Source organism: Octopus bimaculoides, chromosome 21, assembly GCF_046866305.1.
Source record: "Octopus bimaculoides isolate indiv1 chromosome 21, ASM4686630v1, whole genome shotgun sequence".
In the NCBI taxonomy this organism is placed as follows: Eukaryota; Metazoa; Mollusca; class Cephalopoda; order Octopoda; family Octopodidae; genus Octopus; species Octopus bimaculoides.
In genome coordinates, this window is record NC_142948.1 from 6,938,377 (window position 1) to 7,010,465 (window position 72,089).

The following is a 72,089-nucleotide window of genomic DNA, read 5'->3' on the forward strand; positions in this document are numbered from 1 at the left end:
CTACGTACGTAGGCAGGAAATAACGAAAGAACGGATTACGAAAGATCGTACGTACGAACGTACATACGAAAGAACGTACGTACGTATTACGTAGGCAGGAATTAACGAAAGAACGTACGTACGTACGAACGAAGAAACGAACGAACTTACGTACGTACGTAAGAACGAACGAACGTATAAACGAACGAACGAACGTACATATACACGTACGTACGTAAGTAAGAAAGACCGAACGAACGTACGTAAGTAAGTAAGAAAGACCGAACGAACGAACGTACGTACGCAGGTAAGAAATAACGAAAGAACGTAAGTACGTACAGACGAACGTACGTATGCAGGAAATGACGAAAGAACGTACGAATGAACGTACTTACGAACGAACGTACGTACGTAAGTACGAACGAACGTACATATACACGTACGTACGAACAATTCAAAGAACGAACTACGTACACAGTTAAGAAATAACGAAAGAACGTAAGTACGTACGAACGAACGTACGTACGTAGGCAGGAAATAACGAAAGAACAGACGTACGAATAAACGTACGTAAGAACGAACGTACGTACGAACAAACGTACGAACGTATTACGTAGGCACGTACGCAAGTACGTGCGAACGAACGAACGAACGAACGAACGTACATATACACGTACGTACGTACGATCGATTAAACGAAAGAAACGTACGTACGTACGTAAGAACGAACGAACAAACGAATAAACGAACGTACGTAATAACGACCGAACGAACGAACGTACGTACGTACGTATTACGTAGGCAGAAAAGAACGAAAGAACGTACGTATGTACGAACGAACGAACGTACGAAAGAACGAAAGTAGGTATGAACGAACGTACGTACGTACGAACAAACGAACTAACAAGCAAACGAATAAACGTACGTACGTACTTACGACCGAACGAACGAAAGAACGAACGTACGAATAAGGTACGAACGTACTTACGTACGTACGTACGAACGAACGAAGTTAAGTACGTACGTATGTATGAACGAACGAACGAACGTACGTACATATGTACGAACTAATGAAAGAACGAACGTACGTAAGTACGAACGAACGTACATATATACGTACGTACGAACGATTCAACGAACGAACGTACTTAAGTACGAACGAACGAACGAACGTACGTACGTACGCAAGTACGAACGAACGTACGTACGTACGCAAGTACGAACGAACGTACGTACGTACGCAAGTACGAACGAACGTACGTACGTATTACGAAGGAAGGAAATAACGAAAGAACGTACGTACTTACGAACGAACGTACGAACGTATGAACCAACGTGCGTGCGAACGAACGTACGAACGAACGAACTTACGTATGATCGAACAAACAAACGAACGAACGAACGTACATATATACGTACATACGTACGAACGATTGAAGGAACAAACGTACGTTCGAACGACCGAACTTACGTACGTACGTCCATATGAACGATCGAACGAACGTACGTACGCAGGTAAGAGATAACGAAAGGACGTAAGTACGTACGAACGAACGTACGTACGTACGTAGGCAGGAAATAACGAAAGAACGTACGAACGAACGTACGTACGTATTACGTAGGCAGGAATTAACGAAAGAACGTACGTACGTAAGAACGAAGAATTGAACGAACGTACGTACGTAAGTACGAACGAACGAACGAACGTACGTACGTATAACGTAGGCAGGAAATAACGAAAGAACGTACGTACTTACGATCGAACGAACGTACGAACGAATGAGCGTACGTATGAACGACCGAACGTACGTACGTATATACGAACGAATGAAACAGCGAACGCACGTACGTATTACGTAGGCAGGAAATAAAGAAAGAAAGTACGTACGTACGAACGAACCAACGTACGAACGAACTAACGTACGTATGAACGAATTAACGAACGTATGTACATATACACGTACGTAGGATCGATTGAAGGAACGAAACGTACGTACGCAGGAAGGAAATAACGAGAGAGCGTACGTACGTGTGAACCAACGAACGAACGAATTAAAGAACGATCGTACTTTCGTAAGTATGAACGAATATATACGTATGTACGAACGATTCAACGAACGAACGTACGTACGCAGGTAAGAAGTAACGAAAGAACGTAAGTGTGAACGAACGAACGTACGAACGAACGAGCGTGCGTATGAACGAACGAACGTAGGTACTACGAACGAACGAACGTACCTACGTTAGTACGGACAAACGTACATATATACGAACGTACATATATACGAACATACATATATACGTACGTACGTACGAAAGATTGAAGGAACGAACGTACGTACGCAGGAAGGAAATAACGAAAGAACGTACGTGCGAACGATGGAACTTACGTACGTACGTATGAACGATCGAACGAACGTACGTACGTAAGTACAAACGAACGTACATATATACGTACGTAAGTACGATCGTTTGAACAACGAACGTACGTACGCAGGTAAGAAATAACGAAAGAACGTAAGTACGTCCGAACGAACGTACGTATGTACGTAGGCAGGAAATAACAAAAGAACGTACGAACGAACATACGTACGAAAGAACGTACGAACAAGCGTACGTACGAACGAACGTATGTACGAACAAACGTACGTACGTGTTACGTAGGCAGGAATTAACGAAAGATCGTACGTAAATATGAACGAAGAGACGAACGAACTTACGTATGTACGTAAGTAAGAACGAACGTACGTACGTACGTATTACATAGGCACGAAAGAACGTACGTACGAAAGAACCAACGTACGAACGAACGGACTAAAGAACAACAGAACGAACAAACGTACGAACGAAAGAACGATTGAACGAACGAACGTACAATCGAAAGTACGTACGTGCATACGTACGTTCGAGCGAACGAAGGAACAAACGAATGTAAAAACGAACGAATGAACGAACGAAAGTGCGTACGTACATAGGTAGGAAAAAAGGAATGAATGAATGATCGAACGAACGAACAAACGATCATACGTACGTAAGTACGTAAAAACGAACGAACAAACAAACGAATAAACGAAAGTACCTCATTACAACCGAACGAAGGAACTACGTATGGAGGAACGAACGAATGAACGCACGTACGTTTTACGTAGGCAGGACAGAACGAAAAAACGTAAGTACGTACGAACGATCGAACGTACGAACGAACGAAAGTACGTATGAACGAACGAACGTACGTACGTACGAACAAACGATCGAACAAACAAACAAATAAACGTACGTACGTAATTACGACCGAACGAACGAACGTACATACGTATTACGTAGAGAGGAAATAACGAAAGAACGTACGTACTTACGGACGAACGAATATACGAACGTACGAACGAACGAACGTACGAACGAACGAGCGTACGAACGAACGAACGTACTATGAACGAAGGAACGTACGTATGTACGACCGATTGACGGAACGAACGTACGTACGCAGGAAGGAAATTGCGAAAGAACGTACGTACGAACGAACGAACTTACGTACGTACGTATGAATGATCGAACTAACGTACGTACGTGTGTACGAACGAATGAAAGAACGAACGGACGTACGTAAGTACTTATATACGTACGTACGTATGAACGATTGAACAAACGAACGTACGTACGCAGGTAAGAAATAAGGAACGTACGTACGTACGAACGAACGTACGTACGAACGAACGTACGTAGTACGTAGGCAGGAAATATCGAAACAACGTACGAAAGAACGTACGTACGAACGAACCAACGTACGAACTAACGAACGTACGTATGAACGAACGTACGTACGTACGAACGAACGTACGTACGTAAGTACGAACGAACGTACATATACAGGTATGTACGTACGAACGAACTTACGTACGTATCACAAAGGAAGGAAATAACGAAAGAACGTACGTACTTACGAACGAACGTACGAACGAACGAACGTACGAACGAACGAACGTACGAACGAACGTGCGTACGATCGAACGTGCGTACGAACGAACGTACGAACGAAGGAACTTACGTAAGATCGAACAAACGAACGAACGAACGTACTTACGTAAGTACAAACGAACGTACGTACGCAGGGAAGAGATAACGAAAGAACGTAAGTACGTACGGACGAACGTACGTACGTACGTAGGCAGGAAATAACGAAAGAACGTACGAATGTACGTACGTATTACATAGGCAGGAATTAACGAAAGAACGTACGTACGAACGAACAAACGATCGAACGAACGTACGTACGTGCAAACGAACGAACGTACGTACGTAACGACAAACGAACGAACATATATAGGTACGTACGTACGAACGATTGAACGAACGATCGTACGTACGCAGGTAAGAAATAACGAAAGATCGTACGAACGAACGTACGTACGTACGTAGGCAGGAATTAACGAAAGATCGTACGAACGAACGTACGAACGAACGTACGAACGAACGTACGAACAAACGTACGTACGTATTACGTAGGCAGGAATTAACGAAAGAACGTACGTACGTACAAACGAACCAACGATCGAACGAACGTACGTACGTATGTACGAACGAATGAAAGAACGAACGTACGTACGTAAGTACAAACGAATGAACATATATACGTACGTACGTACGAACGATTGAACGAACGATCGTACGTACGCATATAATAAATAACGAAAGAAATTCAGAACATACAATCGAACGTACGTACGTACGTAGGCAGGAAATAGCGAAAGATCGTACGCACAAACGAACGAAGAAACGAACGTACTTACGTACATACATAAGTACGGACGTACGAACATACGTACGTACGTAAGTACGGACGTACGAACATACGTACGTATTACGTAGGCAGGAAATAACGAAATACATATGAACGAACCAACGTACGAACGAACGAACGACCGAACTAAGGAACGAACGTACGAAGGAAGGAATGAACGAACAAACGAACGTACAAACGTACGAATGAAGGAACGAACTTAATTACGTACGTACGTACGGACGAACGAACTTACGTACGTACGTTCGTAAGAACGATCGAACTAACGATCGAACTAACGAACGGACGTATGTACGAATTAATGATAGACCGAACGTACGTAAGTACCAACGAACGTACGTACGTGCGTAGACAGGAAATAACGAAAGAACGGATGTACGAACGATCGTACGTACGAAAGAACGTACGTACGAACGAACGTACGTACATATTATGTAGGAAGGAATTAACGAAAGAGCGTACGTACGTAAGAACGAAGAATTGAACGAACGTACGTACGTAAGAACGAACGAACGAACGTACGTACGTATTACGTAGGCAGGAAATATCGAAAGAACGTACGTACTTACGATCGAACGAACGTACGTATGAACAACCGAACGAACATACGTACGTACGAATGAACGAACGTAATTACGTAAGTACGAACGGGGGAACATATATACGAACATACATATATACGAACATACATGTATACGTACGTACGTAAGAACGATTGAAGGAACGAACGTACGTACGCAGGAAGGAAATAACGAGATAACATACGTGCGAAAGAAGGAACTTACTTACGTATGTATGAACGATCGAACGAACGTACGTACGTATATACGAACGAATGAAAGAACGAACGTACGAACGAAAGTACAAACGATCGTATATATATACGTACGTACGTACGTACGAACGACTGAACGAACGAACGTACGTACGCAGGTAAGAAATAACGAAAGAACGTAAGTACGTACGAACGAACGTAAGTACGTACGAACGAACGTAAGTACGTACGAACGAAAGTAAGTACGTAGGCAAGAAATAACGAAAGAACGAACGAAGGAACATACGTACGAACGAACGTACTTACGAACGAACGTACGTACCTATTACGTAGGCAGGAATTAACAAAAGATCGTACGTACGTACGAACGAAGAAACGTACGAACTTACGTACGTACGTAAGTAAAAACGAACGAACGTACGTACGTATTACGTAGGCAGGAATTAACGAAAGAACGTACGTACAAACGAACCAACTTAAGAACAAACGAACGTACGTACGTAATTACGATCGAACGAAAGTACGAACGAACGAACGTACCAACGAACGTAAGTACGTATGAACGACCGAACGAACGTACGTACGAACGAACGAACGTAATTACGTAAGTACGAACGAGCGTACATATATACGAACGTACATATATACGAACATACATATATACGTAGGTACGTACGAACGATTGAAGGAACGAACGTACGTACGCAGAAAGGAAATAACGAAATAACGTACGTGCGAACGAAGGAACTTACGTACGTATGAACGATAGAACGAACGTATGTACGTATATACGAACGAATGAAAGAACGAACGTACATATATACGTACGTACGTAGGAACGACTGAACGAACGAACGTACGTACGCAGGTAAGAAATAACGAAAGAACGTAAGTACGTACGAACGAAGGAACGTACGTACGTAGGCAAGAAATAACGAAAGAACGAAAGAACAAACATACGTACGAACGTACGTACGAACGAACGTACGTAAGAACGAACGTACTTACGAAGGAACGTACGTACGTATTACGTAGGCAGGATTTAATGAAAGATTGTACGTACGTACGAACGAAGAAACGAACGAACTTACGTACGTACGTAAGTGAGAACGAACGAACGTACGTACGTATTACGTAGGCAGGAAATGACGAAAGAACGTACATACAAACGAACCAACATACGAACGACCGAACGTACGTATGAACGAATTAAAGAACGTACGTACGTACAAACGAACTTACGTACGTACGTACGTATGAACGATCGAACGAACGTACGTACGTACGTACGAAGGAATGAAAGAACGAACGTACGAACGTAAGTACATACGAACGTACATTTACACGTACGTACGTACGAACGATTGAACAAAAGAACGTACGTACGCAGGTAAGAAATAACGATAGAACGTATGTACGTACGAACGAACGTACGTACGTACGTAGGGAAGAAATAACGAAAGAACGTACGAACGAGCATACGTACGAACGTACGTACGTATTACGTAGGTAGGAATTAACGTACGTACGAACAAAGAAATGTACGAACGAACGAACGTACGTATGAATGAATTAACGAACGTACGTAGGTACGAACGAACTTACGTACGTACGTAAGTAAGCAAGAACGAACGTACGTACGTATTACGTAGGCCGGAAATGACGAAAGAACGTACGTACGTACAAACGAACCAATGTACGAACAAACGAACGTACGTATGAACGATTTAACGAACGTACTTACGAACCAATGTACGTACGTATTACGTAGGCAGGAATTAAAGAAAAATCGTACATGCGAACGAAGAAACGTGCGAACTGACGTACGTACGTAAGTAAGAACGAACAAACTACGTACGTATTACGTAGGCAGGAAATAACGAATGTACGTACGTACAAACGAACCAGCGTACGAACGAACGAACGTACGTATGAACGAATTAACGAACGTACGTACGTAGGCAAGAAATAACGAAAGAACGAACGAACGAATATACGTACGAACGAATATACGTACGAACGTACGTACGAACGAACGTACTTACGAACTAACGTACATACGTATTACGTAGGCAGGAATTAACGAAAGATCGTACGTACGTACGAACGAAGAGACGAACGAACGTACCTATGAACGATCGAACGAACGTACATTGGTATGTACGAACGAATGAAAGAACGAACGTACGTACGTATTACGTAGGCAGGAAATAACGAAAGAACGGACGTACGTACGAGCAAAGAATTGAACTAACATACGTACGTAAGTACGAACGAACGAACGTACGTACGTACGTGCGTATTACGTAGGCAAGAAATAAAGAAAGAACGTACGTAATTACGATCTAACGAACGAACGTACGAACGAACGAACGTACGAACGAACGAACGTACGTATGAACGATCGAACGAACGTACGTATGTACGTATATACGAAGGAATGAAAGATCGAACGTACGAATGTAAGTACAAACGAACCTACATATATATTCGTACGTACGTACGAACGACTGAACGAACAAACGTTCGTACGCAGGTAAGAACTAATGAAAGAACGTAAGTACGTACGAACGAACGTACGTACGTACGTCGGCAAGAATGAACGAAAGAACGAACGAACGAACAAACGTACGAACGTACGTACGAACGAACGTACGTACGAACGAACGTACTTACGAACCAACGCACGAAGAAACGAACGAACTTACGTACGTTCGTAAGTCAGAACGAACGAACGTACGTACGTATTACGTAGGCAGGAAATAACGAAAGAACGTACGTACAAACGAACCAACGTACGATCGAATTAACGTACGTATGAACGAATTACCAAACGTACGTACGTATGAACGAACTTACGTACGTACGTACGTATGAACGGCCGAACGAACGTACGTACGTACGAACGAATGAAAGAACGAATGTATGTACGTATTACGTAGGCAGGAATTAACGAAAGATCGTACGTACGTACGAACGACGAGACGATCGAACTTACGTACGTACGTAAGTAAGAACGAACGAACGTACGTACGTATTACGTATGCAGGAAATAATGAAAGAACGTACGTACAAACGAACCAACGTACGAACGAACGAACGTACGTACGTTCGTATGTAGGAAAGAATGAAAGAACGAACGTACGTACGTTTTACGTAGGCAGGAAATAACGAAAGAACGTACGTACGTACGAACGAAGAATTGAAATAATGTACGTACGTAAGTACGAACGAACGAACGTACGTACGTATTACGTAGGCAGGAAATAACGAAAGAACGTACGTAATTACGATCGAACGAACGTACGAACGAACGTACGAACGAACGAACGTACGTATGAACGATCGAACGAACGTACGTACGAACGAACGAACGTAATTACGTAAGTACGAACGGGCGTACATATATACGAACGTACATATATACGAACATACATATTTACCTACGTACGTACGAACGATTGAAGGAACGAACGTACGTACGCATGTACGATCTTTCTTTAATTCCTGCCTACGTAGTACGTACGTACATTGGTTCGTAAGCACGTTCGTTCGTATGTACGTTTGTTCGTTCGTTCGTTCGTTCTTTCGTTCATTCTTGCCGACGTACGTACGTACGTTCGTTCGTACGTACTTACGTTCTTTCGGTAGTTGTTACCTGCGTACGAACGAACGAACGTACGTAATTATGTAAGTACGAACGGGCGTACAAGAATACGAACTTACATATATAGGAACATACATATTTACGTACGTACGTACGAAAGATTGAAGGAACGAACGTACGTACGCAGGAAGGAAATGACGAAATAAGGTACGTGCGAACGAAGGAACTTACTTACGTACGTACGCATTACGTAGGCAGGAAATAACGATAGAACGTACGTACAAACGAACGAACGTACGTATGAACGAATTAACGAACGTACATACGTACGAACGACTGAACGAACGAACGTACGTACGCAGGTAAGAACTAACGAAAGAACGTAAGTACGTACGAACGAACGTACGTACGTACGTCGGCAAGAATGAACGAAAGAACGAACAAACGAACAAACGTACGAACGTACGTAAGAACGAACGTATTTAGGAACCAACGTACGTACGTATTGCATAGGCAGGAATTAAAGATCGTACGTACGAACGAAGAAACGTACGAACTTACGTACGTACGTAAGTAAAAACGAACGAACGTACGTACGTATTACGTAGGCAGGAATTAACGAAAGAACGTACGTACAAACGAACCAACTTAAGAACAAACGAACGTACGTACGTAATTACGATCGAACGAAAGTACGAACGAACGAACGTACCAACGAACGTAAGTACGTATGAACGACCGAACGAACGTACGTACGAACGAACGAACGTAATTACGTAAGTACGAACGAGCGTACATATATACGAACGTACATATATACGAACATACATATATACGTAGGTACGTACGAACGATTGAAGGAACGAACGTACGTACGCAGAAAGGAAATAACGAAATAACGTACGTGCGAACGAAGGAACTTACGTACGTATGAACGATAGAACGAACGTATGTACGTATATACGAACGAATGAAAGAACGAACGTACATATATACGTACGTACGTAGGAACGACTGAACGAACGAACGTACGTACGCAGGTAAGAAATAACGAAAGAACGTAAGTACGTACGAACGAAGGAACGTACGTACGTAGGCAAGAAATAACGAAAGAACGAAAGAACAAACATACGTACGAACGTACGTACGAACGAACGTACGTAAGAACGAACGTACTTACGAAGGAACGTACGTACGTATTACGTAGGCAGGATTTAATGAAAGATTGTACGTACGTACGAACGAAGAAACGAACGAACTTACGTACGTACGTAAGTGAGAACGAACGAACGTACGTACGTATTACGTAGGCAGGAAATGACGAAAGAACGTACATACAAACGAACCAACATACGAACGACCGAACGTACGTATGAACGAATTAAAGAACGTACGTACGTACAAACGAACTTACGTACGTACGTACGTATGAACGATCGAACGAACGTACGTACGTACGTACGAAGGAATGAAAGAACGAACGTACGAACGTAAGTACATACGAACGTACATTTACACGTACGTACGTACGAACGATTGAACAAAAGAACGTACGTACGCAGGTAAGAAATAACGATAGAACGTATGTACGTACGAACGAACGTACGTACGTACGTAGGGAAGAAATAACGAAAGAACGTACGAACGAGCATACGTACGAACGTACGTACGTATTACGTAGGTAGGAATTAACGTACGTACGAACAAAGAAATGTACGAACGAACGAACGTACGTATGAATGAATTAACGAACGTACGTAGGTACGAACGAACTTACGTACGTACGTAAGTAAGCAAGAACGAACGTACGTACGTATTACGTAGGCCGGAAATGACGAAAGAACGTACGTACGTACAAACGAACCAATGTACGAACAAACGAACGTACGTATGAACGATTTAACGAACGTACTTACGAACCAATGTACGTACGTATTACGTAGGCAGGAATTAAAGAAAAATCGTACATGCGAACGAAGAAACGTGCGAACTGACGTACGTACGTAAGTAAGAACGAACAAACTACGTACGTATTACGTAGGCAGGAAATAACGAATGTACGTACGTACAAACGAACCAGCGTACGAACGAACGAACGTACGTATGAACGAATTAACGAACGTACGTACGTAGGCAAGAAATAACGAAAGAACGAACGAACGAATATACGTACGAACGAATATACGTACGAACGTACGTACGAACGAACGTACTTACGAACTAACGTACATACGTATTACGTAGGCAGGAATTAACGAAAGATCGTACGTACGTACGAACGAAGAGACGAACGAACGTACCTATGAACGATCGAACGAACGTACATTGGTATGTACGAACGAATGAAAGAACGAACGTACGTACGTATTACGTAGGCAGGAAATAACGAAAGAACGGACGTACGTACGAGCAAAGAATTGAACTAACATACGTACGTAAGTACGAACGAACGAACGTACGTACGTACGTGCGTATTACGTAGGCAAGAAATAAAGAAAGAACGTACGTAATTACGATCTAACGAACGAACGTACGAACGAACGAACGTACGAACGAACGAACGTACGTATGAACGATCGAACGAACGTACGTATGTACGTATATACGAAGGAATGAAAGATCGAACGTACGAATGTAAGTACAAACGAACCTACATATATATTCGTACGTACGTACGAACGACTGAACGAACAAACGTTCGTACGCAGGTAAGAACTAATGAAAGAACGTAAGTACGTACGAACGAACGTACGTACGTACGTCGGCAAGAATGAACGAAAGAACGAACGAACGAACAAACGTACGAACGTACGTACGAACGAACGTACGTACGAACGAACGTACTTACGAACCAACGCACGAAGAAACGAACGAACTTACGTACGTTCGTAAGTCAGAACGAACGAACGTACGTACGTATTACGTAGGCAGGAAATAACGAAAGAACGTACGTACAAACGAACCAACGTACGATCGAATTAACGTACGTATGAACGAATTACCAAACGTACGTACGTATGAACGAACTTACGTACGTACGTACGTATGAACGGCCGAACGAACGTACGTACGTACGAACGAATGAAAGAACGAATGTATGTACGTATTACGTAGGCAGGAATTAACGAAAGATCGTACGTACGTACGAACGACGAGACGATCGAACTTACGTACGTACGTAAGTAAGAACGAACGAACGTACGTACGTATTACGTATGCAGGAAATAATGAAAGAACGTACGTACAAACGAACCAACGTACGAACGAACGAACGTACGTACGTTCGTATGTAGGAAAGAATGAAAGAACGAACGTACGTACGTTTTACGTAGGCAGGAAATAACGAAAGAACGTACGTACGTACGAACGAAGAATTGAAATAATGTACGTACGTAAGTACGAACGAACGAACGTACGTACGTATTACGTAGGCAGGAAATAACGAAAGAACGTACGTAATTACGATCGAACGAACGTACGAACGAACGTACGAACGAACGAACGTACGTATGAACGATCGAACGAACGTACGTACGAACGAACGAACGTAATTACGTAAGTACGAACGGGCGTACATATATACGAACGTACATATATACGAACATACATATTTACCTACGTACGTACGAACGATTGAAGGAACGAACGTACGTACGCATGTACGATCTTTCTTTAATTCCTGCCTACGTAGTACGTACGTACATTGGTTCGTAAGCACGTTCGTTCGTATGTACGTTTGTTCGTTCGTTCGTTCGTTCTTTCGTTCATTCTTGCCGACGTACGTACGTACGTTCGTTCGTACGTACTTACGTTCTTTCGGTAGTTGTTACCTGCGTACGAACGAACGAACGTACGTAATTATGTAAGTACGAACGGGCGTACAAGAATACGAACTTACATATATAGGAACATACATATTTACGTACGTACGTACGAAAGATTGAAGGAACGAACGTACGTACGCAGGAAGGAAATGACGAAATAAGGTACGTGCGAACGAAGGAACTTACTTACGTACGTACGCATTACGTAGGCAGGAAATAACGATAGAACGTACGTACAAACGAACGAACGTACGTATGAACGAATTAACGAACGTACATACGTACGAACGACTGAACGAACGAACGTACGTACGCAGGTAAGAACTAACGAAAGAACGTAAGTACGTACGAACGAACGTACGTACGTACGTCGGCAAGAATGAACGAAAGAACGAACAAACGAACAAACGTACGAACGTACGTAAGAACGAACGTATTTAGGAACCAACGTACGTACGTATTGCATAGGCAGGAATTAAAGATCGTACGTACGAACGAAGAAACGAAAGAACTTACGTACGTACGTAAGTAAGAACGAACGAACGTACGTACGTATTACGTAGGCAGGAAATAACGAAAGACCGTACGTACAAACGAACCAGCGTACGAACGAACGAACGTACGTATGAACGAATTAACGAACGTACGTACGTACGAACGAACTTATAAACTTACGTACGTATGAACGATCGAACGAACGTACGTACGTATTACGTAGGCAGGAATTAATGAAAGATCGTACGTACGTACGAACGAAGAGACGAACGAACTTACGACGTACGTAAGTAAGAACGAACGGACGTACGGACGTATTACGTAGGCAGGAAATAACGAAAGAACGTACGTACAAACGAACCAACGTACCAACGAACGAACGTACGTATGAACGAATTAACGAACGTACGTACGAACGAACTTACGTACGTACGTATGAACGATCGAACGACCGTACGTTCGTATGTACGAACGAATGAAAGAACGAACGTACGTACGTATTATGTAGGCAGGAAATAACGAAAGAACATACGTACGTACGAACGAAGAAACGTACGTCGGCAAGAATGAACGAAAAACCGAACGAACGAACAAACGTACGAACGTACGTACGAACGAACACACTTACGAACCAACGTACGTACGTATTACGTAGGCAGGAATTAACGAAAGATCGTACGTACAAACGAAGAAACGAACGAACTTACGTACGTACGTATGAACGAATTAACGAACGTACGTACGAACGAACTTATGAACTTACGTACGTACGTACGTAAAAACGAAAGAACGTACGTACGTATTACGTAGGCAGGAAATAACTAAAGAACGTACGTACAAACGAACCAGCGTACGAACGAACGAACGTACGTATGAACGAATTAACGAAAGATCGTACGTACGAACGAAGAAACGAACGAACTTACGTACGTACGTAAGTAAGAACGAACGAACGTACGTACGTATTACGTAGGCAGGAAATAACGAAAGACCGTACGTACAAACGAACCAGCGTACGAACGAACGAACGTACGTATGAACGAATTAACGAACGTACGTACGTAGGCAAGAAATAACGAAAGAACGAACGAACGAATATACGTACGAACGTACGTACGAACGAACGTAATTATGAACTTACGTACGTATGAACGATCGAACGAACGTACGTACGTATGTACGAACGAATGAAAGAACGAACGTACGTACGTATTACGTAGGCAGGAATTAATGAAAGATCGTACGTACGTACGAACGAAGAGACGAACGAACTTACGACGTACGTAAGTAAGAACGAACGGACGTACGTATGAACGAATTAACGAACGTCCTTCCATATGAACGACCGAACGAACGTACGTACGTATGTACGAGCGAAGGAAAGAGCGACCGTACGTACGTTCAATCGACCCAACGTACGAACGAACGAACGAACGTACGTTTGAACGAATTAACGAACGTACGTACGTACGAACGAATTTACGTACGTACGTAAGTATGAACGATCGAACGAACGTACGTAGTTATGTACAAACGAATGAAAGAACGAACGTACGAATGTAAGTACAAACGAACGAACATATATAAGTACGTACGTACGAACGATTCAACGAACAATCGTACGTACGCAGGTAACAACTACCGAAAGAACGTAAGTACGTACGAACGAACGTACGTACGTACGTCGGCAAGAATGAACGAAAGAACGAACGAACGAACGAACAAACGTACATACGAACGAACGTGCTTACGAACCAATGTACGTACGTACTACGTAGGCAGGAATTAAAGAAAGATCGTACATGCGAACGAAGAAACGAACGAACTGACGTACGTACGTAAGTAAGAACGAACGAACGTACGTACGTATTACGTAGGCAGGAAATAACAAAAGAACTTACGTACAAACGAACCAGCGTACGAACGAACGAACGTACGTATGAACGAATTAACGAACGTACGTACGTAGGCAAGAAATAACGAAAGAACGAACGAACGAATATACGTACGAACGTACGTACGAACGTACGTACGAACGAACGTAATTATGAACTTACGTACGTATGAACGATCGAACGAACGTACGTACGTATGTACGAACGAATGAAAGAACGAACGTACGTACGTATTACGTAGGCAGGAATTAATGAAAGATCGTACGTACGTACGAACGAAGAGACGAACGAACTTACGACGTACGTAAGTAAGAACGAACGGACGTACGTATGAACGAATTAACGAACGTACGTACGTACGAACGAACTTACGTACGTACGTCCATATGAACGACCGAACGAACGTACGTACGTATGTACGAGCGAAGGAAAGAGCGACCGTACGTACGTACAATCGACCCAACGTACGAACGAACGAACGTACGTTTGAACGAATTAACGAACGTACGTACGAACGAATTTACGTACGTACGAACGAATTTACGTACGTACGTAAGTAGGAACGAGCGAACGAACGTACGTAGTTATGTACGAACGAATGAAAGAACGAACGTACGAATGTAAGTACAAAAGAACGAACATATATAAGTACGTACGTACGAACGATTGAACGAACAATCGTACGTACGCAGGTAACAACTACCGAAAGAACTCAAGTACGTACGTACGTCGGCAAGAATGAACGAAAGAACGAACGAACGAACAAACGTACATACGAACGAACGTGCTTACGAACCAATGTACGTACGTATTACGTAGGCAGGAATTAAAGAAAGATCGTACATGCGAACGAAGAAACGAACGAACTGACGTACGTACGTCAGTAAGAACGAACGAACGTACGTACGTATTACGTAGGCAGGAAATAACGAAAGAACTTACGTACAAACGAACCAGCGTACGAACGAACGAACGTACGTATGAACGAATTAACGAACGTACGTACGTAGGCAAGAAATAACGAAAGAACGAACGAACGTACTTACGAACTAACGTACGTACGTATTACGTAGGCAGGAATTAGCGAAAGATCGTACGTACGTACTAACGAAGAGACGAACGAAGAGACGAACGAACGTACCCATGAACGAATTAACGAACCAACGGACGAACCAACGAACGTGCGTATGAACGAATTAACGAACGTACGTACGTACGACCGAACTTACGTACGTACGTACGTATGAACGATCGAACGAACGTACATTGGTATGTACGAACGAATGAAAGAACGAACGTACGTACGTATTACGTAGGCAGGAAATAACGAAAGAACGGACGTACGTACGAGCAAAGAATTGAACTAACATACGTACGTATGAACGAATTACGTACGAACGTATTACGTAGGTAGGAAATAAAGAAAGAACGTACGTAATTACGATCGAACGAACGTACGAACGAACGTACGAACGAACGTACGAACGAACGAACGTACGTATGAACGATCGAACGAACGTACGTACGAACGAACGAACGTAATTACGTAAGTACGAACGGGCGTACATATATACGAACGTACATATATACGAACATACATATTTACCTACGTACGTACGAACGATTGAAGGAACGAACGTACGTACGCAGGAAGGAAATGATGAAATAACGTACGTGCGAGCGAAGGAATTTACTTACGTACGTATGAACGATCGAACGAACGTACGTATGTACGTATATACGAAGGAATGAAAGAACGAACGTACGAATGTAAGTACAAACGAACGTACATATATACGTACGTACGTACGAACGACTGAACGAACAAACGTACGTACGCAGGTAAGAACTAATGAAAGAACGTAAGTACGTACGAACGAACGTACGTACGTACGTCGGAGAGAATGAACGAAAGAACGAACGAAGGAACAAACGTACGAACGAACGTACTTACGAACCAACGTACGTACGTATTACGTAGGCAGGATTTAACGAAAGATCGTACGTACGAACGAAGAAACGAACGAAATTACGTACGTTCGTAAGTAAGAACGAACGAACGTACGTACGTATTACGTAGGCAGGAAATAACGAAAGAACGTACGTACAAACGAACCAGCGTACGAACGAACGAACGTACGTATGAACGAATTACCAAACATACGTACGTATGAACGAACAAATGAAAGAACGAGGAAATGACTAAATAACGTGGAAATGACTAAATAACGTACGAACGAAGAGACGAACGAACTTACGTACGTACGTAAGTAAGAACGAACGGACGTACTTACGTTTTACGTAGGCAGGAAATAACGAAAGAACGTACATACAAACAGACCAACGTACCAACGAACCAACGTACGTATGAACGAATTAACGAGCGAACGTACGTACGTACGTCGGCAAGAATGAACGAAATAACGAATGAACGAACAAACGTACGAACGAACATACTTACGAACCAACGTACGTACGTATTACGTAGGCAGGAATTAAAGAAAGATAGTACGTACAAACGAAGAAACGCATGAAATTACGTACGTCCGTAAGTAAGAACGAACGAACGTACGTACGTATTACGTAGGCAGGAAATAAAGAAAGAACGTACGTACAAACGAACCAGCGTACGAACGAACGAACGTACGTATGAACGAATTAACGAGCGTACGTACGTACGAACGAACTTATGCACGTACGTACGTATGAACGATCGAACGAACATACGTACGTATGTACGAACGAATGAAAGAACGAACGTACGTACGTATTACGTAGGCAGGAATTAACGAAAGATCGTACGTACAAATGAACCAACGTACGAACGAACGAACGTACGTATGAACGAATTAACGAACGTACGTACGAAGGAACTTACGTACGTACGTAAGTATGAACTATCGAACGAACGTAAGTTCGTATGTAAGAACGAATGAAAGAACAAACGTACGTACGTAATACGTAGGCAGGAAATAACGAAAGAACGTACGTAAGTACGAACGAAGAATTGAACTAACAAACGTACGTAAGTACGAACGAACGTACGTATGTATTATGTACGCAGAAAATAACGAAAGAACGTACGTAATTACGATCGAACGAACGTACGAACGAACGTACGAACGAACGAACGTATGAACGAACGACCTACGAACGAACGAACGTACGAATGAACGACCGAACGAACGTACGTACGAACGAACGAACGAAATTACGTAAGTACGAACGGGCGTACATATATACGAACGTACATATATACGAACATACATATTTACGTACGTATGTACGAACGATTGAATGAACGAACGTACGTACGCAGGAAGGAAATGACAGAATGACGTACGTGCGAACGAAGGAACTTACTTACGTACGTATGAACCATCGAACGAACGTACGTACGTATAATCGAACGAATTACAGAACGAACGTACGTACGTCGGAAAGAATGAACGGAAGAACGATCGAACGAACAAACGTACGGACGTACGTACGAACGAACATACTTACGAACCAACGTACTTACGTATTACGTCGGCAGGAATTATCGAAAGATCGTAAGTACGAACGAAAAAACGCATGAACTTACGTACGTACGTACGTAAGAACGAACGAACGTACGTACGTATTACGTAGGCAGGAAATAACGAAAGAATGTACGTACAAAGGAACCAGCGTACTAAACAACGAACGGACGTATGAACGAATTAAGGAACGTACGTACGTATGAACGATCGAACGAACGTACGTATGTACGAACTAATGAAAGAACGAACGTACGTACGTATTACGTAGGCAGGAAATAACGAAAGAACGTACGTACAAACGAACCAGCGTACGAACTAACGAACGTACGTATAAACGAATTAACGAACGTACGTACGTATCAAAGAAATTACGTACGTAGGTACGTATGAACGATCTAAAGAACATACGTTCGTATGTACGAACGAATGAAAGAACGAACGTACGAACGTATTACGTATGCAGGAAACAACGAAAGAACGTACGTACGTACGAACGAAGAATTGAACTAACGTACGTACGTATTATGTAGGCAGGAAATAACGAAAGAATATACGTACAAACGAACCAACGTACAAACGAACGAACGTACGTATGAACGAATTAACGAACGTACGTACGTACGTATGAACGATCGAAAGAACGTACGTTCGTATGTACGAACGAATGAAAGAACGAACGTACGTATGTATTACGTAGGCAGGAAATAACTAAAGAACGTACGTACGTACGAACGTACGAACGTACGTACGTACGAACGTACGAACGAACGTACGAACGAACGAATGTACGATCGAACGAACGTATGAACGAACGAACGTACGTATGAACGACCGAACGAACGTACGTACGTACGAACGAACGAACGTAATTACGTAAGTACGAACGGGCGTACATATTTACGAACGTACATATATACGAACATAATATTTACGTACTTACGTACGAACGATTGAAGGAACGAACGTACATACGCAGCAAGGAAATGACGAAATAACGTACGTACGAACGAAGGAACTTACTTACGTACGTATGAACGATCGAACGAACGTACGTACGTATGTACGAACGAATGAAAGAACGAAAGTACGAATGTAAGTACAAACGAACGTACATATATACGTACGTACGTACGAACGACTGAACGAACGAACGTACGTTCGCAGGTAAGAACTAACGAAAGAACGTAAGTACTACGAACGAACGTACGCACGTACGTCGGCAAGAATGAACGAAAGAACGAATGAACGAACAAACGTACGAACGTACGTACGACCGAACATACTTACGAACCAACGTACGTACTTATTACGTAGGCAGGAATTAAAGAAAGATAGTACGTACAAACGAAGAAACGCATGAACTTACGTACGTACGTAAGTAAGAACGAACGAACGTACGTACGTATTACGTAGGCAGGAAATAAAGAAAGAACGTACGTACAAACGAACCAGCGTACGAACGAACGTACGTGTGAACGAATTAACGAACGTACGTACGTACGAACGAACTTATGTAAGTACGTACGTATGAACGATCGAACGAACGTACGTACGTATGTACGAACGAATGAAAGAACGAACGTACGTACGTATTATGTAGGCAGGAATTAACGAAAGATCGTACGTACAAATGAACCAACGTACGAACGAACGAACGTACGTATGAACGAATTAACGAACGTACGTACGAACGAGCTTACGTACGTACGTACGTATGAACGATCGAACGAAGGTAAGTTCGTATGTACGAACGAATGAAAGAACAGACGTACGTACGTATTACGTGGGCAGGAAATAACGAAAGAACGTACGTACGTACAAACGAAGAATTGAACTAACGAACGTCCGTAAGTACGAACGAACGTACGTAAGTATTATGTAGGCAGAAAATAACGAAGGAACGTACGTAATTACGATCGAACGACCTACGAACGAACGAACCAACGTATGAACGACCGAACGAACGTACGTACGTACGAACGAACGAACGAAATTACGTAAGTACGAACGTACATATATACGAACATACATATTTACGTACGTATGTACGAACGATTGAAGGAACGAACGTACGTACGCAGGAAGGAAATGACAGAATAACGTACGTGCGAACGAAGGAACTTACTTACGTACGTATGAACCATCGAACGAACGTACGTACGTATATACGAACGAATGACAGAACAAACGTACGTACGTACGTCGGCATGAATGAACGGAAGAACGAACGAACGAACAAACGTACGGACGTACGTACGAACGAACATACTTACGAACCAACGTACGTACGTATTACGTCGGCAGGAATTATCGAAAGATCATAAGTACGAACAAAAAACGCATGAACTTACGTACGTATGTACGTAAGAACGAACGAACGTACGTACGTATTACGTAGGCAGGAAATAACGAAAGAATGTACGTACAAACGAACCAGCGTACGAAACAACGAACGTACGTACGAACGAAGAGACGAACATACTTACGTACGTACGTAAGTAAGAACGAACGAATGTACGTACGTATTACATAGGGAGGAGATAACGAAAGAACGTACGTACAAACGAACCAACTAACGAACGTACGTATGAAAGAATTAACGAATATGCGTACGAACGAACTTACGTACGTACGTACGTATGGACGATCGAACGAACGTACGTTCGTATGTACGAACGAATGAAAAAACGAACGTACGTACGTATTTCGTAGGCAGGAAATAACGAAAGTACCTACGTACAAACGAACAAGCGTACGAACGAACGAACGTACGAATTAACGAACGTACGTACGTATGAACGATCTTACGTACGTACGTACGTATGAACGATCGAACGTATGTACGAACGAATGAAAGAACGAATGTACGTACGTATTACGTAGGCAGGAATTAACGAAAGATCGTACGTACGTACGAACGAAGAGACGATCGAAATTACGTACGTACGTAAGTAAGAAAGAACGAACGTACGTACCTATTACGTATGCAGGAAATAACGAAAGAACGTACGTACAAACGAACCAACGTACGAACGGACGAACATACGTATGAAAGACTTAACGAACATACGTACGAACGAACTTACGTACGTACATACGTATGGACGATCGAATGAACGTACGTTCGTATGTACGAACGAATGAAAGAACGAACGTACGTACGTTTTACGTAGGCAGGAAATAACGAAAGAACGTACGTACGTACGAACGAAGAATTGAACTAATGTACGAACGAACGAACGAACGTACGTATTACGTAGGCAGGAAATAACGAAAGAACGTACGTAATTACGATCGAACGATCGTACGAACGAACGTACGAACGAACGTACGAACGAACGTACGTATGAACGACCGACCGAACGAACGTACGTACGTACGTATTACGTAGGCAGGAAATAACGAAAGAACGTACGTACAAACGAACCAACGTACGAACGAACGAACGTACGTATGAACGAATTAACGAACGTACGTACGTACGTACCTATGAACGATCGACCGAACGTACGTTCGTATGTACGAACGAATGAAAGAACGAACGTACGTACGTATTAGGTAGGCAGGAAATAACGAAAGAACGTACGTACGTACGAACGAAGAATTGAACTAACGTACGTACGTAAGTACGAACGAACGAAAGAACGAACGTACGTATTACGTAGGCAGGAAATAAAGAAAGAACGTACGTAATTACGATCGAACAAACGTACGAACGAACGTACGAACGAACGAACGTATGAACGAACGAACGTACGTATGAACGACCGAACGAACGTACGTACGTACGAACGAACGAACGTAATTACGTAAGTACGAACGGGCGTACATGAATAAGAACGTACATATATACGAATATACATATTTTCGTACGTACGTACGAAAGATTGAAGGAACGAACGTACGTACGCAGGAAGGAAATGACGAAATAACGTACGTGCGAACGAAGGAACTTACTTACGTACATATGAAAGATTGGACGAACGTACGAATGTACGAACGAATGAAAGAACGAACGTACGAATGTAAGTACAAACGAACGTACATATATACGTACGTACAAACGAACGACTGAACGAACGAACGTGCGTTCGCAGGTAAGAACTAAAGAAAGAACGTAAGTACGTACGAGCGAACGTACGTACGTACGTCGGCAAGAATGAACGAAAGAACGAACGAACGAACAAACGTATTACATAGGCAGGAAATAACGAAATAACGTACGTGCGAACGAAGGATCTTACTTACGTACGTATGAACGATCGAACGAACGTACGTACGTATATACGAACGAATGACAGAACGAACGTACGAATGTAAGTACAAACGAACGTACATATATACGTACGTACGTACGAACGACTACGAACGAACGTACGTACGCAGGTAAGAACGAACGAAAGAACGTAAGTACGTACGAACGAACGTACGTACGTACGTCGGCAAGAATGAACGAAAGAACGAACGAACGAACAAACGTACGAACGTACGTACGAACGAACATACTTACGAACCAACGTATGTATGTATTACGTAGGCAGGAATTAACGAAAGATCGTACGTACGAACGATAAAACGCATGAACTTACGTACGTACGTACGTAAGAACGAACGAACGTACGTACGTATTACGTAGGCAGGAAATAACGAAAGAACGTACGTACAAACGAACCAGCGTACGAACGAACGTAAGTATGTACGAACGATTGAAGGAACGACCGTACGTACGCAGGAAGGAAATGACGAAATAACGTACGTGCGAACGAAGGAACTTAGTTACGTACGTATGAACGATCGAACGAACGTACGTACGTATATACGAACGAATGACATAACGAACGCAGGAATGTAAGTACAAACGAACGTACGTACGCAGGTAAGAACAAACGAAAGAACGTACGTACGTACGAACGAATATACGTACGTACGTCGGCAAGAATGAACGAAAGAACGAACGAACGAACAAACGTACGAACGTACGTACGAACGAACGTACTTACGAACCAACGTACGAATTACGTAGGCAGAAATTAAAGAAAGATCGTACGTACGAACGAAGAAACGCATGAACTTATGTACGTACGTAAGTAAAAACGAACGAACGTACGTAAGTATTACGTAGGCAGGAAATAACGAAAGAACGTACGTATAAACGAAACAGCGTACGAACGAACGAACGTACGTATGAACGAATTAACGAACGTACCTACGTACGAACGAACTTACGTACGTACGTACATATGAACGATCGAACGAACGTACGTACGTATGTACGAACGAATGAAAGAACGAACGTACGTACATATTACGTAGGCAGGAAATAACGAAAGAACGTACGTACGTACGTACGAACGAAGAATTGAACTAACGTACGTACGTAAGTACGAACTAACGTACGTACGTAAGTACGAACTAACGTACGTACGTATTACGTAGGCAGGAAATAACGCAAGAACGTACGAATAAACGAAACAGCGTACGAACCAACGAACGTACGTATGAACGAATTAACGAACGTACCTACGAACGAACGAACTTACTACGTACGTACAAACGAAACAACGTACGAACGAATCAACATACGTATGAACGAATTAACGAACGTACGTACATACGAACGAACTTACGTGCGTACGTACGTACGAACGACCGAACGAACATACGTTCGTATGTACGAACGAATGAAAGAACGAACGTACGCACGTATTAGGTAGGCAGGAAATAACGAAAGAACGTACGTACGAACGAAGAATTGAAATAACATACGTACGTTTGTACGAACGAACGAACGAACGTACGTATGAAAGATCGAACGAACTACGTACGTACGAACGAACGAACGTAATTACGTAAGTACGAACGTGCGTACATATATACGAACGTACATATATACGAATATACATATTTACGTACGGACGTACAAACGATTGAAGGAACGAACGTACGTAAGCAGGAAGGAAATGACGAAATAACGTACGTGCGAACGAAGGAACTTACTTACGTACGTATGAACGATCGAACGAACGTACGTACGTATGTAGGCAAGAAATAACGAAAGAACGAACAAACGTACGAACGTACGTACGAACGAACGTACTTACGAACTAACGTACGTACGTATTACGTAGGCAGGAATTAACGAAAGATCGTACGTACGTACGAACCAAGAAACGTACGAACTTACGTACGTACGTAAGTTAGAACGAACGAACGTACGTACGCATTACGTAGGCAGGAATAAACGAAAGATCGTACGTAATTACGATCGAATGAACGTACAATCGAACGAACATACGTATGATCGAATTAACGAACGTACGTACGTACGAACGAACTTACGTACGTACGTAGGTAAGAAAGAACGAACGTACGTACGTATTACGTAGGCCGGAAATGACGAAAAACGTACGTACGTACAAACGAACGAACGTACGAACGATCGAACGTACGTATGAACGAATTAACGAACGTACGTACGTAAGAACGAACGTACGTACGTACGTATCAACGATCGAACAAACGTACGTACGTATGTACAACGGAATGAAAGAACGAACGTACGTATTACGTAGGCAGGAAATAACGAAAGAACGTACATGTATACGAACGTACATATATACGAACGTACATATATACGAACGTACATATATACGAACATATATATACTACGTACGTACGAACGATTGAAGGAACGAACGTACGTACGCAGGAAGGAAATAACGAAATAACGTACGTGTGAACGAAGGAACTTACGTACGTATGAACGATCGAACAAACGTACGTACGTATATACGAACGAATGAAGAAACGAACGTACGAACGTAAGTACAAACGAACGTACTTATATACGTACGTACGAACTCCTGAACGAACGATCGTATGTACGCCGGTAAGAAATAATAAAAGGACGTTAGTACGTACGAACGAACGTACGTACGTACGTAGGCAAGAAATAACGAAAGAACGAACGAACGAACATACGGACGAACGTACGTACGTACGAACGAAGAAATGAACGAACGTACGTACGTAAATACGAACGAACGAACGAAAGTACGTACGTATTACGTAGGCAGGAATAAACGAAAGATCGTACGTACGTACGAACGAAGAAACGTACGAACGAACGAACGTACATATGATCGAATTAACGAACGTACGTACGTACGAACGAACTTACGTACGTACGTACGTAAGTACGAACGAACGAACGTAAGTAGTATTACGTAGGCAGGAAATAACGAAAGAACGTACGTACAAACGAAACAACGTACGAACGAACGAACGTACGTTTGAACGAATTAACGAACGTACGTACGTACAAACGAACTTATGTACGTACGTACATGTGAACGATCGAACGAACGTACCTACGTATGTACGAAAGAAAGAAAGAACGAACGTACGTACGTAAGTGAGAACGAACGACCGAACGTACCTACGTATTACGTAGGCAGGAATAAACGAAAGATCGTACGTACGTACGAACGAAGAGACGTACGAACGAAAGAATGTACGTATAATGAAATTAACGAACGTACGTACGTACGAACGAACATACGTACGTACGTAAGTAAGAAAGAACGAACGTACGTACGTATTACGTAGGTCGAAAATGACGAAAGAACCTACGTACGTGCAAACGAACCAACGTACGAACGAACGAACGTACATATGAATGAATTAACGAACGTACGTACGTACGAACGACTTTACGTACGTATGTACGTATCAACGATCGAATGGACGTACGTACGTATGTACGAACGAATGAAAGAACGAACGTACGTACGTATTACGTAGGCAGGAAATAACGAAAGAACGTACGTACGTACGAATGAAGAATTGAACGAACGTACGTTCGTAAGTACGAACGAACGAACGAACGTACGAACGAACGTACGAACGAACGTACGAACGAACGAACGAACGTACGTATGAACGACCGAACGAACGTACGTACGTACGAACGAACGAACGTATTTACGTAAGTACGAAAGGGCGTACATATATACGAACGTACATAGATACGAACATACAAATATACGTACGTACGTACGAACGATTGAAGGAACGAAAGTACGTACGCAGGAAGGAAATAACGAAATTAGGTCCGTTCGAACGAAGGAATTTACTTACGTACGTATGAACGATCGAACGAACGTACGTACGTATGTACGAACGAATGAAAGAACGAACGTACGAACGTAGTACAAACGAACGTACATATATACGTACGCAGGTAAGAAATAACGAAAGCACGTAAGTACGTACGAACGAACGCACGTACGTATCTAGGCAAGAAATAACGAAAGAACGTACGAACGAACATACGTACGAACGTACGTACGAACGGACGGACTTACGAACGAACGTACGTACGTATTACGTAGGCAGGAAATAACGAAAGAACGTACGTACAAACGAACCAGCGTACGAACGAACGTACGTACGTACGAACGAACTTACGTACGTACTTACGTATGAACGATCGAACGAACGTACGTACGTACGTACGAACGAATGAAAGAACGAATGTACGTACGTATTACGTATGCAGGAATTAGCGAAAGATTGTACGTACGTACGAACGAAGAGACGATCGAACTTACGTACGTACGTAAGAAAGAACGAACGAACGTACGTACGTATTACGTATGCAGGAAATAACGAAAGAACGCACGTACAAACGAACCAACGTACGAACGAACGAACGTACGTATGAACGAATTAACAAACGTACGTACGTGCGAACGAACTTACGTACGTACGTACGTATGAACAATCGAACGAACGTACGTTCGTATGTACGAACGAATGAAAGAACGAACGTACGTACATTTTACGTAGGCAGGAAATAACGAAAGAACGTACGTGCGTACGAATGAAAAATTGAACGAACGTACGTACGTAAGTACGAACGAACGAACGTACGGACGAACGTACGAACGAACAAACGTACGAACGAACGAACGTACGAACGAACGTACGTATGAACGACCGAACGAACGTACGTACGTACGAACGAACTAACGTAATTACGTAAGTACATGAATACGAACGTACATATATACGAACATACATGTTTAAGTACGTACGTACGAAAGATAGAAGGAACGAACGTACGTACGCAGGAAGGAAATGACGAAATAACGTACGTACGTACGTATGTACGATAGAATGAAAGAACGTACGTATGAATGAATTAACGAACGTACGAACGTACGTACGTATGTACGATCGAATGAAAGAACGTACGTATGAATAAATTAACGAACGTACGTACGTACGAACGAACTTACGTACGTACGTACGTATTAACGATCGATCGAACGTACGTTCATATGTACGAACGAATGAAAGAACGAACGTACGTACGTAGTACGTAGGCAGAAAATAATGCGTACGTACGTTCGATCGTAACTACGTTCATTCGTACGTACGTTCGTACGTTCGTACGTATGTTCGTTCGTTCGTTCGTTCTTTTGTTATTTCTTGCCTACGTATGTACGTTCGTTCGTACGTACTTACGTTCTTTCGTTATTTCTTACCTGCGTACGTATGTTCATTCGTTCAGTCGTACGAACGAAGAAACGTACGAACGAACGAACGTACGTATGATCGAATTAACGAACGTACGTACGTGCGTTCGAACTTACGTACGTACGTAAGTAAGAAAGAACGAACGTACGTACGTGTTACGTAGGCCGGAACGTACGAAATTACGATCGAACGAACGTACGAATGAACGAACGTACGAACCAACGAACGTACGTATGAACGACCGAACGAACGTACGTACGTACGAACGAACGAACGTACGTACGTACGAACGAACGAACGTACGTACGTACGAACGAACGAACGTAATTACGTAAGTACGAACGGGCGTACATATATACGAACGTACATATATACGAACATACATATATACGTACGTACGTACGAACGATTGAAGGAACGAACGTACGTACGCAGGAAAGAAATAACGAAATAACGTACATGTGAACGAAGGAACTTACGTACGTATGAACGATCGAACAAACGTACGTACGTATATACGAACGAATGATGAAACGAACGTACGAACGTAGGTACAAACGAACCAGCGTACGAACGAACGAACGTACGTATGAACGAATTAACGAACGTACGTACGTATGAACGAACTTACGTACGTACGTATGAACGATCGAACGAACGTACGTACGTACGTACGAACGAATGAATGAACGAATGTACGTACGTATTACGTATGCAGGAATTCGCGAAGGATCGTACGTACGTACGAATGAAAAGATCGTACGTACGTATGTAAGAAAGAACGTACGAACGTACGTACGTATTACGTATGCAGGAAATAACGAAAGAACGCACGTACAAACGAACCAACATACGAACGAACGAACGTACGTATTAACGAATTAACAAACGAACGAACGTACGTACGTAAGTACGAACGAACGAACGTACGAACGAACGAACGAACGTACGTATGAACGACCGAAAGAACGTACGTACGTACGAACGAACGAACGTAATTACCTAAGTACGAACGGGCGTACATGAATACGAACGTACATATATACGAACATACATGTTTACGTACGTACGTACGAAAGATTGAAGGAACGAACGTACGTACGCAGGAAGGAAATGACGAAATAACGTACGTACGCAGGAAGGAAATGACGAAATAACGTACGTGCGAACGAAGGAACTTACTTACGTACGTATGAACGATTGAACGAACGTACGTACGTATGTACGATCGAATGAAAGAACGGACGTACGAACGTAAGTACAAACGAACGTACATATATACATACGTACGTACGAACGACTGAACGAATGAACATACGTACGCAGGTAAGAAATAACGAAAGAACGTAAGTACGTACGAACGAACGTACGTACGTACGTAGGCAAGAATTAACAAAAGAACGAACGAACGAACATACGTACGAACGTACAAACGTACGTACGAACGAACGTAGTTACGAACGAACGTAGTTACGAACGAACGTAGTTACGAACGAACGTAGTTACGAACGAACGTACGTACGTATTACGTAGGCAGGAATTAACGAAAGATCGTACGTACGTACGAACCAAGAAACGTACGAACTTACGTACGTACGTAAGAACGAACGAACGTACGTACGCATTACGTAGGCAGGAAATAACGATAGAACGTACGAACAAACGTACCAACGTACGACCAAACGAACGTACGTATGAACGAATTAACGAAAGTACGTACATACGAACGACTTAACGAACGAACGTACGTACGCAGGTAAGAACTAACGAAAGAACGTAAGTACGCACGAACGAACGAACGTACGTACGTCGGCAAGAATGAACGAAAGAACGAAGGAACGAACAAACGTACGAACGTACGTACGAACGAACGTATTTAGGAACCAACGTACGTACGTATTACGTAGGCAGGTATTAACGAAAGATCGTACGTACGAACGAAGAAACGAACGAACTTACGTACGTACCTAAGTGAGAACGAACGAACGTACGTACGTATTACGAAGGCAGGAAATAACGAAAGACCGTACGTAGAAACGAACCAGCGTACGAACGAACGATGGAACGAACGTACGTACGTATGTACGATGGAATGAAAGAACGAACGAACGTACGTATTACGTAGGCAGGAAATAACGAAAGAACGTACGAAATTACGATCGAACGAACGTACGAATGAACGAACGTACGAACCAACGAACGTACGTATGAACGATCGAACGAACGTACGTACGTATGTACGAACGAATGAAAGAACGAACGTACGAATGTAAGTACAAACGAACGAACATATATACGTACGTACGTACGAATGACTGAACGAACGAACGTACGTTCGCAAGTAAGAACTAACGAAAGAACGTAAGTAGGAACAAACGTACGAACGTACGTACGAACGAACATACTTACGAACCAACGTACGTACGTATTACGTAGGCAGGAATTAACGAAAGATCGAACGTACAAATGAACCAACATACGAACGAATGAACGTACGTATGAACGAATGAACGGACGTACGTACCAACGAACGAACTTACGTATGTACGTACGTATGAACGATAGAACGAACGTACGTACGTACGTACGAACGAATGATAGAACGAATGTACGTACGTATTACGTAGGCAGGAATTAACGAAAGATCGAACGTACGTACGAACGAAGAGACGATTGAACTTACGTCCGTACGTAAGTAAGAACGAACGAACGTACGTACGTATTACGTATGCAGGAAATAACGAAAGAACGCACGTACAAACGAACCGACGTACGAACGAACGTACGTATGAACGAATTAACGAACGTACGTACGTACGTATGAACAATCGAACGAACGTACGGTCGTATGTTCGAACGAATGAAAGAACGAACGTACGTACGTTTTACGTAGGCAGGAAATAACGAAAGAACGTACGTACGTACGAACGAAGAATTGAACTAATGTACGTACGTAAGTAAGAACGAACGAACGAACGTACGTACGTATTACGTAGGCAGGAAATAACAAAAGAACGTACGTAATTACGATCGAATGAACGTACGAACGAACGTACGAACGAACGAACGTACGAACGAACGAACGTACGAACGAACGAACGTACGAACGAACGAACGTACGTATGAACGACCGAACGAACGTACGTACGTACGAACGAATGAACGTAATTACGTAAGTACGAACGGGCATACATGAATACGAACGTACATATATACGAACATACATGTTTACGTACGTACGTACGAAAGATTGAAGGAACGAACGTACGTACGCAGGAAGGATATGACGAAATAACGTACGTGCGAGCGAAGGAACTTACTTACGTACGTATGAACGATTGAACGAACGTACTTACGCATGTACGATCGAATGAAAGAACGGACGTACGAACGTAAGTACAAGGAACGTACGTAGGCAAGAAATAACAAAAGAACGAACGAACGAACATACGTACGAACGTACGAACGTACGTACGAATGAACGTAGTTACGATCGAACGTACGTACGCATTAAGTAGGAATTAACGAAATATCGTACGTGCGTACGAACCAAGAAACGTACGAACTTACGTACGTACGTAAGTACGAACGAACGAACGTACGTACGCATTACGTAGGCAGGAAATAACGATAGAACGTACGTACAAACGAACCAACGTACCAAAGAACGAACGTACGTATGAACGAATTAACGAACGTACGTACGTACGAACGAACTTACGTACGTACGTACGTATGACCGATCGAACGAACGTACGTACGTATGTACGAACGAATGAAAGAACGAACATACGTGCGTTTTACGTAGGCAGGAAATAACGAAAGAACGTACGTACGTACGGACGAAGTAATATATGTACACAGGTAAGAAATAACGAAAGAACGTAAGTACGTACGAACGAACGTATGAACGAACGTACGTACGTAAGTAGGCAAGAAATAACGAAAGAACGAACGAACGAACATACGTACGAACATACGTACAAAAGTACGTACGAACGAACGTACTTACGAACGAACGTACGTACGTATTACGTAGACAGGAATTAATGAATGATCGTACGTACGTACGAACAAAGAAACGAACGAACTTACGTACGTACGAACGAAGAATCGAACGAACTTTCGTACGTACGTAAGTAAGAACGAACGATCGTACGTACGTATTACGTAGGCAGGAAATAACGAATGAACGTACGTACAAACGAACCAACGTACGAACGAACGAACGTACGTATGAACGAATTAACGAACTTACGTACGTACGAACAAGCTTACGTACGTACGTATGAAAGATAGAAAAAACGTACGTACGTATTACGTACGCAGGAATTAACGAAAGGTCGGACGTACGTACGAACGAAGAAACGAACGAACTTAGGTACGTATATTAGTTACAACGAACGAACTTAGGTACGTATATTAGTTACAACGAACGAACGTACGTACGTATTACGTAGGCAGGAAATAACGAAAGAACGTACGTACAAACGAACCAAAGTACGAACGAACGAACGTACGTATGAACGAATTAACGAACGTACGTACGTACGAACGAACTTACGTACGTACGTACGTAAGTGTGAACGATCGAACGAACGTACCTACGTATGTACGAACGAATGAATGAACGAACGTACGTACTTAATACGTAGGCAGGAAATAACGAAAGAACGTACGTACAAACGAACGAACGTACGAACGAATAAACGTACGTATGAACGAATTAACGAACGTACGTACGTACGAACGAACTTACGTACGTACGTCCATATGAACGGTCGAACGATCGTACATACGTATGTACGAACGAATGAAAGAACGAACGTACGTACGTATTACGTAGGCAGGAAATAACGAAAGAACGTACGTACGAACGAATGATGAATTGAACGAACGTACGTACGTAAGTACGAACGAACGTACGTACGTATTACGTAGGCAGGAATAAATGAAAGATCGTTCGTACGTACGAACGAAGAAACGTACGAACGAACGAATGTACGTATGATCGAATTAACGAACATACGTACGTACGAACGAACTTACGTACGTACGTAAGTAAGAAAGAACGAACGTACGTACGCATTACGTAGGCCGAAAATTTCGAAAGAACGTACGTACGTACAAACGAACCAACGTACGAACGAACGAACCTACGTATGAACGAATTAAAGAACGTACGTACGAACGAATTTACGTACGTATGTACGTATCAACGATCGAATGGACGTACGTACGTATGTAAGAACGAATGAAAGAATGAACGTACGTACGTATTACGTAGGCAGGAAATAACGAAAGAACGTACGTACGTACGAATGAAGAATTGAACGAACGTACGTACGTAAGTACGAACGAACGAACGTACGAATGAACGAACGTACGAACGAACGAGCGTACGAACGAACGAACGTACGAACGAACGAACGTACGAACGAACGAACGTACGTATGAACGACCGAACGAATGTACGTACGTACGAACGAACGAACGTAATTATGTAAGTACGAACGGGCGTACATATATACTAACGTAATTATATACGAACATACATATATACGTACGTACGTACGAACGATTGAAGGAACGAACGTACGTACGCAGGAATGAAATAACGAAATAACGTACGTTCGAACGAAGGAATTTACTTACGTTCGTATGAACGATCGAACGTACGTACGTATGTACGAACGAATGAAAGAACAAACGTACGAACGTAGTACAAACGAACGTACATATATACGTACGCAGGTCAGAAATAACGAAAGAACGTAAGTACGTACGAATGTACGTACGTACCTAGGCAAGTAATAACTAAAGAACGTACGAACGAACATTCGTACGAACGTACGTACGAACGAACGTTCGTTCGTTCTTTCTTACGTACGTACGTAAGTTCGATCGTCTCTTCGTTCGTACGTACGTACAATCTTTCGCTAATTCCTGCATACGTAATACGTACGTACATTCGTTCTTTCATTCGTTCGTACGTACGTACGTACGTTCGTTCGATCGTTCATACGTAAGTACGTACGTAAGTTCGTTCGTACGTACGTACGTTCGTTCGTACGCTGGTTCGTTTGTACGTACGTTCTTTCGTACAAACGAATCAACGTACGAACGAACGAACGTACGTATGAACGAATTAACAAACGTACGAACGTACGTATGAACGACCGAACGAAGAATTGAACTAATGTACGTACGTAAGGACGAACGAACGAAAAAACGTACGTACGTATTACGTAGGCAGGAAATAACGAAAGAACGTACGTAATTACGATCGAACGAACGTACGAACGAACGTACGAACGAACGAACATACGTATGAACGACCGAACGGACGTACGTACGTACGAACGAACGAACGTAATTACGTAAGTACATGAATTCGAACGTACATATATACGAACATACATATTTACGTACGTACGTACGAAAGATTGAAGGAACGAACGTACGTACGCAGGAAGCAAATGACGAAATAACGTACGTGCGATCGAAGGAACTTACTTACGTACGTATGAACGATTGAGCGAACGTACGTACGTATGTACGAACGAATGAAAGAACGGACGTACGAACGTAAGTAAAAACGAACGTACGTATATACGTGCGTACGTACGAACGACTGAACGAATGAACATACGTACGCAGGTAAGAAATAACGAAAGAACGTAAGTACGTACGAACGAACGTACGTACGTACGTACGTAGGCAAGAAATAACAAAAGAACAAACGAACGAACATACGTACGAACGTACGAGCGTACGTACGAACGAACGTAGTTACGAACGAACGTACGTTCGTATTACGTAGGCAGGAATTAACGAAAGATCGTACGTACGTACGAACCAAGAAACGTACGAACTTACGTACGTACGTAAGTAAGAACGAGCGAACGTACGTACGCATTACGTAGGCAGGAAATAACGATAGAACGTACGTACAAACGAACCAACGTACGAACGAACGAACGTACGTATGAACGAATTAACGAACGTACGTACGTACGAACGACTGAACGAACGAACGTACGTACGCATATAAGAACTAACGAAAGAACGTAAGTACGTACGAACAAACGTACGTACTTACGTCGGCAAGAATGAACGAAAGAACGAACGAACGAACAAACGTACGAACGTACGTACGAACGAACGTATTTAGGAACCAACGTATGTACGTATTACGTAGGCAGGAATTAACGAAAGATCGTACGTACGAACGCAGAAACGAACGAATTTACGTACTTAGGTAAGTGAGAACGAACGAACGTACGTACGTATTACGTAGGCAGGAAAGAACGAAAGACCGTACGTACGAACGAACCGGCGTACGAACGAACGAACGTACGTATGAACGAATTAACGAACGTACGTACGAAAGAACTTACGAACGCAGTACGTATGAACGATCGAACGAACGTACGTACGTATGTACGAACGAATGAAAGAACGAACGTACGTACGTATTACGTAGGCAGGAATTAATGAAAAATCGTACGTACGTACGAACGAAGAGACGAACGAACGGACGTACGTACGTTTTACGTTGGCAGGAAATAACGAAAGAACGTACGTACAAACGAATCAACGTACGAACGAACGAACGTACGTATGAACGAATTAACAAACGTACGAACGTACGTATGAACGACCGAACGAAAAATTGAACTAACGTACGTACGTAAGGACGAACGAACGAAAGAACGTACGTACGTATTACGTAGGCAGGAAATAACGAAAGAACGTACGTAATTACGATCGAACGAACGTACGAACGAACGTACGTACGAACGAACGTACGAACGAACGAACGTACGTATGAACGACCGAACGGACGTACGTACGTACGAACGAACGTAATTACGTATGTACATGAATACGAACGTACATATATACGAACATACATATTTACGTACGTACGTACGAAAGATTGAAGGAACGAACGTACGTACGCAGGAAGCAAATGACGAAATAACGTACGTGCGATCGAAGGAACTTACTTACGTACGTATGAACGATTGAACGAACGTACGTACGTATGTACGAACGAATGAAAGAACGGACGTACGAACGTAAGTACAAACGAACGTACGTACGCATTACGTAGGCAGGTAATAACGATAGAACGTACGTATGAACGAATTAACTAACGTACGTACGTACGAACGAACGTACGTACGCAGATAAGAACTAACGAAAGAACGTAAGTACGTACGAACAAACGTACGTACTTACGTCGGCAAGAATGAACGAAAGAACGAACGAACGAACAAACGTACGAACGTACGTACGAACGAACGTATTTAGGAATCAACGTATGTACGTATTACGTAGGCAGGAATTAACGAAAGATCGTACGTACGAACGCAGAAACGAACGAATTTACGTACGTACGTAAGTGAGAACGAACGAACGTACGTACGTATTACGTAGGCAGGAAATAACGAAAGACCGTACGTACAAACGAACCGGCGTACGAACGAACGAAGGTACGTATGAACGAATTAACGAACGTTCGTACGAAAGAACTTACGAACGCACGTACGTATGAACGATCGAACGAACGTACGTACGTATGTACGAACGAATGAAAGAACGAACGTACGTACGTATTACGTAGGCAGGAATTAATGAAAAATCGTACGTACGTACGAACGAAGAGACGAACGAACTTACGTACGTACGTAAGTAAGAACGAACGGACGTACGTACGTTTTACGTTGGCAGGAAATAACGAAAGAACGTACGTACAAACGAACCAACGTACCAACGAACTAACGTACGTATGAACGAATTAACGAACGTACGTACGTACGAACGAACTTACGTACGTACGTACGTATGAACGATCGAACGGACGTACGTTCGTATGTGCGAACGAATGAAAGAACGAACGTACGTACGTATTACGTAGGCAGAAAATAACGAAAGAACGTACGTACGTACGAACGAAGAATTGAACTAACGTACGTACGTATTACGTAGGCAGGAAATAACGAAAGAACGTACGTACAAACGAACCAACGTACGAACGAACCAACGTACGTATGAACGGTCGTATGAACGGTCGAACGAACGTACGTTCGTATGTACGAACGAATGAAAGAACGAACTACGTACATATGACGTAGGCAGGAAATAACGAAAGAACGAACGTACGTACAAACGAAGAATTGAACTAACGTACGTACGTAAGTACGAACGAACGAACGAACGTACGTACGTATTACGTAGGCAGGAAATAAAGAAAGAACGTACGTAATTACGATCGAACGAACGTACGAACGAACGTACGAAAGAACGAACGTAAGAACGAACGAACGTACGAACGAACGAACGTACGAACGAACGAACGTACGTATGAACGACCGGACGAACGAACGTACGTACGAACGAACGAACGTACGTACGAACGAACGAACGTAATTACGTAAGTACGAATGGGCGTACATATATACGAACGTACATATATACGAACATAATATATACGTACGTACGTACGAACGATTAAACGAAAGAACGTACGTACGCAGGAAGAAAATGACGAAATAACGTACGTGCGAACGAAGGAACTTACTTACGTACGTATGAACGATCGTACGAACGGACGTACGTATGTACAAACGAATGAAAGAACGAACGTACGAATGTAAGTACAAACTAACGTACATATATACGTACGTACGTACGAATGACTGAACGAACGAACGTACGTTCGCAGGTAAGTACTAACGAAAGAAAGTAAGTACCTACGAACGAACGTACGTACGTACGTCGGCAAGAATGAACGCCAGAACGAACGTACGAACAAACGTACGAACGAAAATACTTACGAACCAACGTACGTACGTATTACGTAGGCAGGAATTAACGAAAGATCGTACGTACAAATGAACCAACATACGAACGAACGAACGTACGTATGAACGAATTGACGAACGTACGTACGTACGAACGAACTTACGTACGTACGTACGTATGAACGAACGAACGTACGTACGTATTACGTAGGCAGGAAGTAATGAAAGAACGTACGTACGTACGAACGAAGAATTAAACTAACGTACGTACGTATGTACGAACGAACGAACGTACGTACGTATGTACGAACGAACGAACGTACGTACGTACGTATTACGTAGGCAAGTAATAACGAAAGAACGTACGTAATTACGATCGAACGAACGTACGAACGAACGAACGTACGTACGAACGAACGAACGTACGTACGAACGAACGTACGAACGAACGAACGTACGTATGAACGACCGAACGAATAAACGTACGTACGAACGAAGAATTGAACTAAAGTACGTACGTATTACGTAGGCAAGAAATAACGAAAGAACGTACGTACAAACGAACCAACGTACGAACGAACCAACGTACGTATGAACGAATTAACGAACGTACGTTCGTATGTACGAACGAATGAAAGAACGAACGTACGTACGTATTACCTAGGCAGGAAATAACGAAAGAACGTACGCACGTACGAAGGAAAAATTGAACTAACGTACGTACGTAATTACGATCGATCGAACGTACGAACGAACGTACGGACGAACGAACGTACGAACGAAAGAATGTACGTATGAACGAACGTACGTATGAACGACCGAACGAACGAACATACGTACGAACGAACGAACGTAATTACGTAAGTACGAAAGGGCGTTCATATATACGAACGTACATATATACGAACATAATATTTACGTACGTACGTGCGAACGATTGAACGAACGAACGTACGTACGCAGGAAGAAAATGACGAAATAACGTACGTGCGAACGAAGGAACTTACTTACGTACGTATGAACGATCGAACGAACGTACGTACGTATGTACGAACGAATGAAAGAACGAACGTACGAATGTAAGTAAAACGAACGTACATATATACGTACGTACGTACGAACGACTGAAAGAATGAACGTACGTACGCAGGTAAGAACTAACGAAAGAACGTAAGTACGTACGAACGAACGTACGTACGTACGTCGGCAAGAATGAACGAAAGAACGAACGAACGAACGAACGTACGTACGAACGAACATACTTACGAACCTACGTACGTATTACGTAGGCAGAAATTAACGAAAGATCGTACGTAAAATGAACAAACATACGAACGAACGAACGTACGTATGAACGAATTAACGAACGTACGTACGTACGTACGTATGAACGATCGAACGAACGTACGTTCGTATGTACGAACGAAAAACGAACGAACGTACGTACGTACGAAGGAAGAATTGAACTAACAAACGTACAGAAGCACGAACGAACGTACGTACGTATTACGTAGGCAGGAAGTAACGAAAGAACGTACGTACAAACGAACCGACGTACGAACGAACCAACGTACGTATGAACGAATTAACGAACGTACGTACGTACGTACGTATGAACGATCGAACGAACGTATGTTCGTACGAACGAACGTACGTATGAACGACCGAACGATCGTACGTACGTACGAACGAACGAACGGGCGTACATATATACGAACGTATATATATACGAACATTCATATTTACGAACGTACGTACGCAGGAAGGAAATGACGAAATAACGTACTTGCGAACGAAGGAAATTACTTACGTACGTATGAACGATCGAACGAACGTACGTACGTATATACGAACGAATGACAGAACGAACGTACGAATGTAAGTTCAAACGAACGTACATATATACGTACGTACGTACGAACGACTGAAAGAATGAACGTACGTACGCAGGTAAGAACTAACGAAAGAACGTAAGTACGTACGGACGAACGTACGTACGTACGTCGGCAAGAATGAACGAAAGAACGAACGAACGAACGTACGTACGAACGAACATACTTACGAACCTACGTACGTATTACGTAGGCAGAAATTAACGAAAGATCTTACGTACGAACGAAAATAAGCATGAACTTACGTACGTACGTAAGTAAGAACGAACGTACGTACGTACGTATTACGGAGGCAGGAAATAACGAAAGAACGTACGTACAATCGAACCAGCGTACGAACGGACGAACGTACGTATGAGCGAATTAACGAACGTACGTACGTACGAACTTACGTACGTACTTATGAACGATCGAACGAACGTACGTACGTATGTACGAACGAATGAAAGAACGAACGTACGTACGTATTACGAAAGAACGGACGTAATTACGATCGAACGAACGTACGAACGAACGTACGAACGATCGAACGTACGAACGAACGAACGTACGTATGAACGACCGAACGAACGTACGTACGTACGAACGAACAAAGGTAATTACGTAAGTACGAACGGGCGTACATGAATACGAACGTACATATATACGAACATACATATTTACGTACGTACGTACGAAATATTGAAGGAACGAACGTACGTACGCAGGAAGGAAATGACGAAATAACGTACGTCCGAACGAAGGAACTTACTTACGTCCGTATGAACGATTGAACGAACGTACGTACGTATGTACGAACGACTGAAAGAACGGACGTACGAACGTAAGTACAAACGAACGTACATATATACGTACGTACGTACGAACGACTGAACGAATGAACATACGTACGCAGGTAAAAAATAACGATACAACGTAAGTACGTACGAACGAACGTAACAAAACAACGAAATAACAACGAAATAACAAAACAACGAACGAACATACGTACGAATGTACGAACGTACGTACGAACGAACGTAATTACGAACGAACGTACGTACGTATTACGTAGGCAGGAATTAACGAAAGATCGTACGTACGAACGAAGAGACGAACGAACCTACGTACGTACATAAGTAAGAACGAACGAACGTACGTACGTATTACGTAGGCAGGAAATAACGAAAGACCGTACGTACAAACGAACCAGCGTACGAACGAACGAACGTACGTATGAACGAATTAACGAACGTACGTACGTACGAACTAACTTACGAACGTACGTACGTATGAACGATCAAACGAACGTACGTATGTACGAACGAATGAAAGAACGAACGTACGTACGAATTACGCAGGCAGGAATTAGTGAAAGATCGTTCGTACGTACGAACGAAGAGACGAACGAACTTACGTACCTCCGTATGTAAAAAAGTACGGAGGTACGTACGTATTACGTTGGCAGGAAATACCGAAAGAACGTACGTACAAACGAACCAACGTACCAACGAACGAACGTACGTATGAACGAACGTATGTATGAACGAATTAACGACCGTACGTACGTACGAACGAACTTACGTACGTACGTATGACCGATCGAACGAACGTACGTACGAACGAACTTACGTACGCACGTATGACGGATCGAACGAACGAACGTACGTATGTACGAACGAATGAAAGAACGAACATACGTGCGTTTTACGTAGGTAGGAAATAAGGAATGAACGTACGTACGTACGGACGAAGAAATGTACGTACGCAGGTAAGAAATAACGAAAGAACGTAAGTACGTACGAACGAACGTATGAACGAACGTACGTATGAACGAACGTACGTACGTACGTAGGCAAGAAATAACGAAAGAACGAACGAACGAACATACGTACGAACGTACGTACGAAAGTACGTACGAACGAACGTACTTACGAACGAACGTACTTACGAACGAACGTACGTACGTATTACGTAAACAGGAATTAATGAATGATCGTACGTACGTACGAACGAAGAAACGAACGAACTTACGTACGTACGAACGCAGAATCGAACGAACTTACGTACGTACGTAAGTAAGAACGAACGAAGGTACGTACGTATTACGTAGGCAGGAAATAACGAATGAACGTACGTACAAACGAACCAACGTACGAACGAACGAACGTACGTACGTACGTGTGAACGATCGAACGAACCTACCTACGTACGTACGTGTGAACGATCGAACGAACGCACGTACGTATTACGTAGGCAGGAAATAACGAATGAACGTACGTACAAACGAACGAACGTACGAACGAACGAACGTACGTATGAACGAATTAACAAACGTACGTACGTACGAACGAACTTACGTACGTACGTCCATATGAACGGTCGAACGAACATACGTTCGTATGTACGAACGAATGAAAGAACGAACGTACGTACGTTTTACGTAAGCAGGAAATAACGAAAGAACGAACGTACGAACAAACGTACGAACGTACGTACGAACGAACATACTTACGAACCAACGTACGTACGTATTACGTAGGCAGGGATTAACGAAAGATCGTACGTACAAATGAACCAACATACGAACGAACGAACGTACGTATGAACGAATTAAAGAACGTACGTACGTACGAACGAACTTACGTACGTACGTACGTACGAACGAACTTACGTACGTGCGTATGAACGATCGAACGAACGTACGTTCGTATGTACGAACGAATGAAAGAACGAACGTACGTACGTATGTACGAACGAATGAAAGAACAAAAGTACGTACGTAAGTACGAAGGAACGACCGGACGTACGTACGTATTACGTAGGCAGCAATAAAAGAAAGATCGTACGTACGTACGAACGAAGAAACGTACGAACGAACGAATGTACGTATAATCGAATTAACGAACGTACGTACGTACGAACGAACTTACGTACGTACGAATGAAGAATTGAACGAACGTACGTACGTAAGTACGAACGAACGAACGTACGAACGAACGAACGTACGAACGAACGAACGTACGAACGAACGAACGAACGTACGAACGAACAAACGTACGTATGATCGACCGAACGAACGTACGTACGTACGTACGTACGCAGGAAGCAAATAACGAAATAACGTACATTCGAACGAAGGAATTTACTTACGTACGTATGAACGATCGCACGAACGTACCTACGTATGTACGAACGAATGAAAGAACGAACGTACGAACGTAAGTACAAACGAACGTACATATATACGTACGCAGGAAAGAAAGAACGAATGGACGTAAGTACGTACGAACGAACGTACGTATGTACCTAGGCAAGAAATAACGAAAGAACATACGAACGAACATACGTACGAACGTACGTACGAACGAACGGACTTACGAACGAACGTACTTACGTATTACGTAGGCAGGGAATAACGAAAGAACGTACGTACAAACGAACCAGCGTACGAACGAAGGAACGTATGAACGAATTAACGAACGTACGTACGTATGAACGAATGTACGTACGTACGTACGTATGAACGATTGAACGAACGTACGTACGTACGAACGAATGAAAGAACGAATGTACGTACGTATTACGTAGACAGGAATTAACGAAAGATCGTACGTACATACGAACGAAGAGACGATCCAACTTACGTACGTACGTAAGTAAGAATGAACGAACGTACGTACGTATTACGTATGCAGGAAATAACGAAAGAACGTACGTACAAACGAACCAATGTACGAACGAACGTACGTATGAACGAATTAACGAACGTATGTACGTACGAACAAAATTACGTACGTACGTACGTATGACTAATCGAACGAACGTACTTTCGTATGTACGAACGAATGAAAGAACGAACGTACGTACGTATGAACGACCGAACGAACGTACGTACGTAAGAATGAACGAACGTAATTACGTAAGTACGAACGGGCGTACATGAATAAGAACGTACATATATACGAACATACATATCTACGTACGTACGTACGAAAGATTGAAGGAACGAACGTACGTACGCAGGAAGGAAATGACGAAATAACGTACGTGCGAACGAGGGAACTTACTTACGTACGTATGAACGATCGAACCAACGTACGTAAGTATATACGAACGAATGAAAGAACGAACGTACGAATGTAAGTACAAAGGAACGTACATATATTAGTACGTACGTAAGAACGATTGAACGAAGAAACGTACGTACGCAAGTAAGAACTAACGAAAGAACGTAAGTACGTACGAACGAACGTGCGTACGAACGAACGTGCGTACGAACGAACGTTCTTACGAACCAACGTACGTACGTATTACGTAGGCAGGAATTAACGAAAGATCGTACGTACGAACGAAGAAACGCATGAATTTACGTACGTACGTAAGTAAGAACGAACGAACGTACGTACGTATTACGTAGGCAGGAAATAACGAAAGAACGTACGTACAAACGAACCAGCGTACGAACGAACGAACGTACGTATGAACGAATTAACGAAAGTACGTACTTACGAACGAACTTAGGTACGTACGTACGTATGAACGATCGAACGAACGTATGTACGTATGTACGAACGAATGAAAGAACGAACGTACGTACATATTAAGTAGGCAGGAAATAACGAAAGAACGTAAGTAATTACGATCGAACGAACGTACGAACGAACGAACGTACGTATGAACGACCGAACGAACGTAGAATTGAACGAACGAACGGTCGTACGTATTACGTAGGGCGGAAATGACGAAAGAACGTACGTACGTACTAACGAACGAACGTACGAACGAACGAACGTACGTATGTACGAATTAATGAACGTACGAACGTACGAACGTACGTACGTACGAACGAACTTACGTACGTACGTCCATATGAACGGTCGAACGAACGTACGTACGTATGTACGACCGAATGAAAGAACGACCGAACGTACGTACGTACAAACGAACCAACGTACGAACGAACGAACGTACGTATGAACGAATTAACGAACGTACGTACGTACGAACGAATTTACGTACGTACGTATCAACGATCGAACGAACGTACGTACGTATGTACGATGGAATGAAAGAATGAACGTACGTATGTATTACGTAGGCAGGAAATAACGAAAGAACGTACGTACGTATTACGTAGGCAGGAAATAACGAAAGAACGTACGTAATTACGAATGAACGAACGTACGAACGAACGAACGTACGAACGAACGAACGTACGTATGAACGACCGAACGAACGTACGTACGTACAAACGAACGAACGTAATTACGTAAGTACGAACGGGCGTACATATATACGAACGTACATATATACGAACATACATATATACGTACGTACGTACGAACGATTGAAGGAACGAACGTACGTACGCAGGAAGGAAATAACGAAATAACGTACGTGTGAACGAAGGAACTTACTTACGTACGTATGAACGATCGAACGAACGTACGTACGTATATACCAATGAATGAAGGAACGAACGTACGAACGTAAGTACAAACGAACGTACACATATACGTACGTACGAACTACTGAACGATCGATCGTACGTACGCCGGTAAGAAATAACGAAAGAACGTAAGTACGTACGAACGAATGTACGTACGTACGTAGGAAAGAAATAACGAAAAAACGAACGAACGAAAATACGTACGAACGTACGTACGAACGAACGTACTTACGAACGAACGTACGTACGTATTACGTAGGCAGGAATTAACGAAAAATCGTGCGTACGTACAAACGAAGAAACGTACGAACTTACGTACGTACCTAAGTAAGAACGAACGAACGCACGTACGCATTACGTAGGCAGGAAATAACGAAAGAACGTACGTACAAACGAACCAACGTACCTATGAACGAATTAACGAACGTACGTACGTACGTACGTATGACCGATCGAACGACCGTACGTACGTATGTACGAACGATTGAAAGAACGAACATAGGTGCGTTTTACGTAGGCAGGAAATAAGAAAAGAGCGTACGTACGTACGGACAAAGAAATGTACGTACGCAGGTAAGAAATAACGAAAGAACGTAAGTACGTACGAACGAACGTATGAACGAACGTACGTACGTTCGTAGGCAAGAAATAACGAAAGAACGAACGAACGAACATACGTACGAATGTACGTACGAACGTGCGTACGAACGATCGTACTTACGAACGAACGTACGTACGTATTACGCAGACAGGAATTAATGAATGATCGTACGTACATACGAACGAACTTACGTACGTACGAAGGAAGAATCGAACGAACTTACGTACGTACGAACGAAGAATCGAACGAACTTACGTACGTATGTAAGTAAGAACGAACGAACGTACGTACGTATTACGTAGGCAGGAAATAACGAATAAACGTACGTACAAACGAACCAACGTACGAACGAACCAACGTACGTATGAACGAATTAACGAACTTACGCACGTACGAACGAACTTACGTACGTACGTATGAACAATAGAACGAACGTACGTACGTATTACGTTCGCAGGAATTAACGAAAGAACGAACGTACGAACGAACGTACGAACGAACGAACGTACGAACGAACGAACGTACGTATGAACGAATTAACGAACGTACGTACGTACGAACTTACGTTCGTACCTACGTGTGAACGATCGAACGAACGTACCTACGTATGTACGAACGAATGAAAGAACGAACGTACGTACGTATTACGTAGGCAGGAAATAACGAAAGAACGAATGTACGAACGTACGTATGAACGAATTAACGAACGTACGTACGTACGAACTTCCGTACGTACGAACTTACGTACGTACGAACTTACGTACGTACGTCCATATGAACGGTCGAACGAACGTACGTTCGTTCGTACGTACTTACGTTCTTTCGTTAGTTCTTACCTGCGAACGTACGTTCGTTTGTTTAGTCGTTCGTACGTACGTACGTATATATGTACGTTCGTTCTTTCTTTCGTTCGTTCGATCGTTCATACGTACGTACGTACGTACGTTCTTTAATTCGTTCATACGTACGTTCGTTCGTTCGTATGTTGGTTCATTTGTATGTACGATCTTTCGTTAATTCCTGCCTACGTAATACGTACGTACGTTGGTTCGTAAGTATGTTCGTTCGTTCGTACGTTCGTTCATTCGTACGTTCGTTCGATCGTAATTACGTACGATCTTTCGTTAATTCCTGCGTACGTAACACGTACGTACGTTCGTTCTATCGTTCATACGTACGTACGTAAGTTCGTTCGTACGTACTTAAGTTCGTTAATTCGTTCATACGTACGTTCGTTCGTTCGTACGTTGGTTCGGTTGTACGTACGTTCATTTGTTATTTCCTGCCTACGTAATACGTACGTACGTTCGTTTGTTCTTACTTACGTACGTACGTAAGTTCGTTCGATTCTTCGTTCGTACGTACGTAAGTTCGTTCGTTTCTTCGTTCGTACGTACGTACGATCATTCATTAATTCCTGTCTACGTAATACGTACGTACGTTCGTTCGTAAGTACGTTCGTTCGTACGTACGTTCGTACATATGTTCGTTCTTTCGTTCTTTCGTTATTTCTTGCCTACGTACGTACGTACGTACGTTCGTTCATACGTTCGTTCGTACGTACTTACGTTCTTTCGTTATTTCTTACCTGCGTACGTACATTTCTTCGTCCGTACGTACGTACGTTCATTCGTTATTTCCTGCCTACGTAAAACGCACGTATGTTCGTTCTTTCATTCGTTCGTACATACGTACGTACGTTCGTTCGATCGGTCATACGTACGTACGTATGTTCGTTCGTACGTACGTACGTTCGTTAATTCGTTCATACGTACGTTCGTTCATACGTAGGTTCGTTCGTTGGTACGTTGGTTCGTTTGTACGTACGTTCTTTCGTTATTTCCTGCCTACGTAATACGTACGTACGTTCGTTCTTTCATTCGTTCGTACATACGTACGTACGTTCGTTTGATCGCTCATACGTACGTACTTTCGTAAGTTCGTTCGTACGTACGTACGTTCGTTAATTCGTTCATACGTACGTTCGTTCGTTTGTACGTACGTTCTTTCGTTATTTCCTGCGTAATTACGATCGAACGAACGTACGAACGAACGTACGAACGAACGTACGTATGAACGACCGAACGAACGTACGTACGTACGTATTACGTAGGCAGGAAATAACGAAAGAACGTACGTACAAACGAACCAACGTACGAACGAACGAACGTACGTATGAACGAATTAACGAACGTACGTACGTACGTACCTATGAACGATCGACCGAACGTACGTTCGTATGTACGAACGAATGAAAGAACGAACGTACGTACGTATTAGGTAGGCAGGAAATAACGAAAGAACGTACGTACGTACGAACGAATAATTGAACTAACGTACGTACGTAAGTACGAACGAACGAAAGAACGAACGTACGTATTACGTAGGCAGGAAATAAAGAAAGAACGTACGTAATTACGATCGAACAAACGTACGAACGAACGTACGAACGAACGAACGTATGAACGAACGAACGTACGTATGAACGACCGAACGAACGTACGTACGTACGAACGAACGAACGTAATTACGTAAGTACGAACGGGCGTACATGAATAAGAACGTACATATATATGAATATACATATTTTCGTACGTACGTACGAAAGATTGAAGGAACGAACGTACGTACGCAGGAAGGAAATGACGAAATAACGTACGTGCGAACGAAGGAACTTACTTACGTACATATGAAAGATTGGACGAACGTACGAATGTACGAACGAATGAAAGAACGAACGTACGAATGTAAGTACAAACGAACGTACATATATACGTACGTACGTACGAACGACTGAACGAACGAACGTGCGTTCGCAGGTAAGAACTAACGAAAGAACGTAAGTACGTACGAACGAACGTACGTACGTACGTCGGCAAGCATGAACGAAAGAACGAACGTACGAACAAACGTACGAACGTACGTACGAATGAAAATACTTACGAACCAACGTACGTACGTATTACGTAGGCAGGAATTAACGAAAGATCGTACGTACGAACGAAGAAACGCATGAACTTACGTACGTACGTAAGTAAGAAAGACCGAACGTACGTACGTATTACGTAGGCAGGAAATAACGAAAGAACGTACGTACGCACGAACTTACGTACGTACGTATGAACGATCGAACGAACGTACGTACGTATGTATGAACGAATGAAAGAACGAACGTACGAACGTATTACGTAGGCAGGAATTAACGAAAGATCATACGTACAAATGAACCAACATACGAACGAACGAACGTACTTATGAACGAATTAACGAACGTACGTACGTACGAACGAACTTATGTACGTACGTACGTATGAACGATCGAAACAACGTACGTTCGTGTGTACAAACGAATGAACGAACGAACGTACGTACGTATTAAGTAGGCAGGATATAACGAAAGAAAGTACGTACGTACGAACGGAGAATTGAACTAACGAACGTACGTAAGTACGAACGAACGTACGTACGTATTACATAGGCAGGAAATAACGAAATAACGTAGGCAGGAATTAACGAAAGATCGTACGTACAAATGAACCAACATACGAACGAACGAACGTACGTATGAACGAATTGACGAACGTACGTACGTACGAACGAACTTACGTACGTACGTACGTATGAACGAACGAACGTACGTACGTATTACGTAGGCAGGAAGTAACGAAAGAACGTACGTACGTACGAACGAAGAATTAAACTAACGTACGTACGTATGTACGAACGAACGAACGTACGTACGTACGTATTACGTAGGCAAGTAATAACGAACGAACGAACGAACGTACGAACGAACGAACGTACGTATGATCGACCGAACGAACGTACGTACGTACGTACGTACGTACGCAGGAAGCAAATAACGAAATAACGTACATTCGAACGAAGGAATTTACTTACGTACGTATGAACGATCGCACGAACGTACCTACGTATGTACGAACGAATGAAAGAACGAACGTACGAACGTAAGTACAAACGAACGTACATATATACGTACGCAGGAAAGAAAGAACGAATGGACGTAAGTACGTACGAACGAACGTACGTACGTACCTAGGCAAGAAATAACGAAAGAACATACGAACGAACATACGTACGAACGTACGTACGAACGAACGGACTTACGAACGAACGTACTTACGTATTACGTAGGCAGGGAATAACGAAAGAACGTACGTACAAACGAACCAGCGTACGAACGAAGGAACGTACGTATGAACGAATTAACGAACGTACGTACGTATGAACGAATGTACGTACGTACGTACGTATGAACGATTGAACGAACGTACGTACGTACGAACGAATGAAAGAACGAATGTACGTACGTATTACGTAGGCAGGAATTAACGAAAGATCGTACGTACATACGAACGAAGAGACGATCCAACTTACGTACGTACGTAAGTAAGAATGAACGAACGGACGTACGTATTACGTAGGCAGGAAATAACGAAAGAACGTACGTACAAACGAACCAACGTACGACCAAACGAATGTACGTATGAACGAATTAACGAAAGTACATACGTACGAACCAACTTATGTAAGTACGTACGTGTGAACGATCGAACGAACGTACCTACGTATGTACGAACGAATGAAAGAACAAACATACGTACGTAAGTACGAACGAACGGCCGAACGTACGTACGTATTACATAGGCACGAATAAACGAAATATCGCTCGTACGTACGAACGAAGAAACGTACGAACGAACGAATGTACGCATGATCGAATTAACGAACGTACGTACGTACGAACGAACTTACGTACGTACGTAAGTAAGAAAGATCGAACGTACGTACGTATTACGTAGGCCGAAAACGACGAAAGAACGTACATACGTACAAACGAACAAACGTACGAACGAACGAACGTACGTATGAACGAATTAACGTACGTACGTACGAACGAGCGAACTTACGTACGAACGTCCATGTGAACGGTCGAACGAACGTACGTACGTATGTACGAACGAATGAAAGAACGAAAGTACGTACGTAAGTACGAAGGAACGACCGGACGTACGTACGTATTACGTAGGCAGCAATAAAAGAAAGATCGTACGTACGTACGAACGAAGAAACGTACGAACGAACGAATGTACGTATAATCGAATTACCGAACGTACGTACGTACGAACGAACTTACGTACGTACGAATGAAGAATTGAACGAACGTACGTACGTAAGTACGAACGAACGAACGTACGAACGAACGAACGTACGAACGAACGAACGTACGTATGATCGACCGAACGAACGTACGTACGTACGTACGTACGCAGGAAGCAAATAACGAAATAACGTACATTCGAACGAAGGAATTTACTTACGTACGTATGAACGATCGCACGAACGTACCTACGTATGTACGAACGAATGAAAGAACGAACGTACGAACGTAAGTACAAACGAACGTACATATATACGTACGCAGGAAAGAAAGAACGAATGGACGTAAGTACGTACGAACGAACGTACGTACGTACCTAGGCAAGAAATAACGAAAGAACATACGAACGAACATACGTACGAACGTACGTACGAACGAACGGACTTACGAACGAACGTACTTACGTATTACGTAGGCAGGGAATAACGAAAGAACGTACGTACAAACGAACCAGCGTACGAACGAAGGAACGTACGTATGAACGAATTAACGAACGTACGTACGTATGAACGAATGTACGTACGTACGTACGTATGAACGATTGAACGAACGTACGTACGTACGAACGAATGAAAGAACGAATGTACGTACGTATTACGTAGGCAGGAATTAACGAAAGATCGTACGTACATACGAACGAAGAGACGATCCAACTTACGTACGTACGTAAGTAAGAATGAACGAACGTACGTACGTATTACGTATGCAGGAAATAACGAAAGAACGTACGTACAAACGAACCAATGTACGAACGAACGTACGTATGAACGAATTAACGAACGTATGTACGTACGAACAAAATTACGTACGTACGTACGTATGATTAATCCTACGAACGTACGTTCGTATGTACGAACGAATGAAAGAACGAACGTACGTACGTATGAACGACCGAACGAACGTACGTACGTACGAATGAACGAACGTAATTACGTAAGTACGAACGGGCGTACATGAATAAGAACGTACATATATACGAACATACATATCTACGTACGTACGTACGAAAGATTGAAGGAACGAACGTACGTACGCAGGAAGGAAATGACGAAATAACGTACGTGCGAACGGGGGAACTTACTTACGTACGTATGAACGATCGAACCAACGTACGTAAGTATATACGAACGAATGAAAGAACGAACGTACGAATGTAAGTACAAAGGAACGTACATATATTAGTACGTACGTAAGAACGATTGAACGAAGAAACGTACGTACGCAAGTAAGAACTAACGAAAGAACGTAAGTACGTACGAACGAACGTGCGTACGAACGAACGTTCTTACGAACCAACGTACGTACGTATTACGTAGGCAGGAATTAACGAAAGATCGTACGTACGAACGAAGAAACGCATGAATTTACGTACGTACGTAAGTAAGAACGAACGAACGTACGTACGTATTACGTAGGCAGGAAATAACGAAAGAACGTACGTACAAACGAACCAGCGTACGAACGAACGAACGTACGTATGAACGAATTAACGAAAGTACGTACTTACGAACGAACTTACGTACGTACGTACGTATGAACGATCGAACGAACGTATGTACGTATGTACGAACGAATGAAAGAACGAACGTACGTACATATTAAGTAGGCAGGAAATAACGAAAGAACGTAAGTAATTACGATCGAACGAACGTACGAACGAACGAACGTACGTATGAACGACCGAACGGTCGTACGTATTACGTAGGGCGGAAATGACGAAAGAACGTACGTACGTACTAACGAACGAACGTACGAACGAACGAACGTACGTATGTACGAATTAATGAACGTACGAACGTACGAACGTACGTACGTACGAACGAACTTACGTACGTCCATATGAACGGTCGAACGAACGTACGTACGTATGTACGACCGAATGAAAGAACGACCGAACGTACGTACGTACAAACGAACCAACGTACGAACGAACGAACGTACGTATGAAGGAATTAACGAACGTACGTACGTACGAACGAATTTACGTACGTACGTATCAACGATCGAACGAACGTACGTAGGTATGTACGATGGAATGAAAGAATGAACGTACGTATGTATTACGTAGGCAGGAAATAACGAAAGAACGTACGTACGTATTACGTAGGCAGGAAATAACGAAAGAACGTACGTAATTACGAATGAACGAACGTACGAACGAACGAACGTACGAACGAACGAACGTACGAACGAACGAACGTACGTATGAACGACCGAACGAACGTACGTACGTACAAACGAACGAACGTAATTACGTAAGTACGAACGGGCGTACATATATACGAACGTACATATATACGAACATACATATATACGTACGTACGTACGAACGATTGAAGGAACGAACGTACGTACGCAGGAAGGAAATAACGAAATAACGTACGTGTGAACGAAGGAACTTACTTACGTACGTATGAACGATCGAACAAACGTACGTACGTATATACGAACGAATGAAGGAACGAACGTACGAACGTAAGTACAAACGAACGTACACATATACGTACGTACGAACTACTGAACGATCGATCGTACGTACGCCGGTAAGAAATAACGAAAGAACGTAAGTACGTACGAACGAATGTACGTACGTACGTAGGAAAGAAATAACGAAAAAACGAACGAACGAAAATACGTACGAACGTACGTACGAACGAACGTACTTACGAACGAACGTACGTACGTATTACGTAGGCAGGAATTAACGAAAAATCGTGCGTACGTACAAACGAAGAAACGTACGAACTTACGTACGTACGTAAGTAAGAACGAACGAACGCACGTACGTATTACGTAGGCAGGAAATAACGAAAGAACGTACGTACAAACGAACCAACGTACCTATGAACGAATTAACGAACGTACGTACGTACGTACGTATGACCGATCGAACGACCGTACGTACGTATGTACAAACGATTGAAAGAACGAACATAGGTGCGTTTTACGTAGGCAGGAAATAAGAAAAGAGCGTACGTACGTACGGACAAAGAAATGTACGTACGCAGGTAAGAAATAACGAAAGAACGTAAGTACGTACGAACGAACGTATGAACGAACGTACGTACGTTCGTAGGCAAGAAATAACGAAAGAACGAACGAACGAACATACGTACGAATGTACGTACGAACGTGCGTACGAACGATCGTACTTACGAACGAACGTACGTACGTATTACGCAGACAGGAATTAATGAATGATCGTACGTACATACGAACGAACTTACGTACGTACGAACGAAGAATCGAACGAACTTACGTACGTACGAACGAAGAATCGAACGAACGTACGTACGTATGTAAGTAAGAACGAACGAACGTACGTACGTATTACGTAGGCAGGAAATAACGAATGAACGTACGTACAAACGAACCAACGTACGAACGAACGAACGTACGTATGAACGAATTAACGAACTTACGTACGTACGAACGAACTTACGTACGTACGTATGAACAATAGAACGAACGTACGTACGTATTACGTTCGCAGGAATTAACGAAAGAACGAACGTACGAACGAACGTACGAACGAACGAACGTACGAACGAACGAACGTACGTATGAACGAATTAACGAACGTACGTACGTACGAACTTACGTTCGTACCTACGTGTGAACGATCGAACGAACGTACCTACGTATGTACGAACGAATGAAAGAACGAACGTACGTACGTATTACGTAGGCAGGAAATAACGAAAGAACGAATGTACGAACGTACGTATGAACGAATTAACGAACGTACGTACGTACGAACTTCCGTACGTACGAACTTACGTACGTACGAACTTACGTACGTACGTCCATATGAACGGTCGAACGAACGTACGTTCGTTCGTACGTACTTACGTTCTTTCGTTAGTTCTTACCTGCGAACGTACGTTCGTTTGTTTAGTCGTTCGTACGTACGTACGTATATATGTACGTTCGTTCTTTCTTTCGTTCGTTCGATCGTTCATACGTACGTACGTACGTACGTTCTTTAATTCGTTCATACGTACGTTCGTATGTTGGTTCATTTGTATGTACGATCTTTCGTTAATTCCTGCCTACGTAATACGTACGTACGTTGGTTCGTAAGTATGTTCGTTCGTTCGTACGTTCGTTCATTCGTACGTTCGTTCGATCGTAATTACGTACGATCTTTCGTTAATTCCTGCGTACGTAACACGTACGTACGTTCGTTCTATCGTTCATACGTACGTACGTAAGTTCGTTCGTACGTACTTAAGTTCGTTAATTCGTTCATACGTACGTTCGTTCGTTCGTACGTTGGTTCCGTTGTACGTACGTTCATTTGTTATTTCCTGTCTACGTAATACGTACGTACGTTCGTTTGTTCTTACTTACGTACGTACGTAAGTTCGTTCGATTCTTCGTTCGTACGTACGTAAGTTCGTTCGTTTCTTCGTTCGTACGTACGTACGATCATTCATTAATTCCTGTCTACGAACGTATGTACGTATTAGGTAGGCAGGAAATAACGAAAGAACGTACGTACGTACGAACGAAGAATTGAACTAACGTACGTACGTAAGTACGAACGAACGAAAGATCGAACGTACGTATTACGTAGGCAGGAAATAAAGATAGAACGTACGTAATTACGATCGAACAAACGTACGAACGAACGTACGAACGAACGAACGTATGAACGAACGAACGTACGTATGAACGACCGAACGAACGTACGTACGTACGAACGAACGAACGTAATTACGTAAGTACGAACGGGCGTACATGAATAAGAACGTACATATATACGAATATACATATTTTCGTACGTACGTACGAAAGATTGAAGGAACGAACGTACGTACGCAGGAAGGAAATGACGAAATAACGTACGTGCGAACGAAGGAACTTACTTACGTACATATGAAAGATTGGACGAACGTACGAATGTACGAACGAATGAAAGAACGAACGTACGAATGTAAGTACAAACGAACGTACATATATACGTACGTACGTACGAACGACTGAACGAACGAACGTGCGTTCGCAGGTAAGAACTAACGAAAGAACGTAAGTACGTACGAACGAACGTACGTACGTACGTCGGCAAGCATGAACGAAAGAACGAACGTACGAACAAACGTACGAACGTACGTACGAATGAAAATACTTACGAACCAACGTACGTACGTATTACGTAGGCAGGAATTAACGAAAGATCGTACGTACGAACGAAGAAACGCATGAACTTACGTACGTACGTAAGTAAGAAAGACCGAACGTACGTACGTATTACGTAGGCAGGAAATAACGAAAGAACGTACGTACAAACGAACCAGCGTACGAACGAACGAACGTACGTATGAACGAATTAACGAACGTACGTACGTACGCACGAACTTATGTACGTACGTACGTATGAACGATCGAAACAACGCACGTACGTATGTATGAACGAATGAAAGAACGAACGTACGAACGTATTACGTAGGCAGGAATTAACGAAAGATCATACGTACAAATGAACCAACATACGAACGAACGTACGAACGAACGTACGTATGAACGACCGAACGAACGTACGTACGTACGTATTACGTAGGCAGGAAATAACGAAAGAACGTACGTACAAACGAACCAACGTACGAACGAACGAACGTACGTATGAACGAATTAACGAACGTACGTACGTACGTACCTATGAACGATCGACCGAACGTACGTTCGTATGTACGAACGAATGAAAGAACGAACGAACGTACGTATTAGGTAGGCAGGAAATAACGAAAGAATGTACGTACGTACGAACGAAGAATTGAACTAACGTACGTACGTAAGTACGAACGAACGAAAGAACGAACGTACGTATTACGTAAGCAGGAAATAAAGAAAGAACGTACGTAATTACGATCGAACAAACGTACGAACGAACGAACGTATGAACGAACGAACGTACGTATGAACGACCGAACGAACGTACGTACGTACGAACGAACGAACGTAATTACGTAAGTACGAACGGCCGTACATGAATAAGAACGTACATATATACGAATATACATATTTTCGTACGTACGTACGAAAGATTGAAGGAACGAACGTACGTACGCAGGAAGGAAATGACGAAATAACGTACGTGCGAACGAAGGAACTTTCTTACGTACATATGAAAGATTGGACGAACGTACGAATGTACGAACGAATGAAAGAACGAACGTACGAATGTAAGTACAAACGAACGTACATATATACGTACGTACGTACGAACGACTGAACGAACGAACGTGCGTTCGCAGGTAAGAACTAACGAAAGAACGTAAGTACGTACGAACGAACGTACGTACGTACGTCGGCAAGCATGAACGAAAGAACGAACGTACGAACAAACGTACGAACGTACGTACGAATGAAAATACTTACGAACCAACGTACGTACGTATTACGTAGGCAGGAATTAACGAAAGATCGTACGTACGAACGAAGAAACGCATGAACTTACGTACGTACGTAAGTAAGAAAGACCGAACGTACGTACGTATTACGTAGGCAGGAAATAACGAAAGAACGTACGTACAAACGAACCAGCGTACGAACGAACGAACGTACGTATGAACGAATTAACGAACGTACGTACGTACGCACGAACTTACGTACGTACGTATGAACGATCGAACGAACGTACGTACGTATGTATGAACGAATGAAAGAACGAACGTACGAACGTATTACGTAGGCAGGAATTAACGAAAGATCATACGTACAAATGAACCAACATACGAACGAACGAACGTACTTATGAACGAATTAACGAACGTACGTACGTACGAACGAATTTATGTACGTACGTACGTATGAACGATCGAAACAACGTACGTTCGTGTGTACAAACGAATGAACGAACGAACGTACGTACGTATTACGTAGGCAGGATATAACGAAAGAAAGTACGTACGTACGAACGGAGAATTGAACTAACGAACGTACGTAAGTACGAACGAACGTACGTACGTATTACATAGGCAGTAAATAACGAAATAACGTAGGCAGGAATTAACGAAAGATCGTACGTACAAATGAACCAACATACGAACGAACGAACGTACGTATGAACGAATTGACGAACCTACGTACGTACGAACGAACTTACGTACGTACGTACGTATGAACAAACGAACGTACGTACGTATTACGTAGGCAGGAAGTAACGAAAGAACGTACGTACGTACGACTGAAGAATTAAACTAACGTACGTACGTATGTACGAACGAACGAACGTACGTACGTACGTATTACGTAGGCAAGTAATAACGAACGAACGAACGAACGTACGTATGATCGACCGAACGAACGTACGTACGTACGTACGTACGCAGGAAGCAAATAACGAAATAACGTACATTCGAACGAAGGAATTTACTTACGTACGTATGAACGATCGCACGAACGTACCTACGTATGTACGAACGAATGAAAGAACGAACGTACGAACGTAAGTACAAACGAACGTACATATATACGTACGCAGGAAAGAAAGAACGAATGGACGTAAGTACGTACGAACGAACGTACGTACGTACCTAGGCAAGAAATAACGAAAGAACATACGAACGAACATACGTACGAACGTACGTACGAACGAACGGACTTACGAACGAACGTACTTACGTATTACGTAGGCAGGGAATAACGAAAGAACGTACGTACAAACGAACCAGCGTACGAACGAAGGAACGTTCGTATGAACGAATTAACGAACGTACGTACGTATGAACGAATGTACGTACGTACGTACGTATGAACGATTGAACGAACGTACGTACGTACGAACGAATGAAAGAACGAATGTACGTACGTATTACGTAGGCAGGAATTAACGAAAGATCGTACGTACATACGAACGAAGAGACGATCCAACTTACGTACGTACGTAAGTAAGAATGAACGAACGTACGTACGTATTACGTATGCAGGAAATAACGAAAGAACGTACGTACAAACGAACCAATGTACGAACGAACGTACGTATGAACGAATTAACGAACGTATGTACGTACGAACAAAATTAAGTACGTACGTACGTATGATTAATCGAACGAACGTACGTTCGTATGTACGAACGAATGAAAGAACGAACGTACGTACGTTTTACGTAGGCAGGAAATAACGAAAGAATGTACGTACGTACGAACGAAGAATTGAACTAATGTACGTACGTAAGTACGAACGAACGAACGTACGTACGTATTACGTAGGCAGGAAATAACGAAAGAACGTACGTAATTCCGATCGAACGAACGTACGAACGTACGTACTAACGAACGAACGTACGTATGAACGACCGAACGAACGTACGTACGTACGAATGAACGAACGTAATTACGTAAGTACGAACGGGCGTACATGAATAAGAACGTACATATATACGAACATACATATCTACGTACGTACGTACGAAAGATTGAAGGAACGAACGTACGTACGCAGGAAGGAAATGACGAAATAACGTACGTGCGAACGAGGGAACTTACTTACGTACGTATGAACGATCGAACCAACGTACGTAAGTATATACGAACGAATGAAAGAACGAACGTACGAATGTAAGTACAAAGGAACGTACATATATTAGTACGTACGTAAGAACGATTGAACGAAGAAACGTACGTACGCAAGTAAGAACTAACGAAAGAACGTAAGTACGTACGAACGAACGTGCGTACGAACGAACGTTCTTACGAACCAACGTACGTACGTATTACGTAGGCAGGAATTAACGAAAGATCGTACGTACGAACGAAGAAACGCATGAATTTACGTACGTACGTAAGTAAGAACGAACGAACGTACGTACGTATTACGTAGGCAGGAAATAACGAAAGAACGTACGTACAAACGAACCAGCGTACGAACGAACGAACGTACGTATGAACGAATTAACGAAAGTACGTACTTACGAACGAACTTACGTACGTACGTACGTATGAACGATCGAACGAACGTATGTACGTATGTACGAACGAATGAAAGAACGAACGTACGTACATATTAAGTAGGCAGGAAATAACGAAAGAACGTAAGTAATTACGATCGAACGAACGTACGAACGAACGAACGTACGTATGAACGACCGAACGAACGTAGAATTGAACGAACGAACGGTCGTACGTATTACGTAGGGCGGAAATGACGAACGAACGTACGAACGTACGAACGAACGAACGTACGTATGTACGAATTAATGAACGTACGTACGTCCATATGAACGGTCGAACGAACGTACGTACGTATGTACGACCGAATGAAAGAACCACCGAACGTACGTACGTACAAACGAACCAACGTACGAACGAACGAACGAACGTACGTATGAAGGAATTAACGAACGTACGTACGTACGAACGAATTTACGTACGTACGTATCAACGATCGAACGAACGTACGTACGTATGTACGATGGAATGAAAGAATGAACGTACGTATGTATTACGTAGGCAGGAAATAACGAAAGAACGTACGTACGTATTACGTAGGCAGGAAATAACGAAAGAACGTACGTAATTACGAATGAACAAACGTACGAACGAACGAACGTACGAACGAACGAACGTACGTATGAACGACCGAACGAACGTACGTACGTACAAACGAACGAACGTAATTACGTAAGTACGAACGGGCGTACATATATACGAACGTACGTACGAACGAACGTACTTATGAACGAATTAACGAACGTACGTACGTACGAACGAACTTATGTACGTACGTACGTATGAACGATCGAAACAACGTACGTTCGTGTGTACAAACGAATGAACGAACGAACGTACGTACGTATTACGTAGGCAGGATATAACGAAAGAAAGTACGTACGTACGAACGGAGAATTGAACTAACGAACGTACGTAAGTACGAACGAACGTACGTACGTATTACATAGGCAGGAAATAACGAAATAACGTACGTAATTACGATAGAACGAACGTACGAACGAACGAATGTACGAACGAACGAACGTACGAACGAACGAACGTACGTATGAACGAACGAACGAACGTATGTACGTACGAACGAACGAACGAACGAAATTACGTAAGTACGAACGGGCGTACATATATACGAACGTACATATATACGAACATACATATTTATGTACGTATGTACGAACGATTGAAGGAACGAACGTACGTACGCAGGAAGGAAATGACGAAATAACGTACATGCGAACAAAGGATCTTACTTACGTACGTATGAACGATCGAACGAACGTACGTACGTATATACGAACGAATGACAGAACGAACGTACGAATGTAAGTACAAACGAACGTACATATATACGTACGTACGTACGAACGACTACGAACGAACGTACGTACGCAGGTAAGAACGAACGAAAGAACGTAAGTACGTACGAACGAACGTACGTACGTACGTCGGCAAGAATGAACGAAAGAACGAACGAACAAACGTACGAACGTACGAACGTACGTACGAACGAACATACTTACGAACCTACGTACGTATTACGTAGGCAGGAATTAACGAAAGATCGTACGTACGAACGATAAAACGCATGAACTTACGTACGTACGTACGTAAGAACGAACGAACGTACGTACGTATTACGTAGGCAGGAAATAACGAAAGAACGTACGTACAAACGAACCAGCGTACGAACGAACGAACGTACGTATGTACGAATGATTGAAGGAACGACCGTACGTACGCAGGAAGGAAATGACGAAATAACGTACGTGCGAACGAAGGAACTTAGTTACGTACGTATGAACGATCGAACGAACGTACGTACGTATATACGAACGAATGACATAACGAACGCACGAATGTAAGTACAAACGAACGTACGTACGCAGGTAAGAAAAAACGAAAGAACGTACGTACGTACGAACGAATATACGTACGTACGTCGGCAAGAATGAACGAAAGAACGAACGAACAAACGTACGAACGTACGAACGTACGTACGAACGAACATACTTACGAACCTACGTACGTATTACGTAGGCAGGAATTAACGAAAGATCGTACGTACGAACGAAGAAACGCATGAACTTACGTACGTACGTAAATAAGAACGAACGAACGTACGTACGTATTACGTAGGCAGGAAATAACGAAAGAACGTACGTACAAACGAACCAGCGTACGAACGAACGAACGTACGTATGAACGAATTAACGAACGTACGTACGTACGAACGAACTTACGTACGTACGTACGTATGAACGATCGAACGAACGTACGTACGTATGTACGAACGAATGAAAGACCGAACGTACGTACGTATTACATAGGCAGCAAATAACGAAATAACGTACGTAATTACGATAGAACGAACGTACGAACGAACGAATGTACGAACGAACGAACGTACGAACGAGCGAACGTACGTATGAACGACCGAACGAACGTATGTACGTACGAACGAACGAACGAACGAAATTACGTAAGTACGAACGGGCGTACATATATACGAACGTACATATATACGAACATACATATTTATGTACGTATGTACGAACGATTGAAGGAACGAACGTACGTACGCAGGAAGGAAATGACGAAATAACGTACGTGAGAACGAAGGATCTTACTTACGTACGTATGAACGATCGAACGAACGTACGTACGTATATACGAACGAATGACAGAACGAACGTACGAATGTAAGTACAAACGAACGTACATATATACGTACGTACGTACGAACGACTACGAACGAACGTACGTACGCAGGTAAGAACGAACGAAAGAACGTAAGTACGTAGGAACGAACGAACGTACGTACGTCGGCAAGAATGAACGAAAGAACGAACGAACAAACGTACGAACGTACGTACGAAGGAACATACTTACGAACCAACGTATGTATGTTATTACGTAGGCAGGAATTAACGAAAGATCGTACGTACGAACGATAAAACGCATGAACTTACGTACGTACGTACGTAAGAACGAACGAACGTATGTACGTATTACGTAGGCAGGAAATAACGAAAGAACGTACGTACAAACCAACCATCGTACGAACGACCGAACGTACGTATGTACGAACGATTGAAGGAACGACCGTACGTACGCAGGAAGGAAATGACGAAATAACGTACGTGCGAACGAAGGAACTTAGTTACGTACGTATGAACGATCGAACGAACGTACGTACGTATATACGAACGAATGACATAACGAACGTACGAATGTAAGTACAAACGAACGTACATATATACGTACGTACGTACGAACGACTACGAACGAACGTACGTACGCAGGTAAGAACGAACGAAAGAACGTAAGTACGTAGGAACGAACGAACGTACGTACGTCGGCAAGAATGAACGAAAGAACGAACGAACAAACGTACGAACGTACGTACGAAGGAACATACTTACGAACCAACGTATGTATGTATTACGTAGGCAGGAATTAACGAAAGATCGTACGTACGAACGATAAAACGCATGAACTTACGTACGTACGTACGTAAGAACGAACGAACGTATGTACGTATTACGTAGGCAGGAAATAACGAAAGAACGTACGTACAAACCAACCATCGTACGAACGACCGAACGTACGTATGTACGAACGATTGAAGGAACGACCGTACGTACGCAGGAAGGAAATGACGAAATAACGTACGTGCGAACGAAGGAACTTAGTTACGTACGTATGAACGATCGAACGAACGTACGTACGTATATACGAACGAATGACATAACGAACGCACGAATGTAAGTACAAACGAACGTACGTACGCAGGTAAGAACAAACGAAAGAACGTACGTACGTACGAACGAATATACGTACGTACGTCGGCACGAATGAACGAAAGAACGAACGAACAAACGTACGAACGTACGTACGAACGAACATACTTACGAACCAACCTACGTACGTATTACGTAGGCAGGAATTAACGAAAGATCGTACGTACGAACGAAGAAACGCATGAACTTACGTACGTACGTAAATAAGAACGAACGAACGTACGTACGTATTACGTAGGCAGGAAATAACGAAAGAACGTACGTACAAACGAACCAGCGTACGAACGAACGAACGTACGTATGAACGAATTAACGAACGTACGTACGTACGAACGAACTTACGTACGTACGTACGTATGAACGATCGAACGAACGTACGTACGTATGTACGAACGAATGAAAGAACGAACGTACGTACGTATTACGTAGGCAGGAATTAACGAAATATCGTACGTACAAATGAACCAACGTACGAACGAACGTACGTATGAACGAATTAACGAAAGGACGTACGTACGAACGAGCGAACGTACGTACGTATTAGGTAGGCAGGAAATATCGAAAGAACGTACGTACGTACGAACGAAGAATTGAACTAACGAACGTACGTAAGTACGATCGAACGTACGTATGAACGAACGTACTTACGAACCAACGTACGTACGTATTACGTAGGCAGGAATTAACGAAAGATCGTACGTACGTACGTATGGACGATCGAACGAACGTACGTTCGTATGTACGAACGAATGAAAGAACGAACGTACGTACGTATTACGTAGGCAGGAAATAACGAAAGAACGTACGTAATTACAATCGAACGAACGTACGAACGAACGTACATATATACGAACATACATATTTACGTACGTACGTACGAACGATTGAAGGTACGAACGATTGAAGGTACGAACGTACGTACGCAGGAAGGAAATGACGAAATAACGTACGTGCGAACGAAGGAACTTACTTACGTACGTATGAACGATCGAAGGAACGTACGTACGTATATACGAACGAATGAATACGAACGTACGAATATAAGTACAAACGAACGTACATATATAAGTACCTACGTACGAACGATTGAAGGAACAAACGTAGGTACGCAAGTAAGAACTAACGAAAGAACGTAAGTACGTACGAACGAACTTACGTACGTACGTCGGCAAGAAGGAACGAATGAACGAACGAACGAACAAACGTACGAACATACGTACGAACGAACGTACTTACGAACCAACGTACGTATTACGTAGGCAGGAATTAAAGAAATATCGTACGTACGAACGAAGAAACGCATGAACTTATGTACGTACGTAAGTAAGAACGAACGAACGTACGTACGTATTACGTAGGCAGGAAAAAACGAAAGAACGTACGTATGAACGAAACAGCGTACGAACGAACGAACGTACGTATGAACGAATTAACGAACGTACCTACGTACGAACGAACTTACGTACGTACGTACGTTTGAACGATCGAACGAACGTACGTACGTATGTACGAACGAATGAAAGAACGAACGTACGTACATATTACGTAGGCAGGAAATAACGAAAGAACGTACGTACGTACGTACGAACGAAGAATTGAACTAACGTACGTACGTAAGTACGAACTAACGTACGTACGTATTACGTAGGCAGGAAATAACGCAAGAACGTACGAATAAACGAAACAGCGTACGAACCAACGAACGTACGTATGAACGAATTAACGAACGTACCTACGTACGAACGAACTTACTACGTACGTACGTATGAACGATCGAACGAACGTACGTACGTATTACGTAGACAGGAATTAACAAAATATCGTACGTACGAACGAAGAGACGAACTTACGTACGTACGTAAGTAAGAACGAACGAACGTACATACGTATAACGTAGGCAGGAAATAACGAAAGAACGTACGTACGAACGAAACAACGTACGAACGAATCAACATACGTATGAACGAATTAACGAACGTACGTACATACGAACGAACTTACGTGCGTACGTACGTACGAACGACCGAACGAACATACGTTCGTATGTACGAACGAATGAAAGAACGAACGTACGCACGTATTAGGTAGGCAGGAAATAACGAAAGAACGTACGTACGAACGAAGAATTGAAATAACATACGTACGTTTGTACGTTATTTCCTGCCTACGTAATACGTACGTATTACGTAGGCAGGAATTAACGAAAGATCGTACGTACGTACGAACCAAGAAACGTACGAACTTACGTACGTACGTAAGTTAGAACGAACGAACGTACGTACGCATTACGTAGGCAGGAATAAACGAAAGATCGTACGTAATTACGATCGAATGAACGTACAATCGAACGAACATACGTATGATCGAATTAACGAACGTAAGTACATACGAACGAACTTACGTACGTACGTAGGTAAGAAAGAACGAACGTACGTACGTATTACGTAGGCCGGAAATGACGAAAGAACGTACGTACGTTCAAACGAACGAACGTACGAACGATCGAACGTACGTATGAACGAATTAACGAACGTACGTACGTAAGAACGAACGTACGTACGTACGTATCAACGATCGAACAAACGTACGTACGTATGTACAACGGAATGAAAGAACTAACGTACGTACGTATTACGTAGGGAGGAAATAACGAAAGAACGTACGTACGTACGTATTACGTAGGCAGGAAATAACGAAAGAACGTACATATATACGAACGTACATATATACGAACATATATATACGTACGTACGTACGAACGATTGAAGGAACGAACGTACGTACGCAGGAAGGAAATAACGAAATAACGTACGTGTGAACGAAGGAACTTACGTACGTATGAACGATCGAACAAACGTACGTACGTATATACGAACGAATGAAGAAACGAACGTACGAACGTACTTATATACGTACGTACGAACTCCTGAACGAACGATCGTATGTACGCCGGTAAGAAATAATAAAAGGACGTTAGTACGTACGAACGAACGTACGTACGTACGTACGTAGGCAAGAAATAACGAAAGAACGAACGAACGAACATACGGACGAACGTACGTACGTACGAACGAAGAAATGAACGAACGTACGTACGTAAATACGAACGAACGAACGAACGTACTTACGTATTACGTAGGCAGGAATAAACGAAAGATCGTACGTAGGTACGAACGAAGAAACGTACGAACGAACGAACGTACATATGATCGAATTAACGAACATACGTACGTACGAACGAACTTACGTACGTACGTACAAACGAAACAACGTACGAACGAACGAACGTACGTATGAACGAATTAACGAACGTACGTACGTACAAAAGAACTTATGTACGTACGTACATGTGAACGATCGAACGAACGTACCTACGTATGTACGAAAGAAAGAAAGAACGAACGTACGTACGTAAGTGAGAACGAACGACCGAACGTACCTACGTATTACGTAGGCAGGAATAAACGAAAGATCGTACGTACGTACGAACGAAGAGACGTACGAACGAAAGAATGTACGTATAATTAAATTAACGAACGTACGTACGTACGAACGAACATACGTACGTACGTAAGTAAGAAAGAACGAACGTACGTACGTATTACGTAGGTCGAAAATGACGAAAGAACCTACGTACGTACAAACGAACCAACGTACGAACGAACGAACGTACATATGAATGAATTAACGAACGTACGTACGTACGAACGAATTTACGTACGTATGTACGTATCAACGATCGAATGGACGTACGTACGTATGTACGAACGAATGAAAGAACTAACGTACGTACGAATGAAGAATTGAACGAACGTACGTTCTTAAGTACGAACGAACGAACGAACGTACGAACGAACGAACGTACGAACGAACGAACGTACGAACGAACGAACGTACGAACGAACGTACGAACGAACGAACGTACGAACGAACGAACGTTCGAACGAACGAACGTACGTATGAACGACCGCACAAACGTACGTACGTACGAACGAACAAACGTATTTACGTAAGTACGAAAGGGCGTACATATATACGAACGTACATATATACGAACATACAAATATACGTACGTACGTACGAACGATTGAAGGAACGAAAGTACGTACGCAGGAAGGAAATAACGAAATTAGGTCCGTTCGAACGAAGGAATTTACATACGTACGTATGAACGATCGAATGAACGTACGTACGTATGTACGAACGAATGAAAGAACGAACGTACGAACGTAGTACAAACGAACGTACATATATACGTACGCAAGTAAGAAATAACGAAAGGACGTAAGTACGTACGAACGAACGTACGTACGTATCTAGGCAAGAAATAACGAAAGAACGTACGAACGAACATACGTACGAACGGACGGACTTACGAACGAAGGTACGTACGTATTACGTAGGCAGGAAATAACGAAAGAACGTACGTACAAACGAACGAATGTACGTACGTATTACGTATGCAGGAATTAGCGAAAGATTGTACGTACGTACGAACGAAGAGACGATCGAACTTACGTACGTACGTAAGAAAGAACGAACGAACGTACGTACGTATTACGTATGCAGGAAATAACGAAAGAACGCACGTACAAACGAACCAACGTACGAACGAACGAACGTACGTATGAACGAATTAACAAACGTACGTACGTGCGAACGAACTTACGTACGTACGTACGTATGAACAATCGAACGAACGTACGTTCGTATGTATGAACGAATGAAAGAACGAACGTACGTACACTTTACGTAGGCAGGAAATAACGAAAGAACGTACGTGCGTACGAATGAAGAATTGAACGAACGTACGTACGTAAGTACGAACGAACGAACGTACGGACGAACGTACGAACGAACGAAAGTACGAACGAACGAACGTACGAACGAACGTACGTATGAACGACCGAACGAACGTACGTACGTACGAACGAACTAACGTAATTACGTAAGTACATGAATACGAACGTACATATATACGAACAAACATGTTTAAGTACGTACGTACGAAAGATAGAAGGAACGAACGTACGTACGCAGGAAGGAAATGACGAAATAACGTACGTACGTACGTATGTACGATAGAATGAAAGAACGTACGTATGAATGAATTAACGAACGTACGAACGTACGTACGTATGTACGATCGAATGAAAGAACGTACGTATGAATGAATTAACGAACGTACGAACGTACGAACGAACTTACGCACGTACGTACGTACGTATTAACGATGGAACGAACGTACGTTCATATGTACGAACGAATGAAAGAACGAACGTACGTACGTAGTACGTAGGCAGAAAATAATGCGTACGTACGTTCGATCGTAACTACGTTCATTCGTACGTACGTTCGTACGTTCGTACGTATGTTCGTTCGTTCGTTCGTTCTTTTGTTATTTCTTGCCTACGTATGTACGTTCGTTCGTACGTACTTACGTTCTTTCGTTATTTCTTACCTGCGTACGTATGTTCATTCGTTCAGTCGTACGAACGAAGAAACGTACGAACGAACGAACGTACTATGATCGAATTAACGAACGTACGTACGTGCGTTCGAACTTACGTACGTACGTAAGTAAGAAAGAACGAACGTACGTACGTGTTACGTAGCCGGAAATGACGAAAGAACGTACGTACGTACAAACGAACGAACGTACGAACGAACGAACGTACGTATGAACGAATTAACGAACGTACGTACGTACGAACGAACTTACGTACGTACATACATATGAACGGAAGAACGAACATACGTACGTATGTACGAGCGAATGAAAGAACGGCCGAACGTACGTACGTACAAACGAACCAACGTACGAACGAACGAACGTACGTATGAACGAATTAACGAACGTACGTACGTACGAACGAATTTACGTACGTAAGTATCAACGATGGAACGAACGTACGTACGTATGTACGATGGAATGAAAGAATGAACGAACGTACGTATTACGTAGGCAGGAAATAACGAAAGAACGTACGCACGTACGTATTACGTAGGCAGGAAATAACGAAAGAACGTACGAAATTACGATCGAACGAACGTACGAATGAACGAACGTACGAACGAACGAACATACGAACCAACGAACGTACGTATGAACGACCGAACGAACGTACGTACGAACGAACGAACGTAGTTACGTAAGTACGAACGGGCGTACATATATACGAACGTACATATATACGTACATATATAAGAAATAACGAAACAACGTAAGTACGTACGAACGAACGTACGTACGTACCTAGGCAAGAAATAACGAAAGAACGTACGAACGAACATACGTACGAACGTACGTACGAACGAACGGACTTACGAACGAACGTACGTACGTATTACGTAGGCAGGAAATAACGAAAGAACGTACGTACAAACGAACCAGCGTACGAACGAACGAACGTACGTATGAACGAATTAACGAACGTACGTACGTATGAACGAACTTATGAACGTACGTATGAACAATCGAACGAACGTACGTTCGTATGTACGAACGAATGAAAGAACGAACGTACGTACGTTTTACGTAGGCAGGAAATAACGAAAGAACGTAGGTACGTACGAATGAAGAATTGAACGAACGTACGTACGTAAGTACGAACGAACGAACGTACGAACGAACGAACGAACGTACGTATGAACGACCGAAAGAACGTACGTACGTACGAACGAACGAACGTAATTACGTAAGTACGAACGGGCGTACATGAATACGAACGTACATATATACGAACATACATGTTTACGAACGTACGTACGAAAGATTGAAGGAACGAACGTACGTACGCAGGAAGGAAATGAGGAAATAACGTAGGTACGCAGGAAGGAACTTACTTACGTACGTATGAACGATTGAACGAACGTACGTACGTATGTACGATCGAATGAAAGAACGGACGTACGAACGTAAGTACAAACGAACGTACATATATACATACGTACGTACGAACGACTGAACGAATGAACATACGTACGCAGGTAAGAAATAACGAAAGAACGTAAGTACGTACGTAGGCAAGAATTAACAAAAGAACGAACGAACGAACATACGTACGAACGTACAAACGTACGTACGAACGAACGTAGTTACGAACGAACGTAGTTACGAACGAACGTAGTTACGAACGAACGTACGTACGTATTACGTAGGCAGTAATTAACGAAAGATCGTACGTACGTACGAACCAAGAAACGTACGAACTTACGTACGTACGTAAGAACGAACGAACGTACGTACGCATTACGTAGGCAGGAAATAACGATAGAACGTACGAACAAACGAACCAACGTACGACCAAACGAACGTACGTATGAACGAATTAACGAAAGTACGTACATACGAACGACTTAACGAACGAACGTACGTACGCAGGTAAGAACTAACGAAAGAACGTAAGTCCGCACGAACGAACGTACGTTCGTACGTCGGCAAGAATGAACGAAAGAACGAAGGAACGAACAAACGTACGAACGTACGTACGAACGAACGTATTTAGGAACCAACTTACCTACGTATTACGTAGGCAGGTATTAACGAAAGATCGTACGTACGAACGAAGTAACGAACGAACTTACGTACGTACGTAAGTGAGAACGAACGAACGTACGTACGTATTACGAAGGCAGGAAATAACGAAAGACCGTACGTAGAAACGAACCAGCGTACGAACGAACGAACGTTCGTATGAACGAATTAACGAACGTACGTACGTACGAAATTACTTAAGAACGTACGTACGTATGAACGATCGAACGAACGTACGTACGTATGTACGAACGAATGAAAGAACGTAGGCAGGAATTAATGAAAGATCTACGTACGTACGTATTACGTAGGCAGGAATTAACGAAAGAACGTACGTACAAACGAACGAACGTACCAACGAACGAACGTACGTATGAACGAATTAACGAACGTACGTACGTACGAACGAACTTACGTACGTACGTACGTATGAACGATCGACC